This window comes from Vanellus vanellus, assembly GCF_965231255.1.
Source record: "Vanellus vanellus genome assembly, chromosome: Z".
NCBI classification, from domain to species: domain Eukaryota; kingdom Metazoa; phylum Chordata; class Aves; order Charadriiformes; family Charadriidae; genus Vanellus; species Vanellus vanellus.
The window spans coordinates 70,831,001-70,903,089 of record NC_138908.1 but is presented as its reverse complement, the minus strand read 5'-3'; the positions used below and the strand labels follow the sequence as shown (position 1 = coordinate 70,903,089).

The 72,089-nt window shown below is 41.3% G+C and overlaps 1 protein-coding gene across 1 annotated transcript; it reads left to right on the top strand.

The window, feature by feature from the left end:
* Positions 1-40,133: 40,133 nt before the first annotated feature.
* Positions 40,134-68,856, top strand: LOC309683403 (leukemia inhibitory factor receptor-like; the record flags this gene model as incomplete). The annotated part of the gene is made up of 19 exons (XM_082497678.1): positions 40,134-40,215; positions 40,932-41,052; positions 43,087-43,238; positions 44,974-45,137; positions 45,968-46,142; positions 46,420-46,689; positions 48,779-48,908; positions 51,699-51,862; positions 53,289-53,434; positions 56,227-56,392; positions 56,548-56,618; positions 57,044-57,257; positions 60,103-60,282; positions 61,900-62,001; positions 63,606-63,773; positions 64,423-64,584; positions 65,619-65,712; positions 66,272-66,350; positions 67,016-68,856. 19 exons carry the CDS (start codon positions 40,134-40,136, stop codon positions 67,652-67,654), a joined length of 3,279 nt encoding a protein of 1,092 aa, XP_082353804.1. The 3' UTR covers positions 67,655-68,856.
* Positions 68,857-72,089: the final 3,233 nt, after the last annotated feature.

The window sequence follows — 72,089 nt, the reverse complement described above, 5'->3', positions numbered from 1 at the left end:
GTGAGATAAGATACCTTAAAGACTATGCAAACTGACTTTTTTGGACTGAAAAGAATGTTTTCCAGCATTTTTTAAAAAGCGTTGAAATAGATGTTAATAAGTATCACAAAACTTCCTGCTCATTACAGTTTATACATTCACATTTGTGACATTTTAAATACCCATCTCTTACATGGAATAGATAACAGCTGAATAGCAATGTGGTTTATGGAAAATAAGAGTGGGAGTAGACAGAAAGATTGACTCCTTCATGCCTTTTTAAGGTATCCTGGGAGTCATAGCACAATTATAAAATTTTCTGGAGGGACTGAGATTAGATAATCTTCATCAGTCCTTCTGATGTTACTAATAATTTTCGTGCTTACAGAAGAAAGAAAATACAATATGAACGATAACTGGAGACTTCAAGGAAGTCGAAAGAAAAAAAAGGGACTTGAGATAAATAAAGATAAAACCAACTATTGGCTTCAATCTGACAAGAGGTTTTTAGACAAGGTTCTCTAGCAGCTGATAACTGTAGATACCAAAACTTTGGTAGCTGAAGTACCTCAGATCATTGATAATCAGCATATCAGTCAGAACACTGATATTAATGCCAATCTGAGGAGGTAGATGGCTTAGGAATGTATATTAATTTATTTTAAAATCAGAAGAACAGAGTTTAGGATATACCAGACCATTTGAATGTATTTTGTTTTATGTAGAAGTGGCACTTGGTCACTTACCAAAAAGACAAAGAAAGAAACTGAATAACTTCATAAATAAAATACTGCTCAAGTATGCGTGGGTAAGATTTAATTAGGAATGATGAGGGTGTCGATAAAGAACATGAATAGTGATTTAATTCCCATAGCTTCAGTGGGAAAACTGTGCGGTTAGAATGACACAAGACAGACCAAGAAGCAGCTGGGGAAAGCGCTTCCACTACTGCTTGAGGCTGATCAATCAAAATGAAGTGGAAACAGTAAGTTGAAATTATGTTCTTAATAGGCGTGACCAGCTATGCAAAAACATGCCCTAACAGAAGGAGTTTGGGGCCAATTGAGGAGCCACGAGTCTTTATGATTTCTAAAACCATGAAGGGGGGAAGGAAGCAAGTACATGGGAATGAAATGGACCACCAGCAGAGGTGCTTTGCAGGCGTAGCCACATGCAATAAGAGACAGCTGTGTAACAGGCAAGTACATTGCGATTATGGTCTGCCAAATGGTGAGCAAACCAAATTGTAAGCCATATCACCATTTACATCGTTCCTGAGTTTACTCATCTAGATCTCAAAATAAACAAAAGATGAGCCTTGTGTTTTAGAAGGTTCCACTTCAGCTTGAACAGAAGTTTGAATATATTCCCTGAGTCCAAAAAGACGTGGTGAATGTCCAGCTGCCGCTAACATCAGTCCCTCTGCGGTGAAAGTGAGTGGAGTTGTAGGTGCCTATTATGCACACTGTACTGCTGGGCTGGCCACACACCATATTGAAAGTAATAACAAAAATTGAGATGTATCTTACTGCTCATTTGTAATACACTGCAGAAGCTGTGCGAGGAGCTTATCTGCCCAGAATTATCAAGCAGGCTGTGGATTTTGAGACAGATTTAATTGCCATTACGAAAGAAAAATCTTTCCCACTTATTTTCTGGAGACTCTATCTTTTTGTCTAAGTATTTGAAAATGCACCTACTGCTGCCTTGAAATACACAGTAGTGAATAATAATGCTCCTGGTTCTTGCATATAAAATACTATCCCTGGAGCCAAATGATACCTCTGTAGCAATCTAAACTATTACTGAAGCAGTTACATTGTAGTTTTCATAATACAACAAAGGCACATTCCTGCAATGAGCACAAATTGTAGGTTTTTTTCCCTTGAAAAGCATGTGTAACTTTTGGATGCTCATGCCTGAGTATGCTTCCCAATGTCTCTAAAGCAGGTGTGCAGACACTGTCCTTGTCCACGCCAATACACCTAAACACCGGCGATCCCCGAACTTTTTATTCTGTGTGATCTGATGGAACCATGAATGAAGTACCACCTTTGGGCTTGGAAATCTAGAGAAGGGTATTTCCCTCCTGTAAGTGATTTTATAACAGAATTATTTTTAACTAGCAGTTTTCTTCTAAGTTCTATCTAAAATTGAAAACAGAAATAAAAGATACACTGGCGCCTTCTGGGAAGAGTTGGTGGCACAGAGAGAAGAGAAATTATTTTACAAATATCTTCCAGATTTGAAGACAGAGTACATCAAATGTGACCATACAAACTGAATGGAATCTGAAGCTAAATCTATATTTTAAGAATACAAAAACAACTTGGGGTGAGTCACTGGGGAGGCAAAAGTAACCACAAAGTTTGTGCACAGTCTATACAGTGAGCTTGACATGGTTTCCAAAACCTTTAATTTCTGTTGGTTTGGGGGAACTAAACATATGATTTAAACAAAATGCTGTGCTTTTGCAAAGTTTATGCTTTGCAAAAATTCAAAAGTTACTGAAGACATTAACTCTTCAGTGCTGTAATCACAAACATGAAAAGCTTGCACACAGGTCACCTTAGAAATGGGTGTCTGTACTATGGGTCTGGCCTGCAGAGTGTTAATTGAAGAGAAGGAATATTTTTCAGCACAGTTGCTTTTATAGTTCAGAGCTTCTCTTCTGGATGTATTTCAAGATACGGTATGATGGAGGAGATATGATTTTATTCATTTCATAAAAGTTAGGTGCCTACTTTTCACCAGACAATCCTGAGCTCTAGTGTGGCCACAGGCTTGCTATCCAGACTGTTATCTTCAATGAATCACTAAAATTTCTCTTTGTGCAACTTTGTGCACCTATTGAGAACACATCATGTACTTTGCAGGTACTTACCAAAATTAATGACTCTATCTTAGTTAAGAAAAATTTCTGTCCTCAGAGTACAACCAGCTTATCCAAAGCTCACTGGATCCAAAGGGAGCTTTTCCATGATGAGGATTTGAAAAAGCCTTTAGTACTAACATGAAATCCTGAAGAGTACTGTTGCTATTCTAAAGATATATTCTATCAGTATCAATTTGGTGTCAATGCAAAGATTTTTATTGCCTTCTGTGGAAGCAAACGGGTGAGAAAGTCATCATAAATATAAAATATTTTCTGAGTTACTCTGTATGAAATGAAGAAAACAAAAAACCTATCATAATAGTCTCCTAAAAAGAATAAATTACATTTAAGCAGGTCTTGCTTCACATATGGTGATATGAACAGAAGTTTGTGATGAAGACAGCAATGAAAATGAATAAACTTTGTCAGAAAAAATCCGGTGTCCCTAAAACATTGGTGGAAATTCTCATCACATTCTCACCTATTTGGCTGAGCCATGACTGCACTATCCCCTGTCCTTAAAAGGGGAATGAAAATCTTTCACAGATATTACTTCATAAGCGGAAAGCCTGTATAAATTTTTCTCAACAACTCACAAAGACAGTGTGAACTGGAACTTATGTTTCAGCATTTTTTATTGGGATTATTCAGAGTATGTATTATATTTTCAATACGATAGGTACTTAAAAGTATACGTGCATGTGTCTCTTGCGTAGACTGAAAAAGAGATAGTTACCTAAACTGCCCTACACATTTGGTTCAAGGAAACTGCATATACAAGTCAGGTAATTCCCTAAGCAGTCTCTGTGGAAGGGGCAACAGATATCTTTTTCACCCCTTCTGTGACAGCCAAGCCACTTTGTAGAAAGACTTCCAGTCTCATCAAGCAGGAAAAAGACAGCAGGAGCCCGAATCTTTAATGCAGTGATTGAGGTATTTTCATGGACTAATGCTAACCTGGGTCCTGGTCCTGCTTAAAAGGCTGTTTATGTGAAACAGTAACTGGGTTCAGTGCATACACAGTCCTTGGAGCAGGGATTAGAATTCAGGTCTCCCCTTCTCTTGACAAGTACCCAACTTAACACATGTAAAATGTCATTCTCATCATCTACCCCCATTTTAGTGCGGATCTGGAAAATCTGTGCCGTTCATGTTTTGTATTGGCTATCTTTAGGATCTGTTGCAATGAGAACAGTGACCTAAGGCAGTTTCTTGCACTCAGAGCTCAGAGAATCAGTTATGAAAGCCAAATGCTCAAGGGCAAGGCAATGTATGAGTTTGAAGTGCCTAAGGAAGAAGTAGATATTGGAAGCCAGGCTTTCCAAAAAACTCGTTCAAAGCCTCTTCTAGCCTCAGGTCTGTTTATCTCAGTAGGCATGGGAACATAGCTCACAGCATCTGAAACAGAGTAATTTCCTGCAAACTAATATTCAAAATTGTAAACCTACACTTATATAATGTTACTACATGTATGATCCTCTTGCTTGTAAAGTACTGTGTGTTAAGGATAAGACTGACAGAAACTTATACAGATGCTGTTTAGAGTACAGGAGGAAATATGCAGAAATAGGTCATTATTTGGCTATTATCTATGTAATACAGGGGCCAAAAATATTGAAAACAAATTATTTTTCCCTGTGTATATTAAGGAAGAAAAGGTTACCCAAGGTTTTCTATGCGTTTGGCTCAAGGATGCTGCAATATGAGAACATGTGATTTGTTAGGGAAATCCTATGTGACTCTTCTACAGCAGCTAACCAAGTAAACAAGAAGTGAGCTGGAACTTTCTGTACAAGGACTTTTACTGGAATCATTCGGAAGCTTTTGAATATACTCAGGCTTCCTCGGGAGGTTCCCTCTGCATTAGATCTGCTGCTACAGGCATCATCTCTCAAGTAAATGAACTTTGAACAACTTAAGATTTTGGACATCAGAAAAAGTTTTTCACCCCTTTAGAAGTTCAGGGTCATGTCATCATAGTGATTTCTATGTGAGTTGATATGCTTTCACAAAATATGCTTTACACTTCTGTCTCTTTTTTAAATGAAAGAAATATCATTTAATAAACCTTTGACCATAACAATCTTGCTGATAATCTTCATGTATAATATGAATATCTTTATAAGGCCACAGTTCATCTTTTCACATATCTCCACATGTGGCTTTTCAGACATTCAAGCTGGCATCTCTCTGTGTCATTAAATCTAAAATGATTCAAAACTTCCTATCTTAGTCTAAGCCTTCATCTATGAAAACCACCAGTGAAATACTTTTCTTGACTCCAATGAAAAGCATATGGGCATCACTGAATGGTAAAAGCTCAAGTCTATCATGATCAAATTATGTCTGTCATGGTAAAGTGTCCTTAAAAATTCACAAACAGGACACATAAAGAGTATGATTATTGCTGAAAAAGTTTTAACTGACCAAAGCACCTCAGCTCATTCTTAGAAATGATTTTTAGCCCTCATTCTGCACTGACATTTCCAGAGGTACATCAAGATCTGCACAGTTTCTGTAACAGAATATGGACATCAAATTATTTTTTAAAATTATTTTAAAACACATTTCCCTTATTCTAATATGAAAATGGTTGTATTCAGAAGTTGTTTACAAGGGCATTTGGGTGTATTTGCCCCTCTTTTGTTCCCAGATAGTTGGTTTTTGAGAGTTGGTTTTCTTGTGCTAGCATTTCCACATTATTTCGGAGGGAGGATCTCAACTCGGAACTGTTGGTTTGTGCTTGCAGAAACAAATATGAGTGGTAGGTGCCCACCACCTTTAAAATTCATCTCCTTATCTTTACAGTGACTATGCCTGTTGGGCTATGCTGAGTGACAAAAACACAGCAATATTTTATGCCAAAATTTGGGAACCACTGGGTCAGCAAAGCCCTGTCCCTTGTCCTCAGAGTAATCCTCCACCTTTCTGCCTTAACCACTAGAGCCCCGTGCTTTCTATTACTTTCCAACACAGAAATCGCATGTGACAATTATTTCTTATTCCATATACACAGACACTTCTAAATTGTTTGAGTGAAAAATAAAAAAAAAACAAAACTAAACCTCTTCAAATCTGCATCCTTATACAAGACTTATTTGCAGATGAAGACTGGACACTGTGTATTTAAGTTTTCAGGTTGGTTGCTTGCTCTTTAGGCTGTAGTAGTAACCAGGTTAAAAGTGAAACATCACTTTGGACATTGAGCAACTGTTCAGTATTCAGTAGTTATGCCTTGTTATCTAGGTTATTTCTAAGATGCACGTATCCTACCATTTTGGGTAGTTTTGTATGAGTCTTACAAGCAATATTGCCTCTCTTGCCCCCCATTTCATTTTAGCAACTAACAAATTGCAGGCTGCTGTAGATGATTCCCATGCAGAGAAGAAGGCAGTGACAGACCCTTTTGTGAGGTATTCTTGTTTACCTGGAAAGAGCCTAGTAAGCCTGTATCCCTGGGTACGCCGGACTCTAAGAGCTGGAGTCTCTTCCACTGCTGTAATTCTGTTTCTTTCAGACAGAACTCACAGGAGCTCTTGTCTAACTTTTTCAGGTGCTTGTGGCGAGTGCTTTTGAGGTGACAGCTGGTATTTCCATGCTGCTTTCTCTTCCTGCTTATTTCTTTGTCTGCTGGCGATACAGACCTTTACAAATACATACCAGACAAGTCCTCCTAACAAACCTTCAGGGTAGTGAAAATATTTCTTAGTTAAAACCACTTTCTGCTGTTTTTTTTTTTACAAAATAACAGTAGACTCACACTTTCCCTGGACAATTTTTGGTTTCAGATCTGCTATTCTGAAGTGGTGGGAAACTGGATAAATGTCTTAAGGATGCTGGAACACTCCAAGACAGTCCTGTGACTTCACCTGGAAATGGAGAACACAGTCTTTAGTATATCTTTGCAAACCTGTGAGATCAGAGCTGAAAGATGTGCTTTGTAGAGATTCCAAGCTCTTATCATCAAAATCATGTCAATAGGATCACGCTCCAAAGAGCACTGGGGAGGCAGAGATTGCTGATGCCTAAGGCAGCTCTACATGCTTTCTTTTCTCTAGGTCTGGATCTGCACATCTTCTCTTGCCTTTCACAAGCCATCAACACCTCAGGTTTTGCTGGATGAATGAGTCATACCAAAATATGTAATGGAGGTTCTCTTCTGCTCATGGAATATCACAGATCCTTCATTATCTAAGTAATTTTGGATTACTTTAGATGCTATAGATTCATTCTTCTGAACTGATTAGGCTCAGATAGGAGATTTTGAAGACTGCAAAAAGCATAGACTGGAAAAGTAAAATTTTGTGAAATATATTCCCTTAATTGTCGCCTCTCTTTCTGGATTTTGTAAAACCAAACTGAATACTTTTATAATAATAAAGCAAAAGGATAGAGAAAATGTACCAGCCTGGAACTAAAGAAAAGCTAAATTTTGTAATTAAAGGAACATGTGCAATTTAGATAGTGATTGTACAAAGATTGGTCAGCAATTAATACTAATGTATTGAGATTATTCAGGAGCTGCACAATGTTGTTTATCTTTTGCCTAAAAAAAAGAGGATTTCATGCATAAAATCCTTTCTCAAGAAAAAGCAAAATGCATTGATCTTGAAACTTGTAAAGATTATTCAGTGTTGCATTAATTTCAAAAGTAAAATTGCAAAATCACAAATTATGTATTAATTACATTTGTTTGCAAGAGCAAGCATTAACACACAACTTTTCAACATCATTAATTGGCTTTTAGGAATAAAATTATGGGGGAAGAATGAGTAATGGTAGTAAAGTATCAATCTTTTTTTAACGATAGTGTCACTAAAGTAATCCTCTCTGCCCCATTCATCTTTTTCAGGAAAAGCTTTGTGAGGTCATAGGTCACATGGTAGAGAGTTCAATTCTTTTCTCACTAAAACTGACAGCAAAGGTTTGCATAGACTTGATCTGCTCCTGCATACATCAAAGACAAGGGATTCATATTCACTTTGCCTAGCCAGGTTTGATATTAAACATTCATGCTAATAAATATGGAGCTGGTTTATGTCCCCTAATAAAATTTAACAGTTACATAGCTTTATCTTTCCAAATGGCTGGAGCTGCAAATGACTAGCTAAACACAAAGATAACCTTTCCTTTCTAATCGTTAAAGTCCCATGCTTCCCATTTGTTTCCAGTACAGAGATTTCCTGTGAAAGTTATTTCTCTGTACAGCGCTGCAATTAGAGGAGAAAAATTGAAGGCATCTCTGGGAGGATATTTAGTGGGTTGGTTCTGCAGCTTGTGGTTTATCTCAAAAGGTAGGAGTAGCATCACATTTGGTCAGTGACTGCTGCAGTATGAAATAAGGGTTAGATCTCTGGAAATTTCTATGAGGCTTGGGGCCACAGAGCATAGCCCTCTGCAGGAAAGTGCAGGAGTAGCCCTTTACCCAGCTTCAGAATAATAAAAGGAAAGAGCAATAGGAAGGTGAAGGGAGAATAAAAAGGGAAAAAAACCAACCAAAACAAAGAGAGGGAGAGGCAAGAGCATTTGCAGAGCTGTGGCAAGGCATTTTTTGGTGTTTGAGGTAACACTATCCCCCAAACTTTCTCTTCTTAAACTGAAAGGCTTGTTTCTGGGTCAGTCTGAGACTGTGCTGAGTAGTTCCCATTGGAAGCAGACCTTATTCTTGTTCTTCCTCTTATCGGCTGTGGGAACCCATCCTACAGGTGAACTGGTAAAAATTCTCCCCGAAGCATTTGGGTACACTCTCTCTTTCTGGAGCCAGAGCCAGCTGTACTACCAGGAGAGACTTCACATCCATGTGCAATAGTAACAGCCAGCCTGCATGTCTCTCTGGCAACAACTTCTTGCAAAAAACCCCAATGATTGATGCAACCGCTATCATCTGTGGAGCATATAAACTTGACTCTAATTCCAGCGTCTCACTCTGGAATTGTGAGCATGGCAGCTACAAAATGCCTGCTTTGATGTCTCCACAGGACAGTGCCACTCTGTACTCCCAGCTCAAAACCGTATAATGAGCCATTGCTTCCTGATAATCACCTTTTCTCACTGCTGTTGAGCTTTGGTTGGCACATACAAATGGCTACTGTAGCTCCTGCATCCTCCAGATGCAGAAGGTTTGGGGTAAGTTTTTACCACTTGGACCCTAAAGAAAAGCCTGTCACTGGCACAGCTTCTGTTAAATTGTAGAAGGACTGGAAAGTTCAGCAAGTCTTTCTGTTGGAGCTCTCTTGTGCGGGTTTCTCTGTGGGAGGAATCAGGCCATTCTGGAATAGCTCAACACAAAGAGTTGTGTTCCTCTGGGAACACAGTCCTACCACTGTCCGGGAAAGTGGTAGGATTGCACAAGATGGGTCAAGGTTGCTGCCTGTAATAAGGGACAGGGTGAATCATAGTGTGTCTGTCATAGGTAAATACAAGTTTTTTACCAACTTCCTCACCAAGCCTAACTGTTCATGTGAAAAATACGTGGCTTCTGCACCCGAATATACAAAAAATGCATGCCCTGGAGTGGGGACCAGAAGTTTGCACTTCTCCCTCCCTACCCAGGCACTACTCTTTGCACAATCACCTTTACTTCTGCCCGGACCTTTTCTGCCTCTATAGATTCACTTTTGTTTTTTAAGGGAGGTCCATGCTTTAAAAGCAGAGTGGACAGTGCCCTCTAGCCTAATGAGGTGGTCAGAGCACTCTGTGGACATGAGAAATCCTCTGGAGCACCGTTGCCCATTGCACCCAAGCTCTTCCACTTCCCAAACAAGCCTTTAACCACCTCTGTAGCTGATGGCATCTGTTGTTTCTCCCATGCGACTTCAGAGAGAAAAATTCTCTGGTGTTTAAATGCAAGAGAGGGGTTCAGGCCACAAATGCCAGTTGGGGAGGCCTGAGGGTTGTGAGTGAGTAGCACAAGATGTAACACAAAAGATTTGTGGTAGTGCTATCATCTCCAAAGCCAGGAGAGGCTTCATCTAAATGTGACTTCACACAGTGCGCATATTCTACATCTTAAAGGTCAAGTCTTGCAGAGAGTCTTGCTAACTGCAGGCATGAGAATTAAGACTACATGTAGGCCAGGGGTCTGGAACAAGGCATGGTGGAATTGCTGCCTGTTGGTGCATATCAAAAGAGGGAAGACAACAAAACCTCGGCTTACAGAGCTGTGTAGGAAAGCAAAACTGAGAAAAGAAATGAGAGAACAGGAATTTCCTTTTGGCTAGAACAAGTACCCTGTGCTCAGCAGGTTGCTTCCTGTGAGCCTTTTCCTCTGTTCACTAGATGCCTGTATGGATTTGTAATTATATATTTCAGGTTCATCAGAGTGCGTCTGGGCTTTCATTTTTTGAGTTCTCAATTTTCCTTTAAATGAAGGAGAACTAGCAGCCTAACCAAAGTATGAGGAACATTAAAACACTGAGTACTGCAGTGCTCATAACTTATGCATGTTCAGCTCCAGGCTGCATTCCATAGCAGTGCCATGCATAAAACAGGGAAGACGTACAGGCTCAAGAGGCACTCAGCACTTGGAGTTTGCAACAGCCAGCATGCCAAAACCTAACATGTTTACTGGGCCTTCACTGAAGTATGTCTGAAATTGGAATTAGGAGCCTTCCTGGATGTACATTCTCCTGAAAGCCAGGTACTCCTCCCAGGCAAGGTAGTTTCCGTGTTCCAGTGGGTACTCAAATGACTTGGTTATAGAGGTTGGTGGAGGATGAGCGTTGCTCTTGGGCTGAGATGTGGGCTCACAAAGAGCAAAGTTCAGATGATCTTTGCAATTAGGGACACAACTTTGTTCCCTCAGCTGTCACTATGTTGCTTCAGATTATGGACAAAAGGCAAGTTCCCTATTTTTCTGAATTTCCTACGATCAGTCCATCCTGGAGAGTGTGCTTGGGTCCCTGGCCATGCCTGAAATATTCCAGTCTAGTGGCTAGAGCACATAGCTGAAGGCTGAACTCACCACCTCTCCCAGACTAAGGACAGCCTAGAGCCCAGGACTGTGGTTTGACACACAGCAGGAGTGCTCCTTCAACTTTTGCCCTTTGTCTGTTTAATTCCAGCCCTATAGCCCTTCAACCTTTGCCCTTGGCTGTTTATTTCTCTTTATTCCTACCTCCTACCAGCCTTCCAGTGGCTTGATGTTTGTGTTCAGTGTAATTCACAGCAGGGGAGCTATTCATTTAAAAAAATACCTCGAGGGGAGGTGAATAAAAAAAAATAAAAAGGAATTGTTTCCTTGATCTGTCTTACTGTGTGGATGTGTGCAAAGATTTATGCTAACACAATGCAGTAGAGGATCATAGATAACATCCAATGCAACAGATGCTCAAATTCATACTAGTGGCAAAAAAAGTACCTGCCAAACCCTAATCTCAGCCAATACAGGTGTTAACTCAACCTGTGCCTCATGTACTCACAGTATCTGTCTCAGGAACATGCTTTGAAGCCTCCCTGGTGAGCTACACTTCAGAGCAGGGAGCACTGAACAGACCCAAATGTGATTGTGAATCCATTTTAGTTCAGTGCCGACAAATGCAGTTCTATGACACAGGCATGGATGGCTGTTCTCTGCATCTCAGGTGACCCAAGTGGTGAAGGAAGTTGCCTAGACGTTCAGCTTGGCACAGATGGGGAACAAGACATAGCATGCTCAGTCACACAATTTTCAACATGTACGTACATTTCTGGTGTCTCCAGTGCTGTCCACACATGTTCTAAGAAATGTTTTACAGAAAATAGTTTTCTGCATGAAGAAGCTTAATCCTACAGCCCTGATGCTATAACAAAACATTCCCTGGCTAGGCAGCTCCTTTGGCTTTGCTAGGGACATGCAAATGCAGATTGAGATTGCCGTCAATCTGCAAACTAGTGAAAGCAAAGGTGCTGGTTACACCAGAAGGGAGGATTTGAGGATATACACAGATATGTAATTAAGTGGGTACTAGGTTAGGATTGTACGTCATTGGTAGAGATGTTTTTGTATAAAAATAAAAACAGAGAACAAAAATAGGTCCACCTTGATGGAAACTCCTGGAACGGATACAGAATTTGCTACAAATTTAACCTAACGCAAACAATTGTCTGCTTTTATGAAAGCATCTTTCAACCTGACTTTCAAATATGCTGGAATTATCTTCTTTACTAGAGTTAGAATTTCTGTTTATGTACAAATACAGACCTTATATTAGCTTGCAAGAGTACTGTGGTTAACCAGAGCGGCTAAGACACACCAAACAATAATACTTCTAAAGTCAGGCCCAGAAAGGATAAAGTTGCTTCTAATAAATGGATTTTGCCATCGTGTCCTCCAAGACCACACCTTAAGGTATCTTATTTGCACATTATTTAATCCCATAATATCCCAAGCTCTGATGTACTGTGTTAAGCAGTATTGAAATCCACATCTGAAAAATTACGTGGAAAGACTGACAGGAGGAATGCCATGTACCATGTAATATAGAACTCCTGAAAAGTATTTGTTACATATCTCCACCTCCTCTCTGGACGAGCTCTCTTTGTCTTGCTACTTTTATGCTGATGCACAGAAATTTGGTTCCAAACAGTGAGTGGCCTTACAGATCAGTCCAAGGATAGTATGGGAGAACGCATATTTCTTCCCTGTATATTTTTCAGTGGGGGGAAAGGGTGTTGCTGTCTGAAAACTTTGTGCAGGGAGAATTTTGAAAATTCTAGCCACTTATTCAGGATTCACTGAAGCTGGCAGCTCAGCTGAACTACATGATTTCTGGTCGAATGGCTCCTGTTGATGTAGAGATCAGCTCTGGAGTGCATGGAAAGTTCATAACAGCTTAAGGTGCTTCAAATTCATCCAACATTCATCAGACTTGTTCAGGCCATGGACTGAAGCACAGAAAATCTGAACCATCAACTTACTAAGTTCTGTAGTACACAGGACATTTCTTTGTGGGATCTCATAAAAATAGAGAAAGCATGACAGTATCTAGCTGATAAGTTGGTGAGCAGAAAGGTATAACTGACGGGAATGGCACTGCACTGGAAACAGAGCCATGACAAGAATTGCTGCATATGAGCGAGGCAGTATGTTTGAATGTGATATGATGTTGGGGAAACAACGGAGGTACTTGCAATATTAAGAGTATATGAATGTCTGAGATGTACTCAGTATCTTTTATTTGCAGATTTCCATGCTTGTCTGGCTATTACAAATCTAAATTAGCTTCTGACTCTCATAAATCCTTTTTCATGATGTAATTAGGCCCTTCCACTACTGTGCAAAGTAAGCCTCTTCAATTTCATATCCATAAATCAGCCTTAGTTCTAGGACTGGTTCCACCAACCCTTCCACAGTTAGTAAGATTGTTACCATTTGTTAGTGTTTCTTCAGAAAATTATCTTTAGCCTCATTTCTTTCCAAGAACTATGCTGTATCTTATTTCACTGACCTGAAGACTGACTTCCCATGCTACTGTATGAGACTGAGTAACGGGACGCACCCAACATGTTGAGTAAGCATGTGCTGAACTTTACACTGCCCATTTAATCAACTGCAGGATGGCACAAATGCTTAGATTGGGAAGCAGGCCTGTAACAATCAGTTTACAGCATGTAGGTTGTTTTAGCAGAGGAACTTCAGCAGTAGGTCCCTTCTCAGGCATTAGTTCACTGTAGCCACTGTAGAGGTTTGTAACCGAAGTATTAAGACTCATCTGAATGAAGTATGAATGGAAATGCCTGCATTTGGAAGCATCAGAAGATGCACTAGAGCAAGGGTGGAAAGAATGAGCATTAATGGACATGATGGACATGAACGACAGTAGTCAAATCAAGAAATGGTGAGGGATGTATCATTTCCATCAAGACCACATGAGAAGGCCAAATGTTCAGTCCCCTTGCTCTAATAAAGCTATAGAACAAGCAACTTGCCACCCTTAAAACCATGCTCTGGTAACATGGGCTTAGATAACATCTTCCTGAGAGGAAGACAGAGAGTAGCCTTAAAGATGGCAAAATGAAGGAATAAGGCAATGGGAAGAAGCTTTTCCAGAGGTTCCTGGAGGATAAGGCAAAAAAGGGTCTGAGGCAAAATCATTGTGTAACTGCTTGACTCAGGAAAATATAAAAGACATTAAAAAAAATTGTTGTTGCTAGTCAAGACAGACCCAATGTGCTTGGTGAGGACTCAACTGTTGTGCCCCTTGTCCTCTGTTCTACGCACAAATCACCCCTGTCAGACCATTCGGACACAAAGTACCTGACACTTGGCAGTGTGTGGCGATGAGATCCACCTGCTAGCATCTGTGTACTGCATGCAAGAAGCTTTACCTTCACTGCTGACCATAAGGGTCTTATTAGCAGTAGTGAATGCAGCATTTTCACACCATGTATTTTTCAGGCATCTGAGGTAGAATTTTTTCCAATGAAAGGAATGCAAGTGCCTTCAATTTAATTGTTTTTGGCAAGTAGTGTTTTTCTTTCCATTTCTTTTTAAATTCATGGCACTATCTAAGTTTGTGCAGGTCAGTAGATCAAAGTCCTTCATTGCTTCTCCCTGCAAACACAAAAACCACAATAGACCATATGGTTTTCCTGCAGACAGGGGAGACCAGGGAACTTTTTGAAGCCCTTTAGCAATATATTGCCGACATGTCACTGGGTTTACAAGCATAGGTCCTTAATGATGAAGAAAATTCTCTGCATTTGAAAAATGTTAATTACAAAGAGTTTATTTCTCTGGGGTCAGTGTACTCATTTCCAAGAATAGCTCTGCGCCAGCTTGACAACACAGGGATGCTTCCACTGAGACCTCATAGGAAAGGTCTGTTGCTTTGTGAGTGCACCAAAACACATGCACTATCCACTGTACTCGAGGTTATTCTTGGCATGAACGGAGGCTCCTCCTGCTCTTATCATAGCCAGTGTGAGTTTTGTTATTGGCTTTCCTGAATACATTCAGTCAGATCCAAACTTGCTTTGTTGGTTGTATTATATAATCATTTTTTAAAGAAAACAGGAATAGATAGTCCACAAAAAGAATCACTGGCAGACCTTTGCTAGTAATATTTTATGTTTACAACCTCTGGTGTTTGTAAATGCTTGTAGAAGTAGTACCTCTCACACTTCTGGTTAAACTGGATGGTTTGTAAAAATGTGCGCACAACTTCTCAGCAAAGGAAGTTCCTTAATATTCTTTATTGGCTGGAGGAAAGTGGGTGCCAAATACAACTGTGAAATGGGAAACAATGCACAAAGGAAAAGTTCTAGAACATCAACACATCCGTTCCTTTTCTCTGCCATAAATAACCAACACACCCTTAACTACAAGACTAAATGGCTCCAGGAAACTCTCATTAATGAGAATGTCCTAGCCGGGGTTCTCACTTTCATTTGGAATTTACATGCTCCAAGAAGTTTTTTCTGACCTAGACAGCAGATATGTTGTTCTCTAAGTAATACTAAGCACTGAGATAAACTAAGATAAACTGAAACTAGCCTACTATCTGGAGAAACTTAAACCTTCCTCTCTTACTCTCCAAAGTATTCATGTTGAAAGGCGCAGCCCTGCTGCTGTTAAAATCAATGACAAAATCCTACACTGAGTATATAAAGACACAGTGTGCGTTCCAGCATCTGTCCTTCAGTTTTCTGGAAACCAGAGATAAGGCAGGAAACAAAATAAATGGTCAGCGTGTATGTACTATGTGCAGATAAGTTTCATTAAAAAATATAGCAGCTATGATATTTTACAAGGAAGGTCTCATCATGAGACATGATGCACAGATAGCCTATTTTCTGCAGATCAGAATTAATAGGGTAATTAGACCAGTAATTTGTCTAGTTGATATTTATATTAAAATTAGCATATTTCACTGTATAAAAAAGAGATAACTGATACCAAACATCTGTAGCTTTATCACCTTCAAACTTGTAATATACAGACTCAAGTAGCATCAGATCTAGAAAGTTTCTTAACTTCCAACTGAGTCATTAAAAAATGAGTCACCAATACAATATCAAAACCTTAAAATAACTTCAGGAACTACCTCTACCTCTGATTTCTCCTGGCAGCTTCTAATTTCACAACCACATTTTTCCATTTAAAAGAGAAAAAACCCAACACCTCTTTCCCCAGTTCCTGTTTGGAATGTCTGTGAATTACAGGGAAGCTGCCTTGCACATTGAAAAGAGAAAATAGTAAAAATTACTATTGCTTGATTTCACCATACAGCAAATAAGCCAAATCTTCGGCAATTATTCATGGTACACATGGTACCATGTACACGGTACAGGGCTTCCTGACAAGTGAGATGCCTGTGAGCCTTTACGAAAGGTGAAATAACATGAGCTGCAGAAAAGAAAGGTGGTACAATTTTATTTAATGTTTTCAATGCCTTTGAAAGAAAGTTCTTGTGTCACTTTTGTGGATGGAAACCTGCATTTGCAGGTCTGTCATCCATGTCAAAAGGGGCAAGCTGCATCCTTCTGAGCCTTGGATGCAGACTCCAGGCAGGGCACCAGGCTCCAATTAATGCGGTCTGGAAACAGAGAAAGGCAGAGGCAGTCCTCCCTTGGATGGATCAAGTACAGTGAAATGGCCCAAGCCTTCTGGTGCTATGGATATTCCCAGTTTCATTGTGCTTTGGCTGCTGTTGCATGGAAAGAGGGCAGGAAGGCTTCTGGGCTAGAATGGGAATGGGGAACTAAATGGAAAGATGGTCTTAGGCAGCTGACATACCAAAATTCTTGGTGCCTGGAGTGACAGAATTAGCCATCTAGCAGACCTTCCCACTGGGGAGAGATTTGGGACTGTGAAGAGCTGATTGATGTGCTGGAAAGGTAACTGCTTAAACTTACTAAATAGAAGACCTCTAAGAGAATGCTCCTAAAGTCTGTCTGTCCTTGGAGTTATGAATGTTTCAATGTGCATCAGGAGAAAACACCATCTTCTACATGGGATTCACAGCCCAGGGCTTCTCTCCAAATGCTAGTCAAAAAAATCCCCATCTTTCCCAAGAATGGTATGTGTATAAGGAGACTCAATCCTTCTGCTTGAGAAGGTGACACAGGTCAACGGATAGACAACTGTCTCAGGATACAAGGCCTGAAGTAAAGAGTGCTCTTGAGCCAGAAGAGATCTGAACACATGTTCATATGACCTAACCGCAAGGTTCATGCATCTCTTGCTGGCCTACTGAAGCTTCAATGCTCTTTGCACAAGCGAAAACCCTGGAGATTTCTTCTCTACAAACCAGCCTGCATTCCCTTAGCCTAAGCAGGGAATGTGCAGAATGGCAGGAGACTCTGGCTTTGGGGACCTGAAATCATCTACTTAGCCAAGATGGGACACAAGCCTTGCCCAGGAACTCCATACAAGTATTTGCAGTTCTTTATCATCTAGGTTCTGAGAAAAACAATCTACAGCAACTTGGAAAACCTCTGTAGAAAAATGTAGGCAGACAAATGCAAGGAAAACCAAGCAGTTACTTTTTCTCCCTGTTCTACTGTGGTTTACTGGGGAACAAGAGAGGAGCCACAGGCTTGCCAATTCTTCTGATTTTATGGGCCTCGTGGTATATATTTTTTTAATTGCCTGACTCTTGAGACTGTGGGATTGTGAGGATTTCGAGTTTAATTTAAAAGAGATGCTGGCATGTAGCTGTTGTGGCTTCAAAGAAATGTTGGAGGTCAAGTCCCAGACCTCAAAAACTAGAGGCAAATACAAAGACAAAGTGAATCAAGAATCTCCTGGGCTTGGAGGGCCAGGGCCACCACTTCAAACCCTGGCAGGCTGGCAGCATTGGAGAGATTCGAGATACTTTTGTAGGAAGGATATTTGACCGCGTCACGGGGACAACCTGAAATGATCATATCGGATCCGCGACTTCACCCACCCCCGCGGCACACTCGTAACAGCCCACGGGGGACCCAACGACACCACCGGCCACGGAAGTATCCGTAACAGCTTCGTCCCGACTATTCCCCTGCCGCACAACCAAAGGCGGATGTCAGCCTGAAATCCTCGATAGCCCCGGCCCGGTATAACCAGGTCTACCGGCGGCGCGTCTCCGACCGAGCGCGGCGGCCCGAGCGGCGGTGCCGGGGCGGGCTGTGCCGTGCCGGGCGGCGGCGGCGGCGGTGCCCCGGGGGCAGGGCCGGGGGTGGCGGCGGCGCCGGGCGGTGCGCGGCGGAGGCTCCTCCCGCAGGCAGCCCGCCAGCCCCTCTCCTCCATCCCTCCCTCCCTCCCTCCCTCCCTCCCTCTTTCCCTCCCTCCCGCCCCGGCTCCATCCCTCCTTCCTGTCGGCGCTGCGCACTGCTGCCCGCCGGAGCTGGGCCGACCGGGACCGCGCCGCGGGCAGCCCCGCGCACCGCGCCCCCCTCCCGCGGCATGAGGCAGCCGCAGGGCACGGCCAGGCGGCGGCGGGTGAGTGCCGGGCCCCGGGCGCCTTCTCCCGGCGGCGGCCCCGCCGCGGGGCTCCGCTCGCACTTGGGAGGGGGCGGCCCGAGGGGCGCGATGATAGATGCCCCCCTCCATCCATCCATCCATCCATCCGTCCGTCCTTCCCTCCGCCCCGGGGAGGTGCCGGCGAGGAGGGGCGAAAGGGCGGGGGGCGGTTGACAGCCCGGCCAGGAGCCGGCGGGGCCAAGGGGTGGGGGGTTCCCAAGCCCCCCGCCTGCCTCCCTGCTTGCTGCGGGCGCTGCGGCTTGGGGCTCGGCCGGGGGTGCGGGACAGGTGGCGGCGGCGGCGGGGCGCGGCGGGGGCGGCAGCCTCCCCCGGGGGTACGGGGGAGAGACCGGCGGCTCCTCTCTGCCGCTGCCCGGAGCCTGCGGCTTAAATAGAGGCTGTGTTTTGTCAACAGCTCATTCTGCTGGCCGGCAGGTTGGTTGGTTCAAGGACCGAGCGGCGGGTAAATAGTATTTATGTCTCTTTTTGCGCTTTAATTTTATTTATTTATTTATTTTTAAATAAGTAGCACCATTCAAAAAAAAAAAAAAAAAAAAGGAGCTTGGGAGGGGAATCCAGAGCCTGTTCTGCGGTTGGGGAGCATCCAGCCATGCTGCGCGCCTCGCCGCACACTGGCTGTATAGGGACACGGGCGCAGTGGCAGCTTGCTGTGTCTATTTTGAGTGATTGAATTTCTAATGTGTTTAGAGATTGTGTTTAAAAAAGATCTCTCTAAGCCTCTGGGGTAGTTCTGGAAAGAACATCATTCCCTTGTTAAAATTCAATGTGTGTAAGTAAATTTGAACCGGGCATATTGTGCTGGCATGCTGTGTGTTGATTCAGTAGGAATTGGTGATATATGTGGTTTGTTTGTTTTTTAATTTTAGTCGGTGGTGCATGCCTGGGAACTTTGCTATAAATGGGAGTTAAGCGAATGGGACAGATACTATAATCACCTAGTGCCGAGGGGGCTCAGACTCTGAGCTGTTGTGTAGGAATTGTCACTGTGATTCCTTTGCACAGACTTTCACACTTAAAATCTCCATTGCAAAAATAGTCACATATTCATATTCCGTAATGAAGCTGGCCATGTCCTGTCAAATTCCCTTCAGGGAAGCATGGGCATTAGGTAGCTTTTGGCTGTATTTGAAAACCAGCTCCTTACCTAAGTAAGGAAATGTGACTTGCCCTTGACATCTCACCTGGAAGTCCATTCTGCCTTTTTTCCGTACTGTAAAAGAATTCTTTAAATTCTTCTTAAACCCTTAGTTCAACTCCACAGCATGAATCCAGACTGTTAATCAGATTTAGCAGGTTTAGTAGCTGTGGGGAAGATTGAAGTCCATGTCATGCCACGTTCCCTCTCAAATCAGCATGTGGCAATGCCAGCTGAAACAGTATGTTGTTTAATGTAAATCCATCAGTGCACACGTGCTTTATATAAAAAGATTTGCACATCCTGTAGGAAAGAATGCATGAATAACTTGATCTGTGAAAAGTCTGTGCTTGTCCTTGACTTCTCAACCATTGTATGCTGTATGGTTTTGGTGATAAAGATAAGCTTTGATTTCTGTACATTTTTGTTGATAAAGTTAAGCATGCGCATAGAAGTCTCATGGATTTGGCCCCGGTATGAATCAAGATCAAAACAAAAATTATGTTTGATGAGGGGAAGGATTAGGATGTGGAAGAGACAGAACCAAATGCAGGGAGTGAATCCACAGGACGAGTAGTGCCATATCTGCAGTTGGTTGGTATTGCTCGGCATGAGTTGCCTGTCATTAGTTGGATAGGAGTCTGCAGGTTACTTCTGAGGGGCTTGCTGAGGCTACTAAGAAAAGACAGTCTAGTGTCAGTAGGCTGCAGGGCTATGTATCTAAACTGGAAAATGTTGCAGAAGTCCACAAATGGAAAGCTTAAAAATCGCTAACTTGGAGCTGGTTTGGAGTATAGCTTTTAGGCAGTCAGTAGGTCACCTGATTGTTTGATTTTGCTTTCTGTTTACTTAGTATTCTCATCCTTTCATCTTATCACTGTCTCACCTATTCAAACTTTTATCAGTGCTATTAAGTGATAACAGTTTCCATTGTGCACTCTCCAAACATATCACTTTAGTCACTTAGAGGAACCAGTGGCAAGTACTATCTATGAGTTAGATTGTGCAAAACCCCTTTACAGGTGAGCTGAGGAAAGGGAGAGACTTAACCTTTAGGTGAGGGCATGCTTGCAGACTTGCCGAAGGCAGGTCAGGAATACGTGGGAGCAGCCATATGGCTACAGATATTCTCCAAGAAAGAGAGAAACTTATTTTCACAGGTGGCAAAGCTGCTGCTGCTACTTTAGCGGGAATCCATGGGGCTTTAATTTTCAGGTGCTTTATCAGTTATGGGTATGGCTATAAGGTCACATCTGTTTCAACATTGTGCAGCTCATGGCTTTAGTAAACGTTCAGAAAAATGTCTGAATTTATTAATATCCACAGGTAATGCTGAACAGAGTCTGTAAATCTATTAGGAGCAGCTCTCTTGGAGAATTTATATCATTTATTCCAGTGGGTGACTGACGGCAAGTTTTGTGCCTTGTGAGAAGATGTGTTTAAACTCAGCATGTTAGTAAGAATTCCACCTGAAAGATGAAATGGTACCTCAAGAGGAAAGCGTCTGGCAGTCTTAAACAGTCTTATCTTGTTTATAAATACTGACTCTATGTTGCAGAGTGCAGTGCATCACAAGGCTGAGGCAGATAGATTATGTTTTACTGCAAATGACCCAAGAGATGATGTGACGAGGTAAATGAGGTTCTTTTCCACTTAGGGTGTGTGCTAGTGCTCAGAGAAATGCAGAGGATGCTAAATTCAGCAGTTCCTATTGTGTTGGTACACTTGTTGGATGAACGCAAAAATGATCTGATACAGTTTTAAATGATAATTTGTATTATCTTGTAATGATCTTATTTAAGCTGTTGCAAGGTGGCTTTTGGATAATGGAAGGGAAAACAAAAAAGAAATCAGGAAACTTCTTGGAGTTAGCTTTGTTTCGTTTTCAATAATACATATTTACCTAGGACACAGTTATAATAGACACACTGCGATCTTAGATTCAGACTGATGTTGAAATACGGAGATGATTCAAGTGAAGGGATGTTAATTCACAGTAGAAGAAAAGATATGACGAGGGAGGTCTGAAGATAGGTGGAAGGACTGAGAACTCAAACGAGATACTGGTGAGGGGGGACATCTGCTCTGAGTTAGACATTGATTCTCATGCAGGGAGACACTGACAGCAGGTATGAAAGTCAATTTTACTCCTGTTACCATAACTAGCTAGAATTAGTTGTAATGTTTCACGTTTTGGTGCATCGTTTCCCCTGAGATTTAGTTATGACTCCTATGACTGTTAGGCATTGAATTTCGTGTCTAAAACTAAGAAAAAGAAAGTACTTCTAGCTAAGGCTTGAGAGGTGATTGTGCTCTATGCCCCAAAGCTGGTTTATGTATTTTATTCCATAAACAGTTTAATATAAAAGTTATAAATAATCCCTGGGAGCAGGACCTGGAGCTTGTGGTCCCTTGCTTCCAGTGAGTACCCTCTCACAAGGACACAGAGTCCTGCTCCGAGTCAGTGGTTACTTTAGTTGTGGAGAGAAATGCTATCTACAGAAAGGCTGGAGAAGTCTCCATCCTGACTAGCCTGTTGCTTCAAGTAGTCTCTGGGGTGGTCTGAGGTGTTTCCCACACCGCAGTGAGTGTGTCTGCCTTAGAAAAGGGAGCACCACTGCTGCTCTGTTTTTCTACGTCTTTAAACAAAAGCAATGGCTTCTGCTTTTTCTGGGGAGCCTGATTCTGTGGTTCTGCACACATTTTATCAGCAAACACAGGCAGGGAATAATTGCTTTGTGAATCTTGAGTGTCTGAGCATCAGGCAAGTGTTGTGGCCCTGTCAAAGATGAGACTGTGCACCTGTGCATGCTAATGCCTACAAAATTTATAATCACCTCCCTTACTTTTTTTCTCCTCTCCTCTCCTCTCCTCTCCTCTCCTCTCCTCTCCTCTCCTCTCCTCTCCTCTCCTCTCCTCTCCTCTCCTCTCCTCTCCTCTCCTCTCCTCTCCTCTCCTCTCCTCTCCTCTCCTCTCCTCTCCTCTCCTCTCCTCTCCTCTCCTCTCCTCCTTAGCTGCAGCTAAATGGGATTTTGGAACATGCTTCATTTAGGTTTAAGCATCAAAAGTCCGGGTTTTGTAGGTGCTTAAATGTCTCCAGGGATCATCTTTCTGAATCTTGTGGATCTGTTCCAGAGTCATTAGCATGGCAATGATGGGAGCCATATAAATTCCTAGATGGCCAGAGCTGTTTGCTTACCTGCCTTTGGGGGGTTGGAGGGGCAGCTAGGATCCCGATCACCAGCTAACACAGAGGTTCTCTGCCTTACTGACTTATAAACTAGCAGGTGGTAATTAGAATGAATGATCATCTGCTGGTTCTGATCTGACCCTGAGAAGAATACCCAGGGACTGATTTTCATATGTGCCATCAGATTTTTGCTGATCATTGCTGTACTCCCTCCCCTGGAAAATTTATAATCCCTGACTTTGCAGACTGCAGGAGCCCTCCTGCTTTGTGTCCGTGAGGTCCTTGCAATTCCTGCAAGCACTAGAAACCCTCAGCAGGGGCTTTTGCCACTTTGCTGCCGTCTGCCTTTCCCTGCTGCCGTCTCTTGGAATCACTCCTAGTAGCAGGTTTCACTGCAAGCAGAAAGCGCTTAAACTAAAAATAACTCTTAACCCATCGGTATGAATGTTGGTCAGTGTGTAAGGTTTTGAAGGGCATGTCTCCCCTCCTTTCCATGCAGTGTCTGGAGCTGGCATTGGAGTGAGGTCAAAGACTGTTGCTACAACAGAAGCAGCTTTCCCTTATCCCACAGGCAGAGAACTGCTGAGTTGTCAGCTGTTGAGTCCAAATTATGCCTTTTACCTCAGGGAGCACAAGTTATAAAAGCACGTGTCATGGAAACAAGGACAGCACTGTATCAATTCCCTGCTCCTTCTGCCTCACTTCCTACCCTGCCAAAAATCAGGCCCACAGCAGGCTCCACAGCAGCGCATGGGCAGCCTGTGCTGCCAGCTTGGTGTTAGGGGGGGCGCCTGGGAGCAGGACAGCTGCCCCCTCTCTCGGGCCGTGCCTTGTCAGGGGGCAGAGTCCCCCCTCCTGCCTATAAACCCCGCAATGTAGGGGCAGCTTCCCGCAAAACCGGAGTGCAGCCTTTCAGCCAGCCTTAGCCTCCTGAAATTTCCTTAAGTAGATAAAGTAGCGCTTTCCCTGGGTTGCTTTTATGCTGCAGCTTTTTCCCCACCAGCCAAATAGTTTCGCTGATACAGTAGCACTGGTTAGAGGATTACTGGGGGGGGGTTAAGTTTTTTTTTTTGCATGCTTCTATATTGATGAGCAACATTATACCAGTGCTCTCTGCCTGTATAGCTTACTGCATCTTGATCATCAGTCAAAAGCTCGCTCTTTCTTTTGGAATATACATATATTCTTAACATAGAGGTATATATTTGTGCTTGCTGTGTAGCTATAGCTGCACTGGTAATAGCATTGTAGTATTTACTGAAACTGGATAGCTTCATGTCAGGTAGTTTGTAGTGCATAATCATGAAATTTAAATAAAGCAATGTATTTGTGTGATTTCTTAAGGTGATAAACAATAAAAAGTATGCTGGAATGCTTCCTATGCTTGCATAATTTTGTCATTATTGCACAAGTTGCTTAAAGGTATAATAAAAGTACAAGTAACAGGGGTGGCTGAAGGTGGTTTACACTGTCAGTTTGGCTCAGAAATGGTCCGTGTTATACTTCTGGGCCTCAGCCATCCATCTAAACTGCTTTTTCTCCCTGAATAAATAAATTACTTCCCTCCAAGAGGAAACGCAAGCTCAGCTGACTAGATAGCATGGTTAAACATTTATTCTGGATGGTGTGGATATGGACTATGGCAAGCTTGGGCAGCATGGTGAGCAGAGCAAGCCAGCTCTATCCCAGCTGGCCCTTGAATGCCCCCCACGTTGTGCCCTTGGTCATGCCACACATTTCAGCCTAAAGCTTTAAAAACTACTTTATCTTCATTTCAAGCACTTTGAACATGGAAGCACAGAACCAGCTGGTTTGGAGCACTTGCCATAAAGTGGTCTAGTCCAGACTTGGACACACTGGTCCCAGACAGTGCAACAGCGAGCCCATCTGCAGCATTTAGGCTGAGGGTGAAGATACCTCCAAGTTGCAGTCCACCAGGGTGGTTTAAGCATCTCTGATATTCATGCTTTCTGTAACTTTACAAGCTGAATTTCAAATTACTCGAATGTTTAAGAGTTGCACAGCACATCCCAGATACCTTGGAGAGCCCAGAGGAGAGGGAGATTTGGACAAGTGGGAGACGAGGCATGGCTCTGCTCAGCGCAGAGCTGGCCTGGGCAGGCAGCTGCCTTTTGGGACTGTCTGGTGGTATCTGCCTTAGGCTGGCAGCCGTTCTCCCTTCCAAACAGGACTTTACGTGGTCACCCAGAAGCTCTTGTGCCAAGACAGCGATGCTGCTCATCATGTGATGTAACCCTGTTTGTATGGCTGACCACGGATTTGCCCTTCTTGAACTGGGTGATCTAATGGCCTTTCTTCACTATAAAATCAGTGAGGACAGAGCTTCAGAATATCTTTCTCAAATAATTGGTCTTAATATTACTGCAGGGCATAAATGCTGCTTAAATCAAATGAACTTCAAAAGAAAATTATGGTGGTCAGTATTATAGGTGGGGCTTCTGCAGACTCTGAAGCCCAGAGGTGAATGTAAGTTATAAGTATTCCAACTCCAACTCATTTTCACAATATGTCATGTTTTGGATCAAGTTCTGCACTTGCAGCAAAAGAGATGTTTGACCTCTGAGCTTTTACAGCTACTGTGGAGCTAAAAGCGGCAAAAGAGATGTTTGACCTCTGAGGTTTTACAGCTACTCTGGAGCTAAAACCAAGGAGATAAGCTTTTAATGTTTAATACTAGGCAAAGAGAGAGGAGGAGAGGGAGAAAAAGCAAAACAAAAATGTGATTTATTTATATTGTAGACTTCAGTGTTGTCTTGAGTTATGTGCAACAAGCACTGAAGTACTGTGTGTGAGGTGGTCATAAGCATCAAACTCTCTTACTTCTGCTAGGGTTTCTGCTGATTCTGAGGATAATAATATCTGTTCCCTAGAGTCTACCTGTTCCTCTTCCTTTTCCCCTCCTTCCCGCTGCTCCATACTCTTCCAAAGGTCATGGCTATGAGAAGTCTTTAGTGTACAGGTCTCCAGGCACGTAACTCATAATTCATCTGCTAGAACAGCATCGTCACGGTTCCCAATATAGAACAGCCTTCTCCTCCAAATCAAATGTGATTTGTCTGTTTCTTTTTCAAAATGCTAGGGAATTTTTGAAAGAAGATATTTTTTACCAAATGTTGCCTTCTTTCAAATTACAGGATCAGTCTGGATGTAAATCCAGCAACCTGTCACGTGACCCTTATTTTAAATCTTTCCTCAAAATCTGTAGTTTGCGCCCTATGTATTGTCTTCCTCCACCATTAAAACACTTATTAGTGCAAGATCTGCGCAAGATTTATGCTAATCTAGTCTGACAACGGTGTACTGCGAACCGAAGATTTACTCTGGGAAGACTTGTATTGAGCCCATATTTAGAATTTTTTTTTAGGAATGCATCCAATCTTATTTTTTATTTCAGTCAGTTCACCCCATCCTAGAAGAGCTTTGCAAATACTTAATTACCTTTACTTTTCACAATGTGCACTTTTCAGTGGAGGTCTACTACATGGCATTGGCTCTCGTATCTCATACTGTGGGCTATGTTTAAATCCTTTCTCTGCGTAGGTAATTGAAAACTGATCAAGTAACATCGTTGAACTAAATAGTTGCATTGTTTTAAGCTTTGCAACAACAGACAATCTGTCAGACCTGAACTGCTCTAGTAATCATTTGATCTTGTGTATAAATCAACTTTGTACAGGATTAAACTGTTTCCACTGCTAATGAATGGCTAGTTTTTCTCTTGTGCTGTTGGACTGAGTGCTTTTGTAAGGTAGCCTCATCCATACAAGAATAAGGTGTGAGGACTTTTATTTTCAGCGACTTTTATGTATTTATTTGCTTGAGCTGTAGTAACTGATACTTTGAAAATTTAATGTTTTCCAGTTTCTTCCCGATATTCAACTAATGAGTGGTGCAGCTGGTGTTAATATGCAAAGAATGTATCATTGAAAACATTAGATTCTTGTCTGTTATCCTTTTGCCCTGCCGTATGCATGCTTGCTCATCAGTAGGTAACTCTGAGTTGAAGTTTGGGTGGTCATTACTGCAGACAGAAATGGGAGCAAACACTCCGCGTTACAATAGATGCCCATTAGAATTAGGTCACTAACAGGCTTTCAGCAAAATAGTGTTAATTTTCCTCGCTACACACTTAAACACTGAAGGTATACTTATAATTCCACACCTTTTCTGAGTGATCCTCTAGTGTAGCATTCTTCCCAATGGATTATATATGAATCTTTTAACTTCAGGTACCTAATGTGACTGCCCACCTCAGTATTTGGCTTTCCCACACTGAAGACTAAGGACCGAGCCTGTCACAGGCTCCTGCAGCTGGGCTCCTGCCTACAGTGCACATGTAAGTTTATGCATACCTTTATTCATAAGATAGAGTTAGTCATACACTTACGTGTTTGCAAATTCAGGAGCAATATGTGTATATATGTGGTTACTGAGGCTTGCATTATCTTGCATAATCAGCAGTTAGTCACGAGCAGCGCTTTGAAATACTTTCTAGTCAGAGGGCACAGGTGATCTCTGATAGTATTTAGCTGCTTGTTTCACAGGACTTGAGAATTAAGATGAATAATGTGCTGCAAGTCTAAACCCAGATATTTGATGAATGGATCACTTTAACAAGAATTTAACAAGTATTGGCAATAATTGTCTCCAGTAGATCTCTTCTTTTGAAGTAGTGTGCATTAGTTTTTACCATCTTTAATAATAGTTGATTGTTTGGGGTTTTTTTAAATTTTTGTATTGGAAAAAAGATACTTGTCACTTGCATTCCTAATATGCATATGTACCTCTCATCATTTTAATCTTTCCTACCATAGCTCACAAAGACTTTCTGTATATATTATTCCAAAGTCAAATATTTATGTCCCTGAGGCACATGCATTGTCATCTAAATATGTTATGCAAATATGATCCTTGTACAGATCCAGTGTGTAGCTCTTTTTTATGGAAAATTGCAGAAATGGGAAGAATAGATTACTCTCCAAAGGTGTTTGAGATGGTGCTATTTTTAAATGCTATGTAGGTTCTAATGACTTGCTTCATGGTGAGATTGGCACAAGCTTTTGTAGAAGAGGATTTCACAAAAGGAAGAAAAAGTGAAACCTTGGTGTTTCGTACCATTAAATTTACATTAGAAGTCTCTGGATTTAGACAGGTAAGCTTATAAGAATATGCTTGGCCGTGTGAGTCACGTGCTGTATCTCTGGGTGGACCTTATTAGGTGCATAAAGAGCAGAAATTTTTCTAAGGAATAAAATGCTGGAATAGAAACTACAAATAAACTGAAGCAGAACATGTCATTCATATAACTGCACCAAAGGTTAGTTGTCCAATTAACTCTCTCTTCTCTGCAGTTAGATTTCCCCTCTCCCCCGCCTTCTCCCCCCGTGCCTGGGCACCTCAGTCTGCAACCACCAGAGAGACCATTGAGAATTGTCGCACGTCTCTCATTCCCACAGTCGGACTGGCTCAGCAGTTTGGAAACAATAGCTGCTTTATTGCTGAGTCGCGAAACAAAAAAGTTAAACATATCAGCAACAATGCATGAAAAATGTGATGAACAGCCTTCCACAGGAAGAGATTTTTCCATGCCAGTGTGTAGGTATACAGGATTTATTGGTGACAGAAGCTAATAAGTAAGAAATCCTTCTTCTTTTGTGCATCATCTGCCAGCTCAATACTGAGAGAAGTAAACCGTGAGATTTACTAATAATAGCAGGAAGGAAGAACCCTGTTAAACAGAGATAGCAAAGTTGGAATGACTTGCGTATGTAAAATCCAAGGTTGTTTTTCTCTCTTCACAGCCTTTTTTTATAGTCACCCTTGAGAAGAGAAAACAAAAAAAAAAAGATCTTCAGGAGAAGAATCTTGCTTTCAAGGGAGGATTGATGGAGGAGAGGCAGATGCAAGTTACAGATGATGTAGTGATGGTCACATGAAAATGATGTGAAGATGTGAGATGAAGTGCAGTTGTGGCTTTGAAAATTTCTGTTTTGTATTCTTATTCTAAGTGTGAATCAGCTCAGGAGACTTGTGGAACTGACTCAGTCTATGTCCTATTAGTAGCAGTCTCAATTTTCTATGAGCTGCTTTCAGTTTTAAATGAGGTGTGGCAACATTAGCCTTAGACACTACTGTCTCAGCACACGCTGGTGGCTCATGTACAAGAACTCAATTCACTGCTTTTGCTAAGTTCTAAAAGGAATGACAGAAAAGCATTGCTTTATTTTACAGCAATAAAAATGATACATATGATACATAATACGCTAGCCATCTCGCGTATTATTTTAAAATGTTCAGCTGTTCATTGCTTTGTTCCATTTGCTGAGCATTATTTTAATGGTGGCAGTTTGCTCAAGTGTTTTATCCCCTGCAAAGTACTTTATAGTAGCATTTTCCATTCTGAGACCCTCCATGAAACAGCTAAAGACCTGCGAGTTTATTTACACCAAGCAAAATCAAGAAACTTGCTAAGATAGATAAATCCAACAACAGACAAGATGTAAACTTCTCATTTGGAGTATTCTGAATAAACTTCAGAATTTTTTAGCATCTTTTTCACTCTTGTGGACTGAGAGGGCTCTGTCTATGTTTGAATTGAATTGGAAGTCATTTAGCAGAAGTTGAAAACAAATTTTGAACTTTTTTACATGTTTTGTCTTAAAACAAAGTTCTGCCTAAACTGAATATTTAGCCTAAATTATTTGAAATGGAAAACGAGGTGTTAATTTAACTGTAAAACAACTAGATCTTGGGCCTTCAGCATTGCAGTGAGTGATGTATTTCAGTTAGGGCAATACAGTTAAGGAAGTGCAGCATACTGTAGAGCTGGGGATAACATGGAGGAGTACGCTAAAAGTGAGCTGAGGCTGTCTGTATTTCGGAGGTGTCAAAGTCTATTAGAGGGGCAGAAAGGATAACGTGAATGAATCCGTTTATGTTCAGGAGTTGGTTTGCTAGCTGTGCTGCTATGAGAACTGATCCACTAGTGAATTACAAGTCCCTTGAAGGGACCTGGAGACCTTTGTGAGAGGAGCAGAGCGGACCAGGAGTCGTATTAGCTGCAAACAGCAGGATTAGGTGCGCCTGTGTGTCTTTTGGGTCCATGGCTCCAATGAAGGCTGTGAACAGCAAGAGAATGAGAGGGTACTAGTACCATGAGCAGGCATGCATGTGGGAGAGAGAGTAAGTCTCAGTTTCCAGTAGCTGAGTCCATATACATGCATGCTCAAGTGCAAGAGTTAATATTTATATCCTGGCGGTGCTCTCTCTTGGGTCTATGAAAGTTAATTAGGAAAGAGACCAGCTCTGATGCATATCAGCTGTAGAAGTCAATATTTGTATTTCTGAGTACTTAAGATTAATTCCTACACTTTGCTGCCTTAAAAGGAGGATATGCATGTATGTGCATAAATGAAAACCTGGAGGGGAATAAGTCGCGACTGAAACAGTATGTGAAATAGAAGCCAACTGCTATGTAGTTACGTATGGACAGACTTGTTCCGATAATGTCTTGCTATATTGTAGACCTTCCTTCTTTGGAGAGGTTGTAAGGGGAATGGCAGCGCTTGAGTGCCCACTTGGGAGTGGGGCAGAGAGGAAAGCATTTGCTCACCCCAGTAGAAGCGTAGCATGATAACACATGATAACACACTGCAGTACATCTTCATGTGACACGTCTGGTACTTGCTAAGAGTGGAAACACATCAGTGCATGAGAGCTTTTAAAGTCTCAAGAAAGATTAATACAATGGGAATTTATCAGAAAATATAGACCTATATTTTCAGGAATTGCCCATTCCCTCTATTGCTAAAAAATCAATTTATTTCTCGTAAGTGACTCTCATTCCTTACATTCACTCTAAAAGGATATTGCATAACTGTTGCTCATTATTCTCAATATATTATTTAATGTGAAAGCCGCATTTCAGCATTTGATCTATTTATATGCTGTTTGTACACATGAAGAAAGTCTTTCTTTGGATTCAGTTCATTGTACCTCAAAAATAATTCGAATACCACGGGTTTCATTGTAAACAATGAAGGATTCCAACCTTCAGGTCATTGCTGGTTTAAAAAAAAACCACACTTGGAATTGCTTCAGTACTTATCAGTGTTCTCTTATAAAACTAAATAAGCTTTTCCTGTGATGGAAAGAAGATTAAAGGTCATATAGTTCAAAATAAGTTTCTGGACATTGCCAGATTAAGGAAAATAAACTCTTTCTTTAATAAGGTCAACTTTTTTAATGTTTATTAGTTCATAAGGACGTACGAGCTGAAGAGAACTGGCAGGGACAGAATTATGTAGGTAATATGACTCTTCTGAGGCACAACAATTTTTTTCTGCAGCCCTCTTTGTAAAGTCTAAGTGAGGTGGTTTGGCCCTCGAACCTTACATTGAGTAACGCACAATTGACAGTACGGGCAAATGACGTTTTCCTCTGAAGGTACGCTTGTCTTGAGAACTACACAGACACTGACAGTACCCCCAAAAATGAAATGTGCTTTGGAATATTTAGTTTGTGTTTTATTTCAGTTATTTATCAGCAAAATGCAGCAAGCATGGGAGAAGTGAGAAAGTTTCTCTCTCTCACTGCAAAAAATGTGGGTACATTCGTTTCTATGGTTTGCACCTGTGGTAAGTATTGAAAAGGCATAGTGGGTAGCTATAGCATTCATGGTAAGAGGTGGTTCTTGTATATGCAAAGTAATTGGACTTGTGTGCCTTTGCTCAGTGTACTTGTTCCATGCTGCACTGTGAAGCACAAGAATTCAAGGAAGTGTGTCGACCATGAGGTCATCAAATTCAAGCATATCAGGAAGCGTGTGTAGCTGTATCAGATTTACGCAAATACATAAGTTGAGACCTTTACCTTACTGCTGTATTAATTTTCCAGTTGTAGTGAGTATCAAGAAAATTTTTGAATGGGTTAAAATACAAGTGTGTAAGTGACTCGGAGGCGTTTCCTTCTCCTGCGCAGCACAATAGCCTAGAAGATCAAAATTTCTCTTTTGGCCAGTAGTGTCCCTTAACCTTCACCCCTTTGCTTTGTTCTTTGTTCAGATGATTAGGTGTTTTCCATCTGCACCTCTATGGGAGAAGAAGCTGTGCTTGTTAATTTGAGCTGACTTCCTAAGGAAGTCGGGCTTATCCGATAATGCTTTGTCTGTCCTCTTAGCCCTGCAATAACCTTTGAACAAGCTGCCCAGGTTCAGTTCACTCAGAACTAGGAGGTGAGGTCTCAGCCTGCTGTGTCCTTACAAGCTTGATGAAATTCTGCAGCTGGATGGAGAGACCCTACTGAGGAAATAGCTGCAGAGTGAAGTCAACCTTCACTGGACTGCAATCCAGGCCTCTCTAGCGTGCCTTCTCTGATGTCTAATAAGGCTTAGGGTGTAATCTATAATAACATTTGCCTAATATGTAACAACAATAAATTGTGAACAGGCTTCCAGATATCCCAAAACATATTTAGTCTATTTTTGGTAGTATTAGGATTCACTGTGTTTCTCAGAAGAGTTTGTTTTCTCTTGTTACCATCTGGAGAGCAGTGCTGTGTTCCTAGTAGTGATGGATGTGCTTATATTTAACCACGTGCTTGGTGGCTGATTGATATGGGCAAGGACTTCCAAACTGAGGAGTTAGACACCCAATTTTCTTTTGAAAGTATCTTTGTTCTTCTAAAAATCTCACGCTAGGAACATCAAATCCAACATCTGGCTTGGGAACCACTCTTGCATGGTGCATGCTGGACAATGCGTGGCAAATGACTCCAGTAGGACTAACAGTTTCCAAATTAGCATATGGATTAATTGAAAACAGGCATAATTCAGTGAGAACAAAAGGCAAAGCATGCAAAATGTATATTTAGCTTGAAAAATCAAAAAATGTTATCTGATAAGTTAAGTTTTGATTGTGGTAAAAATAGATCATCAATTCCTACAGTGTCTCTTTGCGTTGTTCTGCCCTTTCAGTCCACTGCACTGCCTCTTTAGTATCACTACGCTGCTTTTTTCTCTCCAGCCCAGCTGTCTCAGCAGGGATATTCTTCCCAATACGCTCTGTAAGCCACCTGGCTTGTTCTTGTTTGGTGGGTTTTTTTGGTTGACATGAGTAACCTGAAGTAGTCTTCCATTGTACTTTCCAAATCTTCGAGATTGTATCCATTGCTGTGATTAAATTATTTGACATCTGCTTCTTCTGTATATTTACCTCTCTTTCTAGAGGCAAGTCCCAAGGGTCTTAGTTTCTGTGTGTGTATGTGTGTTGTGGTGTCCAACAGGTACTAAATGCTTTCATAAAATCACCCTTGAATTGTGGTGCTTGCATATGGATTTCTTAAGCAAATGACTTCGAACATTTCTTAGCCCCGTCCTGTATGTAGTCTTCATGCATCACCCTCCCCAAGTCAGGAAATCCCATGAGTTTTCTCGCATCTCCTTGTCAGGTGAGGGTGCTTCTCATGCTAATCGCTACCTGGAAATAGCCACCAGCTCTCCCAGTCTGCACCTTGATTATTTGTATTTCCATAGTGTTTAACAGTCCTGGGATTGGAAGAAAGAACGAAGTGAAAATACTGTGCAGCTGCACGTTGGCCTTAGACTCTGAGCCGGGTGAGATATTTATTCCAGCTGGGGTGCACCTATACTCTTGTTGGTAACATTTCTTGCCAAAATGCTTGCCTTTGTAGATGGTGCTCATGACCAGGAGCTTTGAGAATGAATTTGTGAAAGTGTTGATCCTTGTGTTGAGCTTGTGTGTTGTGTCCTGACATCTCACTCGAACTTTCAGAGCAGAAGCGGCCTGGGGTGGCTGCAAGGGAACTGTGGTGGTCCCAGCATCTCAGAAGTGATGTGGCTGCTTGGGAGCTAGAGGAAGCAGTGGGGAGGGAATTTTTCTCCTCGTGCTTGACAGGAAAAAACCCAACAAAACAAAGTTTGTCTCAAAGGACTGAAAATTTGGCCTTGTGCACTCCTGCACATTTACTGTACAATATCTTAACACTCTGCCTTTTGTTTCCTTTTCCGCTGCTGCAGATTAGGAGAGTGCATTTGGTGCAGATAGGCAATTTGAATTATTTTATCAGCTTTCAGAAAGAGAAATAGCAGATTCTTAAATTAATTCCTCAGAACTGGGGAAAGCCAGATTCCCAAATGGGATTCAGCCTTCATTTATAAACGAGCTTTAGTGATTCATGTCCTGCAAATCTTTTATAACGTGGAATGCTGCCATGTTATAAAACAGAGAGGGAAAGCCTGCATTTAGATTACTAAAAAGAGATTTTTGTCTCAACTTTGGGAATTTTTTTAAGGAGGTGGAAGAATGTACTCTATTGAAAAACAGTGAAACCCCCTCAAATAAATCTTATTAATTCTACTTGCATTTTTTTTATTACTCAGCTAGCTTTAAATTCAAAGACCGAAGGCTGTGGGATCAGTAAAGCTGTTCTAAAGAAAGCCAGTTCATCTTCTGTTTCTGTGTTCATTGTCTTTACTGTCAGCTGTATTGGCAATTTGCTTGGTTTCCCAGAAATGTGTACTTCTGGCATGGTCTTTCAGATAGGGGAATTTTTTTGGAAGCTTTCTGTTGGCAATAGTAGGATGTGTAATTTGATATATGCATTTTTTTATCTGGGTATAGGCGTGTTTTCTTTCACTTTGGAAGTTAAATTAGTGTATTTGGGCACAGACAAGTAAAATGAGTGTTCTCCACCTGCTAAGCAGACTAATTTTTCTTCTAGCAATAAGGTGTTGATCTAGGTCCATACTTAGCACCTGCATTTCTGCCTGGCTGTATTACGGATGATGGCTGTTCAGAATTGCCAAAAATGCAGCCTGCTGTCAGTCTGTACAATTTTTTGGTGGTGTGCTATATAATAATTTTCCTTGAGAGCTTTTAGTGTTTCATTTGGTGATAAATTATTATTATGATACCTTTAAATGTGGAGAAAAAACCAAACAAATTGTAACTTGAGAAAATTTATTGAGAAACAGGTTTCTTCTATTATGTTTAAACCCATTAAACATAATCTTTTTGCTGGTTTCATGGTTTCATCTGGTATTCTCCACTACAGTTTCCCTAAACCTTTTGTATAAACTGTATAAACCATGTCTTTTTAGGTATCTGCTTGTGGAGCACAAAAATAGCCGTAAAAAGTCTGGGCACTGATCCTTAATTCATAGATTTACTTATTTTTTAAACCAAATCTGGAGGGTTGTGACTGGCAGATCAGACTGCAGGCAGAAAGCAGGCCAGAAAGATTTTTGATTTTTTTTATCGGTTTTGTTTGTTTGTTTTCAAAGTGGTTTCCAAGCACTTGACAACGAAATACATTCAGAGACCAGAAAACTCAAAAGTAGAACACAGCTTTGGAGAACTTACATGCTTAGAGAACTGAACTGTTGCAATTGACTAAGAAAATACTTTTTTTTTTTTTTTCCCTTTAAAGAGAATTGAGCATTTGGTCAGCTATGCTTCAAAAAAGATACATGAAACTAGTTAAGCCAAGAAATAAGTAATATGAAACACAGACAGTAGGAGAGACACCAATTATCTTCTGTTTTTCCCTTTGAGAGGTTAAGTCTAAAGAGGCTGGTAACGTCTTAGCATGTCAGTGTCAAACAGCTGGTGCTGCTTTGTTTCTCATCTTGTCACAGAACCTTCAGCATCTTTACAGCTGACGAGGTTTTCAGGAAAAGCTGTCCATAGATATTTTCCCAGATGCACACTATTGACTTGGAGTACTTTTCCTCTCTTATCTATCTGATCGCCAGTAGGTTCACTGCATGCATCAAAACATCTTTAAAAGTCATCTAAAAGTCTACAGTTCACATTGAGCTGTTTTAAGTAAGGGCCACCATCCATTGTCTTCAGTGATTAAGAATCTGAATCTAATTTTTCCTTTGTTAATTTATCTGCATAAAAAGCAATTTAAAATTACTTCTTTCTGACCACAGGCACAAGGGGCAGTTTGTCTGTACAACATAAAGCCCTGTGCAGAAGTCAGGACATCTCCATGTCCTGTAGCTTTCAACAGTTACTCTGGAATCCTGGTTGTAGCAGCTTCTCTTAAAGATGGGCAATTATATACTGAAGCCTGCCATGCCTCTGCTGTTGGTATGGCATGAATTTCCATGTGAATACTTTTTGGATACACAGATGACGTTTTTCCTTAGCAGAGGTTTATGGGAGGCTTTTTCTTTATTTTAAAATTTCAAAAGTGAAAGACCTTTCCAGGCAAGGCCTTGAAGATGAATTTGCTGAGCAAATATACTCACGCTAAGTCAAGAGGTTTGCAGTCCATTTGAGGATGAGATTGGACTCTGAAGTACTAGATAAACAGCTACGTGGCAGCTTTATACAGTAGTATCCGGGGCTGGATCACGCGCTGAAATTGAGTCAACAAGGTCTGAATGTTGAGAGAAAAGCAAATATGGCATGGGCTGTGTAAACACATACTACGCATAGGTTTGCCTTAGAAAAGTTCCTTCATTGTGCTTGATAATGCTCAGGCCTCAGGGGGCAGAAATATTTCAAAGCTGAGGATACAGTAGATTTGGTCCACAGAGAAATATTTGTTCCAGGAATGATCAAAAATCTAGAAACTGAGACTGGGAAAAGGTGAAAAAAAAATAGAGTTTTTAAGGGAGGAGCTAGTAGAGACCTGGTATCAGTCATCTTCTATGTAAGAGGTTGCTGCGAGGCAGAGGATAAACTGTTCTTTGTCTGCTGGAGATAGGACATAGTAATGTGCTTACAATGGAGCAAGAGATAGTTGTGTAGCACATTGGGAGCACTAATGATAGTGCCAGTGAAGGGGCATGAATAGATTGCTCAAGGAAATGAGATTGTTATGGGATGTAATGGTTTTTAAGATGGATGTTTGTTAAAAATGGTTTAGTTGCAGATGCTCTTTCTGGTGGAGAGAATAGGCTGACTGCCTTCACCTCATTTTTTAAAAATAAAGATTTACAATGTAAAGACATTTACACTTAGTAGCAACTGCTCCTGTTGCACTCCAACCAGCCCTGGTCAAGGTTTTGCCTTCCTCTAACAACGCTGAGTTCTCTTGTCCTAAATAAATATCTCTGACTCTTATATTGGCCTATCTATCTTAAGAGTACATCTGCCTAGAGGATAACATGCTTTTCGTATCTCTTTAGAGTAAGGAAAAACTTCCATGCCTTGTTTGAATTAGTCTTGAGCTGATGGAAGGCAGCCTTTATCCAAAGAAAGTGAACTTCCTATTTGTAAATTACTTCAATTATTTTGTAACTTTATAATTAAAACAAGCCTATAAATGGGGATCTTTTCTCCTGACTAATGGCATTTAATTATGCGACATGAGGCTTTGGATTGCCAACTTTTCAGCAAACTATAAAATGTGTATGAGAAGACAAGAGCCAGGGAGTCTACACTTCTTACGAAAGACTGTGGTTTACAAGACACTCACCATGCTTTGCATGGAAGTACATAGGTTCCCTTCGGTGCCTGACTCTGAAACAGAAATTAAAACTGTGGTTGAGTTAGGAGAATTTGGTATGACTCAAATTTCTTGTAATTCACTGCTATGATGTTACTCTTAAAACTTCTGCAGTAGAGGGACTGCTCAGTAAGCTATGTATTGAAAGAGTGTGCAGAAAATCAGGATTTTCTTCAACCACACACACGTGTAGTTGCTGAATCTGCTTCGTAAATCTGGCATGACCAAACAGGTTTTGCACAATCCTATACAGCTAATATGTTTAGAAAGTGAGAGACTTGCAATTTTATTAATTTCACATTGCAGTTTTCTCTGTTTTAGTTTAGCAGGCAGCTAAACACCACACAGCCATTTGCTCACCCTCCCCTAGTGGGATGGGGGAGAGAATTGGGAAAAAGGTAAAACTCGTGGATTGAGATGAAGACAGTTTAATAGGACAGAAAAGGAAGGTAAAATAATATTGGTGATAAAAGAATATACAAAACAAGTGATGCACAATGCAATTGCTCACCACCTGCTGACTGATGCCCAGCCACTGCCTGAGCAGCAGCTGCCATCCGCAGCCAACTCTCCCCAGTTTTATTGTTCAGCATGGCGCCATATGGTATAGAATATCCCTTTGGCCAGTTTGGGTCAGCTGTCCTGGCTGTGTCCCCTCCCAGCTTCTTGTGCACCCCCAGGTTCCTCGCTGGCAGGGCAGTGTGAGAAGCTGAAAAGTCCTTTACTTTGTGTAAGCACTGCTTAGCAACAACTGAGTCATCAGTGTGTTATCAACATTATTCTCATCCTAAATCCAAAACAAAGCACTATACCAGCTACTAGAAAGAAAATTAACTCTATCCCAGCTGAAACCAGGACACTCTCCTTCAAGTTGCATCAGTGCTTTCCCTTTTTATTTTTTTATTATTCCCTTGGCTTCTGCTAGCCGATAGGGGACTGTCAACTCATTTTGGTGTAAAACTTGAAATTATGATTCAGGGCTTTTGTGCAAACCAGAAATAGTGTTTGAAGGAGTACTTACAAACAAAAAGATATATTTTACATGTACATCACAAATAAAAATCAGTCATTTTATTCATGTAATTCCCAGGTCTGTCTGTTTTTGATGAAGTGAGAGGTTTGTGAGCAAACTTTAAACCTGGAGGCAGCATCCCATATTTTCATTAGTATCATGGGCAACTAAAATATGAAGACCCTGAGAGACACCAAAATGCAGTGGGGGACTGCTGGCACAGAGATTATTGTATTTTATGTGCTGGCAGGTTCTTGACTCATCTTTACCTGAACATGGATTTGTCAAACTTTACTCTTGATTTGGCCTTTAACAAGCTGCGTGCTGTGGATATTACAGTTTAAGAATATATAAAAAGAAGAACTGAATGTGTCTGGGGGTAGTATAACTTAAATTACTATGTTTTTAGCAAGGTCTTCAGGTTGCTTGAGATCATGGTGAAAATAAATTATTTGTGAAGTTTTAAGGGTGTTTCTTCCCTGCAGATGTAACACTGGCCTCTACCACAGCATCTCTCTCAGCTTCTGTGCCTCCTGGGCCTTTCCCTTAGTCTGATTATTGCAGACCTAGAGAAAGAAAATAAGTGGCCCCTTCTGAACAGCTCTGGATTATTTGACATAGTGCTGATATGTCTCTCCTCACACAGTGCAGATTGGTGAGGGACAGAAGAGCATTTCAAGCATTCACAGCTGTCCCCTGAGTGAGAATTCTTTTTAAAAAAAAGGTAATAAAAAGTATATGGTTGTATTCAGAGATGAAGGAGCATACTCCTGCTGGTGCAGAGGACTTCAGTGAAGAGAGGTTTCTTTTCAAATTACAGAGGCTTTTAGCCAAAGTCTGTCGTTCTGACAATGATGTACCTCTAGATTTGGAAGAGACTTCTAAGACAAAGTCAGGAGCCTTTCCACTTGAGATTTTTAAAAAAAGTAGCCTGGACAAAATGCAAGTTTTAGAAAACTGCTCTGTAGGAGAGGTTGGCTCAGCTATGTTCTTACGTGAAAATGTCCCAGTTCCTGCTGTTGGTCACTGAGAGAAGGCCCCTTGCTGCCTTGGGAGTTATGGTTTCTGGGAGGGTGCTCAAGTCTTCAGACCTTTCAGGTGGCAGGGAAACAATGCATCTGGGACTGGGTGGGTTGAGGATAGGCTTTTCTGCAGTTTTCTTTCTGAGAACAAAAACTGATGGTGGTCGATGTGTGGGTGGAACTGAATGTGTTCCCCAGATCCTGCTGAAGAGTTGAAATTCTCTTTGGAAAACATGCAGCCCAGTAATCTTCAAAGAACACATTAAATGTAATATTCTATATAATTTTTGCCTGAAGGTGAGTATTTACAGCAAAAAGTATCTTTTGGTAGGCAAATGGCTCTTGTTTTTTCCCTTTTATTCCTCCAGACATTATTAGCACTGCATTGAATCAGTGATCCTGGTGATCAGATCTGGTTCTGCAATGTCTTGGGCATCCCATAGCTTTGAATAGCAGCAATATGAAAAGTGAGCAGAGGGGTGAAGAAAACAGATGGGTTCTCCTGTCCCCCTAAACCCAAATCCAAAGCAGGGGACATTTCTATTCACAATATACAAGACCTTTTGTGAAACTGACATTTCATCTATGTTGAAGAGACTTGTTCTGGGGGAATACTCTGCCATGTCTATTCTGTTCTGGCCTCAGACAGTCCTGAAAGAGGCCTCTGGACAGTTGGGTTTTACATGTCTGTGATTCTTCAGGCTGAAAACATATGCATTAAGGAGTGGTTGGGACAGTGAAGAGAATTGCTTGCCAGACAATGAAGAGAATGGAGTTGCTAGGCCTGGGAGCAGCACTGAAGAAGAAAAGTAGATGGAACAAAAAGTGGCATTTGTGGAGTACCAGCTCTGGAATGTCAAAGGAGTTTTTTTTTTTTTTATTTTGTTTTGTTTTTTTAATTTTAGAACTGACCAGCTTGTTGGAAGATGATGTTCTGCTTGAAGCTGCTGTTCTGAAAACAAACAGTAGAAGAATGTGGAAGAATTCAAGCCTCCGCTGCCTTTTAGCACTGGCTATTTTATGTTTAAGAAGCTTAATATGTAGCCAAGAGATAGGTGAGTTTATTGCAATGTAATTCTCTAATTACTTTTTCTTTGTAGCTTCTGTACTGACACCATTGGATTACATTGCTTTCCTACTATACGTATATTCAAAACCCATCACCTCTGTGGTCCCACACCATGCTAAGGGTGGATGTACCACCAGGCCTGGTCTCTGCTGTCCAGCAACCAGTGGTATCTTGTAAACCAGTGTAAAATTGGGTGTTAAATTCTCTATAATGCAACTGTGATAGTCTACATATGCAATTGGTGTAAATGTCCACATTGAGACCTTCTTTCAGTATATGTTTGCTGTCTGCGACAATTTCCCACATCGTCATTAATTGCCCTTCTGTCATTAATTGCCCTCCATGTGGGACAATGGAGGAGAGCAAAATACTCATTAAATTTATCATCAAAGCGTGTGGTTTTGCCATTGGCCCAAAGCCTGCTTATTAGGCTAGGCTAGGAACCGCTATTGTAGAAAGAAACAGCTGCCTGTGTCATTGCAAAAAAGTATAAACCCATATTTTAGGTAGTTCTAGAAATCTGGCAGTCTGTGGCTGTCTGTAATCAGGCACACAAATCATTCAACAATTTTAAAATACTGGCCAGACATGCATGCAATAAAAATATAAAAAGAATGACTATAGATGTGAACAATAGTAGTCGTTTTACAGTTGGTCATTTTTGACCTGCAGTTTGTGACTGTACTTCTTACCTGATTTCAGGTTCTCTGGGGCACCCCCAGAATTTGAAATGTGTAACGCACAATTTACGTAAAATGGCCTGTTCTTGGGATGTCTCTTCTAAAAGAAGACATGGACAAACTGACTTTTGCTACAGTACCAAGTAAGTCCCCTTAAGTCCCCTGCGTACCTGGTTGAAAACAACTAAATTGTGGTGAAAGTATAGTTATTCCTCAGTCACTGCCCATGGAATTTCTGATGCTGTTATTTCCCAGCATCTCCCCATCAGTTTTCCTTGGGTGGTGCTCCCTCCAGGCACTGTTAACTCAGGCAATGGCCGAGTTTCTGGCAATGTCGTGTTTCATGCTAACAATTCTCCTGCCAAAATCTCCTGCTTATTCTCTTCAAAGGACTGGAAGATGCTCTCGTTTGCTCAGACTTCTCTGTGTGTCTGCCTAGCCCTTGCTCAGAGTTTTCATGAGGGACATCTTCATACCAGGTTCAATCCAAAAGGAAATGATAGTTGGAAGAAGCGAATCCTGATGTTATGGGCCAAAGCGGTAGAATATATGACATAAGTGTTGAGATTCACATGTGGAAAAACATGAAAAATCTCTTGGTGGCTCTCTTATAACTTTTATAAATTTTAAACTGTCTGGAGAGCATTGCATTAGAGGAAAAGTAAAAATTATTCCACAATTACAATCGCTTTTCTGAAGTGAATGCAAGTTGAAAATTTTTAGAAACCTTAAAAAAACTTAAATCTTCAGTATGTTTTTCACTAATGAGAACTACATGTGCAATTCCCCATGCTGTGGGTCTGCCAAATACTTATCATGTGCTAGGGATGAGTTCAAATCCTTTTTGCATCTTGATCCTGCCCCCAATCCAGATATTTGTACTGTCTTTTTTTCCTGTAAATTCTGCAGGCAGCCCAGACTTTTCCTTGGGGTCCCAGGGCTTGGCTGCGCACTTCTTCCACCTACATGTTTGATTTTCTGTGTCTAATTATTCCTCCTGCATTGCCAGCTATCATTTCTATACACACACACACACACACACCCATATATGTGACATTGTGGCCAGAGTTCAGGAGCATAGAGTTGATAAGGTACTGCCCTCTAAACAAGAACAGTCATGTAGCTGCTGCTGTTGTTTCTCCTCAGCAAAGCAGAACCGCCTTGAGTCCCCAAAGCAGAGAGGCTGAGGGCTGAGTGTAGTATAGACCTCCCTAAGGGAAAGAGATTTTGTTTTTCATTCACCCAAACATCCTCTAATAATATCGCAGTACGGGAGAGAAATAGCCTTTCTGAGCACTTAAGTCTCAGCTGGCCTTCGCTAGCCCAGTCTTTTGTACGAATCTTGAAAGTTCAACCCAAGCTCTTGACTCCAGCCAGTGGGAGCTCCAGGAACCTGTTCCAGTTCATGAGTGAGTAACAGTCCCTCAGCAGGAAGTCTGGCATTGTTCTCTTTGCTTTCCTTCCTCCCATCGTTCCCCCAAGAGGAAGGTCTGGATTTTTCCAAACTTTTTGCCTTTCTAGTTGCATATCCATGATAATGAGCAAAGGGACTTGACCCATCCATTATTGTTTCCTGTATGTATCTATGACCTCCAGATCACATTGTGCTGAGCACTGCACAAACATTATGTGCAGACTGTTTTTCTATCTGGGATTTTAGCCATTCTCTCCCCTGCCTTCTGGTCTTTCCTTACAAGGTGAGCAGCAGAAGGGAGCTAAAATATTTCTTCTGAGATGGGGACACAGGTGGGTGAACCTTCTCTTTGCACCCATATGCCATCACTTTGAGAAGAAATGGAGGGAGAGGGAGTCAGGAAACATAAAGGGAGGGGGAGGTACTGTTGGGCTGGGGGGCATTTTATTTTGCCTATTTTGAAATACTGATTCATGGTGACTGTAGGTTTCAGAAATGTTTCTTGTTTAAAAAGCCAATTTTTCACTTGGAGGTGTTCTCTTAACAGCTAGGTAGCTGCATTATACAACTAGCATGCAGGGAATGCCTGTTAGTCTGATACTAACCAAAGCCCATGCAAGTCTTACTCCTTCACAGACTTGATACAGAGCTTTCTGTTATATTACAGAGAATTTGTGTTTTACTAGTGTCCAAGGAATAGGACTTAATGTGCATTAGCTTCCTATCAGCTGGAATACCTGCTTAATCCTCTCTGTCTTTTCAGTGACCTCCCCCCTCCAGTGTGTTTTAAAACTAAGGAGAAAAGGGTAGAGATTCCAGTCCCAGAGAGCTCCACCACGGTGACAATAACCACAAACAGCATTTCTGGAGCTGCTTTTGCTACCAAAGAATTCGAAATTCACAAGAAAGACATCTGTAAGTATTGGGTTTTATGTGTGTACATAAGGCCTTTGTACTATGATTAGCAATGCTCCAGAAGTGTATATGCTTGCAGTTTTCTTTGGCACTGTTTCTGTATGTAAAATGTTGATGTACCGAGTCCATATGAATCTACCATACATAACAGGTTGTTTTCTCTCCCCCTTCAGGGGAAAGAAAACCTGTTATCAATAGATCATAGCAGAGAAATCAAGGACAGAATGTGAGGAGGAAAATGAAGTACAACTCTGTTACATCCCCCTAATCATACTCCACCTTTTTTTTTTCCCTAATTGCAAATTAGGAAGGATTTATAAACAAGTTTCTAACCTACATACTGAAGTACCTGCATGGGGCATGGAGTGCATTTGCTCAGACTGGACTTGGGAAAGGGAGAATAAACTTCCTAGTGCCTGTTCTCCCATTTTAAATGCTGAACTGTTGCAGAATTAAGTAGTTTCTTCCTGCAATTTCATACCATTTTAAGGACAGTTATATCATGTGTCACTCCTGACAGGTTCATATTTTCTTAATATATGCCCAGTTTACCCATTCTGTTCAAATATACATGAAACCGAGCAAATACACGTATGTTTGGGAGGTAGGCTGCATGATATTGGAGTCATGGATAAATTAGCGTTTTTCCCACTTCATTCCTCCCAAAGGGGGAAGTTGTAAGTGGAAGGTAGCATTGACACCATCTGCTACAGTTGATCATAATTTAGTCTTTGGTTTTCGTTTGCCTGTTTATTCCTTTAGTGCAGTCAAAATCTAAAGTCAATAGCACTGACTCCATGGCTCAGTTTTCACTTCAGCTGAGAGCAGCTCAAGAACTTTAACAAAACACAACTCAAAAGTATGTGGGCAACACACTGGGTTCTCCAGCATTTTGCTGACTCCAGGCAGGATGGGTCTGTCAGGTTCATCACCGGTTATCCTGGGTAGTGCGTTGGCTGTGCTGAACACTTTGCAGGCTCTCAGAGCCTTGGCCAGGACCAAAGTTGGATAAATCACACATTTTAAAAACATGATTCATCCTGCACCAGGCCCAATGAACTGCCATAACCCTTGCCTGCTTCTCAGCTTCTTGCTTCACCACCACCCATTCAAAGAAGAGATGCTTCTGTTTAATCTCCCTGTCCTGTCCCCATCACCATGTCATGCCTTTAATGTTTCTTGTAGCTTAAAATCACATTCCCCATGATCCTCTTCAGAGCCCCATGTGAGCTTCTTCCACCGTGTGCTTCTGCTTTCCTTTCTCCCTACCCTAGCTTTTGTTGCAAGTCCCCTCTTTCCTGCTGGTTTCCAAAACCCACTTTTTCCTTTAGGAGTTTTTCCGCCATCCTCCCTAGATGTGTTCTCTTGTACACTTCAAAGACTGTTGCCATGTTTCCTTTATCTTTGCGGCATTGAGTGAAGGTTGTGAAAGACATGATGTCTTCCTTACTATGCATTTTGAAGAGTCATATTCATGATCAGTTACTCAGACATCTGCATGTTGAGATATTAGAAGAAAATGCTACCTGGTGATTCATCAGCACCTGTGCTTTCCTTGGAACTTTCATGCTCAAGTAATGACAGAGCCCATCTTGTTCTAATTACAGAGGTAGTTACATGTTTGTGTGGCTACTAGCCAGTTGAGAGCAGAGAGATGCGGCTGTTAAATACCTGTAGGGCTGGTGTTGCTGACTAATGACTTGAATATGGCTTTTTTCCCTCTCTCTTTTTCAAGCATTTGTTCCTCTCACTCCACGCATTCTTAGTTTAACACCTGACTTTTCAACTTCTACATTAAATCTGAAGTGGAGTGATAATGGATCAGCCTTCCCGTATGGACTGGATGCCTTTTGGCAGATTCAGATACTCCGTAAAGAAGCAGTGGAAAAAATCGCGCAAGTAAGTCCTTCACTTCCTTTATGAAAAATATATATACAATTTTTGCCCTCGGTAATATTCTGGGAGTTTGTTTGAAGAGAGTTGAGAATAATGAAGGTTATAGATCTTTGCAGAACCTGAGTGTAGTAATGCTTCTGGTAAGTAATTTCTTGTTAAGTTTCAAAGTTATGAAAACACTGGCTACTATACTGTCAGTACTTAGTCACACCTTTTTTTTTTATATCTAGTGTAGTTTGTTTTTTTTTATTAGAACTTGCTTATAAATTTGGAAGATATTTTATACCTTTATCTCTATTTTATTTCTCCAGCAGTGTCTCAAGTCTTAGTGGTCTTTGAATGTTCAGTTTGCCTTTTTTTTTTTTTTTTTTTTTTGGCAACCACAGTTATTCCAGACCAATTTATACCTCAGATCTATAGTTTTTAGAAATGGTGAAAAGATAAAATGTGCAGCCTGGGACTAATATTAGAAGAGTTTCATTTTGGAAAAGCTGGAACATTTCCCTGCCTGGGAGAGGCCCAGGATACTGGGATGCAATAGATACCTTTTGAAATGCTTGGCGAGCTTCCCACTCTCCCTCAAATATCTGCCCTCTGGTATGTCTGGCTGGCAGTCTACCTGGCTGGTGGGCTGTTTAGCATCTTAGGCTTTTGTCCAAGTAAATTCACAGCAGAAGTGAAAGTTAGGTGGGACACTCCAACCATCTGTCAGGATTTTGTGTTTTACTTCACTTAATTTGCTCTTCTGTCGACTCCTGGGAGATTATAGGTCATTGCTAACAGGTGTTCATAAACTCTCTCTTGGTTGTTTTATTTTTGGGAAAAATTTGTAGGTAACTTACTATTCAAAAATGATTCATGAAGACATCATTCTTTCCTGGAACTGGACATCAGATATGCCTTTGGAGTGTACATCGCATTATGTGAAGATTCGTTGCTATATTAATGTAACACAGTTCGTTGGCCCCAAGGATTGGAGTGACTGGAGCCCAGTAGAAGAGGTCCCTGGTATGTTTGTTCTTTTGCCGCCACGTGGACTTTGCTTTGTGAAAAGTAAGCCAGAATCAGAGGAAAAGCGTTAGGCAGTGACAGGCTGCTGCTTTTGGGGATGTTTTGATGAGTGAAACAACGCAGTCATTAGTTAATGAAACATAGTAGACATTGATTTGTCTGCATTGGGGTGCTCCTAAGCCGCATTTTAGCTGATCAGCACCATTTTTATAGCAAATTGTTCATGTGAGATTTTTTTGTTTGTTTGTGTTTTCTATTCTTCCTTCTCTGCTAGGAAAAGATACTGAGCCCAATGGGAGCGGAGTGTTTCCTCAGGACACTGTGGTGGCAGTAGGCTCAGATGTGACAATTTGTTGTGTCCATGAAGAAGGACAGCAGATACAACGGATGACTTATGGATCAGAAATATACCCAATGATACATCTGAGCAGTCGGAGCAGTGCAATCAGAGTGCTAAATGCCAGTGCATCAGATAGCAGTGGGACAAATGTAGTGTGCATACTGTCCGAAGATGAGATGGATGGAACTGTCTTGTTTGTAGGATGTATGTATCATTATGTTTACTAACCTTAGGAAAATCAAAATCATTTTGACACTGTTAGGGTTCTGCTAGGAAACAAATGCTATTCTGTCTTTTTTCCCCCTGGTCTTTGGTTTCTGAGGATGAACTGGGATTGTGCTTGTTTGATTTCACTGTGGAAACTCCCGCCCATGGAGAAGACACCAAGGCTGGGAGAATGAGGAAGTACCCATGTAAGCCCTCTTCTCTTAGAACCTGGCCCACTGCTTCTCTCTGTAATCTCTTTTTCTAAGGCACTTCTTACATGATCTGGAACAATTAGCAGTTTATTGCCATATGAAGATTCATCCTCAGTCTCTATCACTTTAGGTTTACATCTGTTCTAGTTTGGTCCATGATAAGGCAAAAGTAAGAGAAAGAACTGTAACTGAAAACATTCATATTACCAACCAGTAATATGAAGACAATAAAACAGTTAGACTTGCAAAAACAACAGATGCTCATCCAGGGCAGTTGCTCCCTGGGAGCTAATTACAGTAAAGCAACCCAACTGACAGTTTCTCTTTCCTGGAAAATCTAAACATTCTTTTAGTATTTTCTTTAAAGATACTGAATGACAGTGTATCTTCTCTGTGTAACCATGCCAGCCTCAGAAATCTCTTCCAGATACAGATACCTTTTAAAACAAACTACTGAAAGTACCTGCTTCTTCTTTCCCATAATTGGTCACTTCAGAACTTTGTGTGTTTTCCCCACAAGAGTAATGAGAGTTGTCATCTTGCAATAGCTGCCCATTGGAATGCTGTTCCCCACTAGAAATGCCTGCCTTTGAACTTACGGTCCTTGGGGTTGAGGGAAAGGAGAGGAGAGACGACTCATTTTGAAAGTGTGTTCCCAACTCCAACCTGTGCCTCTTGTCATTGACGTTGTGTATTGTGTGTGATAGTGAATGCAAAACACAATCCAGCCCTTTATGACTTCTCAGTGAGCTGCTGGTTTTTGGTTTTTTATGCAGTATTTGCTTTTGTGGAAGAATATTCCAGGTAAGTCAGTCAGTGGTTTGTGAACGAAGGCTGTGATAACTCCACAGTTTTTTCCCATACAGTGGTTTTTGTAGAGCTGGGATGTGGTGAAGTCTGTTTCCTGCCAGGGTTTCTTCTTGTGGTACCTACTTAGTGGGAATCGAGAGGGCTTGTCATGATGCTCTCGCTGATGAGAGACATTTGGGGAATAAAAAGTAGAGGAAGTAAATATGTATGCACACCAGCTTGGTTAAGCCTAGGTCTGGCAAAATAAGGGTTCTTTTTGGCACACTGCTCATAATCTGAACTAAGGCTGCCACTGTTGCCTCTTGTGTTAGCGCCTCTTCTCTAGGGCAGCTATATGGATGTTATTGTGCTACCTTTTGAGAAAAGTGTGTGAGACTTGAAATAAGTGCTCTGCTTTGTCTCACGTTAGCATGGTTAGCCTCTCTGTTGGGAGCACTGTCCATCTTCTCCAGGAAGGCATTCACCACTGCTTTAGTATGGGAGCAAAGAACGAGGTTTAAAAGAAAAAGATGGGCACTTCCAAAGCAACGGTGAAGAGAACAAGCCATTCAGGTCTTGTTTTAACTTTCAAATTCAATGTGGAATTCATGCTAATGGGAACATCTCCTTGACATGACTTGCTTGGAGAATTCAAAGCAGTGGTGGGGCTGGAATGTAACAAAATGTGACGCACAGCCGACAGCATTCCTGCATTGCTCAGCAACTAAACTGATGCTCAGAATTTTGGAAAAGTCTTGGCAGAGTTTCAGTGTAAAGCTTCCAGGTCAGAGCCTGGAGCTTGTGAACATATTTGCATATGATTTACCAGATTACCCACCCACTTAGAAGCCTAAAGTCAAGTGTTAGTCAAATAGGGCTGATAATAATTATCCATCTGTTTTACTGGGTTTTTTTAAAGCATATTATTTATATGGTTGGAGCATAACTATTAACATGTATTTGTGAGGCACGCAATCTATACCCAGCAAAAATGAATGGTGATGCTTTCAGCTAGCTAGCATCCCAACTGCCACACCTAGTGGCAAAACATTGGCTAACTGTTTTGGTTTTCTTTCATGCTACAGATGCCCCTGATATTCCCCAAAACCTCAGCTGTGAAACATCCAACTTCCTGATAATAAAATGCACCTGGAAACCAGGCAGACCCAGTGGACTATACGGAAAACGAGGAACAAATTACAGTTTATTTGAAAGGTAAACCAATTCAGCACTAAAAGGAGTAAAAAGGTAGAAGTGGAATATATCCATTGCTGTCTGTGACTTACTGCACCATGCCTATTTAAATTAAATAGTCTCCATTGTTTAGAGTCTAAAATACTTTTCAAGAGTTTGTGGAAGTTGAAACTAAACTAAACTTGGAGAACCCTCTGCAAAATTGCAATGGGAATTAAGGGTGGCTTTCTTCAAGACTTAAGCCATTATGAACTCATGAGAAAATAAAGCACTAGGTGTGTCAGGCTGCTGCGAACATGTAGATGAGACCAATATAAAAATACAGGGAGACAGTAAGAGTAATTCACTAATTTTTAATCTTTTTTAATATGCAACCTGTGTCAGATCAGCTGTCAGACATTTATTGAGCTTCTGCTATGCAGGATGACAGAAACTCACTGAGGAACAATTGTAAGGCAGGCCATGGGGCATCACCCAAATGCTGCTAGGTAACATTGCAATAAGCCTACGCTAGTTCTCCTTCCAGCATTGAGAACTAGGTAGTGTAGAGCAGGCAAAGTGCATGTTACCTGGAAAACATTGAAAGGGACAAATAACACTGGCATCATCCACAGAAAGAAGTGAATTGCAGAATCACAGAATGGTTGGAATGGGGTTGGAAGAGACCTTTGGACATCATCTAGTCCAACCCCCCTGCCAAAGCAGGTTCACCTAGAGCAGGTTGGACAGCAACGCATCCAGGCAGGTTTTTAATATCTCCAGCAAAGGAGACTCCACAGCCTCTCTGGGCAGCCTGTGCCAGTGCTCTGCCACCCTCAAAGTAAATTTTTTCCTTATGTTCAGATGGAATTTCCTGTCTTCTAGTTTGTGCCCGTTGCCTCTTGTTCTGTCGCTGGGCACCACTGAAGAGTCTGGTCCAATCCTCTTGATGCCCACTCTTTAGATATTTATAAGCATTGATGAGATCCCCTCTCAGTCTTTTCTTCTCCAGGCTAAACAGACCCAGGTCTCTCAGCCTTTCCTCATAAGAGAGATGCTCTAGTGCCTTGATCATCTTTGTAGCCCTCCGCTGGACTGTCTCCAGTATTTCCTTGTCTTTCTTCAACTGGGGAGCCCAGAACTGGACACATTTTCCAGATGTGGCCTCCCCAGGGCAGGGTAGAGGGGGAGGATAACCTCCCTCAACCTGCTGGCCGTGCTCTTTTTAATGCTCCCCAGGATACCATTGGTACTCTTGGCCACAAGAGCACATGGCTGGCTCATGGTCATCCTGTTGTCCACCAGGACTCCCAGGTCCCTTTCTACAGAGCTGCTCTCCAGGAGGTCAGCCCCCAACCTGATGCATGGGGTTATTCTTCCCCAGATGCAGTACCCTACACTTGCCCTTGTTAAACTTCATTAGGTTCCCCTCTACCCAACTCTCCAGCCTGTCCAGGTCTCACTGGATGGCAGCCGGCCTTTTGGTATGTCAGCCACTCCTCCCACTTTTGTGTCTTCAGCAAACTTGCTGAGGGAACACCTCCTAAGCTTACCTGTGAGAATGTTATGGGAGACAATGTCAAAAGTGAAGACTTAAAAGTGAAGACTGGCGTCCTACTAGTTTGTTTTACATCATAGGCTATATAAAGCCATAAACATAAAAAATTGTTGGTTTGGAATAGCACTTGCAAATGGGATTCCTTGGTGCTTGTGATTAGAAGTTAGTGAGGAGTTAACGAAATTCCTGTGGCAAGGAGACTCCCCATAATGCCAAAGGAGCAGTCAGGGAAAGGAGCCAGGAGAGGTCTGATTCACACAAACTGATGGGAAATGGAGTCTCATGGTGGCTTTAAAGCAAGTCAGAGGCAATGAGGATTGAGTTACAGTCACAGATGTCATCCAGGATGCTAGTGCTAAAAAAGTCATTGGGTAGGGTGTAAAGAGGTGGACAAAACAGAGCAAGTATTCAAAATAAAGGAGCTCCAGTCACTGGCTGCCCATATGCAGCTCATAAACGAGGATGTAGTTCAGACTTGTTTCGCTCAGCTCAAAGCTGTGAGGAGATTAAGGTGATGCATTTCAGGGTAAATATTCTTATCCTTGTTCTCAGCCCACACTGAGCTATTGAAATAGAGAGTACAGCGTGGAGAGAGTTCAGGGCTCAGCTAGAACACAGTAAAAATGCTGGAAGGAAGAAATTAAACTTGTGCTACTGAATGAGAGGTTTACACAGATTATATTTAAAGGAACTTCTATATACGGACATACATACAGATACTCACTTTAGATTTTACCTCTCAAGATGTAACTCTGGTCTTGGCTGTTACCAGACTGCCTCTCCTGCTTTTGATTTAAAAACAGCTAGGAGTGGTGGATGTATCCCAGGTAACAAACCTTAGTTTAGATTTGGCAAGGCTGATAGAAAGATGTAATGTGTGTGCATCTGCCTAATTCAGAAGGCAATTAGGAACATTCTTTAAATGCAAATGAATGCTGATCTGAACAAAGATACTTTAAATCAGAATCCTAGTTGTGACTTGTGAGGTGGTTTTACAGGACCTACCTGTTTTCCAGGCTTTTGAGAAGTGAGAGGATGGAAATGTTATGCTAGTGGAAGAGGAGAGTTTCACGTGAGAACAGGGCAAGTCATGACTGATGCCACTTTAACCTGCATGGTGGTGTTAGATATGCCTCTGCAATCAAATCGTTCTGTAAGCCACGTGTCAGTGAACCCATTGTTCTTTACTGTGTTTTCAGTCTAGACTTCTGATTGTTGCTAGAAGTTTTCTCATTCAAAAAATAAGTTGTTCCCCCCCCCTCTTTACTTTGTAGAATATCTGGTAAAAATGTTTCGTGCGAAGTCAATGAAATGAACAGAGAGCGTGTCTGTGGATTTCCAGTACTGGCTGATCAAAAAACCTATGATTTCATATTAGGTGTCTCTAATCCTATTGGGCAAACAGAGTCATCGCTTTTGGTTGATTTAACTCAAAGAGGTAAGACTTAAGAATTACAAAGGCAAAAAGATATGTTTACTGCATGCTAACCATTTTTTTGTTTTGGGTTTGAAGAACTGGTATGCTTGTCACTATTCTGCTTTATTGTCGCCAGTATTTTGAGATGTTTGATAATTTGAACTTGAAAAGAAAATAGCTTAGGACATGTCCTGAGGCAACAGATAGGTGTACAGGAAGATAGATGCCAGTTCTTGACAGCAATCCAATAGATCGGACACACTGCTGTGTGGATAAATGCTACTTGTGATTTAATAATTAGCCACCTGCTGTTTATATATTACACCTCAATAATTGAAATTAGTTGTAACTTTATGAACTGTACATGACCCTGTATTTCAGTGTCTGCTTACAGGGCAAAATATTACACAGTTTTACAACAGAAGGATTTGGTGCATAAAAAAGTAGTACTAAAAGGTAAAAGGTAATAGCAGGAGTATTGCTTGCCATTGGTCATAGCCATGATCATCTGCTGTTGTGGTTTGTAGAAAGAAATAACTTCTTTAATTAGACCTTCAGTTTAAACAAGGAAAGGGAGGTGACCGCCTTTCTAGTGCAGTCTTCCCCGTCCTTTTCCATCTGCCTTCACAACCACAGCTGAGGATTCCAGGGTTCCTAATGGTTACAGTGTTCTGCTGTTCTCTCTGAAAAAAATTAATTTAAACAGTGCATTTTTTTTGTCCATGTTCCAGTTCAACTAACCTGAGAATAGAACTGACAGAATAAATTGGCAGGTCCTATAAAAGCATAATTTGTTTCTGTTAGTTATAAACTGGGCTGTTTTGCACCCAGTTGATATGACTGCTGTTTCCTATTTGTTTCCTTTCCTTTCTTTCCCTCACTGTCCACTTAATTCCCAATATAGAGTACATATTTCCTTAAGGGTAACTGGACCAATTCCAACACTAGAGATTTTTTTTTTTCTGACAGCTATGAATAGTAGTACTGAATATTATTGAAAAATTCCATGAAGGGAGTTTTGGGGAGGGAGAGGTCATTCAGGAGTCCTACCCTACCCTGTTCTAGTCTGCAGATTTTAAGTTATAACTTAAAAACTTCCCAGAAGGTGAACAAAGTTGAGTGAATTTCATCTGTCCCTGTGGTCCTCTGAAATAGCTCATGTTTTGCTTTTTTGATAAAGTCAGTAGGAGGGGAAATGTTTTTCTGTGTCTGTAACACATGCCAGTATGCTCAACCTTAAGTAAATCTGTTTCCATGTTCGATAGCTGAGAAGAGTGTCAGGAACGAGACTGCTTGGGGGTGCCTTCCCAGCACCAGCTGTCCTAGTTGCTGATCGGATCACTTATTTATCCTTCTGATTCTCTTTGATCTTTTAAAGTCAGATTTTTCTGAACTAAAATGAATAGTTTTTTTCTTAGAAGTGAGGTTTTTTTCTTTATTTTTTAAGTTCATCCAAAAACTCCAGAAAAGTTAACTGTTTCTGGGAACAGCTCTACAAGCGTCTGTCTGCGTTGGTTTATAAATGGCAGCTTTGCTGACGTCAGGCTTCTGTGTCAAATTGAAGTTAGCAGTGGTCACTCTGAGCGAAAAATGGTAAGTGTTGCTTTTAATGGATTTTTTTTGGCTCATATGTTGATCTTTTTCACTGAATTAATCACATTTCAAATTCTTTTCTTTCTTAGAGCTTCATTCTGATCATCTTATTAAATGATCAATGTAGCGATGACTAGAAGTTCATCTACTAAAATCAGAAAAAGTTTTGCTCATTTCCATTGTTGCTGGCTTTCTCTTTTTTTGGTTGCTTTTAAACAATTTAGAGGAAAGTCAAATTACAGACCATGTTATTTGGTACTTGGAGAAGGTGCATAGTGCTTTATGCTGACTCTTTAGGTAAAAGTCCTTGTGCTTTGTCCTTCCTGGTGTGAATTGGATTAGCCCACGCTTGTTCCAGGATGTGCTGCTGCCCTGCAGACTTCCACAGAGGTTCCGCTGCCCCTTGCAGTCTGTAGTTTAATTTCTTTTTTTTTCCCCTTCAGAGAACAGTTCATTTGCTTGCTGTCAGCAATTGACACGCATGTATCTCTAAGAGGGAGCTGCTAAACCTGCTTGTATGTCAGTGATGAAGAGACAGGATAGAGACGGATTCTGCCACTGGGCGTATCAGTAGGTGATCGCCAGTGAAGACTTCTGCAGCTGGAGAGAAGGTGGTATTTCTGAGTGGGGTTCAGATTTTCCAGCGTTCAGGCTTCCAGCTGCTGCACAGCTTTGGTGCTCTGCGTCACTGACTGGAGCTGCGTATTTATTCTGCTGACTGTCAGAGGAGCTTAAGATACTAATTTAGACACTGGCATCAGATACTGAGTGTAGGTGGTAGGAATATATCCTCTTCTTCCGCATTGCCTAACTTAGCGTGGGGTGATCTGTGTCACTGGGGAAGCCTAATGGCAGAACTGCATGTTCGGCTGGCCTGAGATTTACCCCCAAATTATGTGTTTGGGCATGCAGATATCTTTGACCAGCTTGGGTAGGCCCATGCTGAATTACCAGGTCTTGGTGCACAGAGCCTTCATTTATAATTTGAACACATTAATGAGCTTTTTACAACGCTTGTTTGATTTTTAGCAGTATTCTCTTGCCCACTGCATTTAGTTGCCTGTTGGGTACAGCTGTGGGGCACAGCCTTGAGTAAAGCCACTCAAGCCACAGAAGTGATGCAGCTAAGACTGATGGACATTGCCTCTAAAATAATAGGGTAGTAGTTAGTGCATGCTCTGTAGGAGGATTTTTAAATTATTTTCAAAGTACTTAATGAAGAACATTTTTAATATTTATATTTATGTTTATATTTATATTTATTTTTATTTTTATATTTTATATTTTATATGTAATGACAGGTGTTAAGCAGTACCCAGAGATCGATTAGGTACTGCAAAAAAAATCATAACTATCTTTGGAATTAACAGGAGAAGGAATGGGCTTTTAGATGTACATAACAGCTCTGATGATAGATGAGCTGCGTTGGATTTTGGTGTATAGTCTGACATACCATCACCCACAGTTGCCTGCATTTCTCTGCTCCCAGCAGTTACTGCTCTGGAGCAGTCAGCAGGGGGAACAAGCACCTGAGTATCACCCACCCCCAGCTCAGTTAGTTTAAACTGCTGGAAAAGTAGGTTTGCACAGTTCTGTCTAGCTGGAGTTATGCTGCTCAAAACCTGAGGCACACGCTCGCTCCGTGAGCTCTGCTACCGGCTCAGTCATATTGGGCAGTGGGAAATGGTTTTATGCTGCCACCGCAGTTTGGTTCATTGCACCTGTATCAGAGCCCGCAGCCAGAGATATTTTGAAACACAGCAGACAGCTTGGTAGAAGCTATTTACAGCCTTGTTATGTTGTCTCTGGTTGCTTAATAGAAAACCTCCAAGAGTTCTCCGTAATAAACAAAAGTAGCTGTGAAATTGTTATGGGGTTTTACATGGCATTTTGAGGATGTTTTCAGAAGCTTTTTCATCCGTATGAGAGATTGTTGGCTCTTTCTGTATTTTTCAAGTTGTCATTTGGCTTTACAAATGCACAATTAGTTGCATCTTAAAGTCACTTGGAGTCCAGTTTTTGGCAGCTGTGATGCACATGTGTTATAATTAGATTCAGTAAAAAATATTCCCAGGCTTAGGGTTTCTTTAAGTAGTAATGAAACTGAAATACTCCCTAGACTTGCACCATTTCAAGAATAATAGGAGAGACTAATCCCGTCATAAGAGCTGTGAACAGAGATCAGCTGGGTAAGACTTGGATACCACCTTTTGAAGGAAAAATTACTGCCTAGGATGAAGACTGCACGATAAACATCTTGCTCAGACAGACTGTCTTTAGTGTGCTTCTGCGCGTGTGTCTTAGGAAAAAGGCTTCTGTCCACCCAGTCTGATGTGCACATGCACACTGGAAGTGCAGGTTCGGAATACCAGAGGTGAAGTCCTGGCTTGCCTCATGTGAGCAGAAGTTTTGCTGCAGGTGGGAGAGAGGGGGACTGGTTGGGGTAGGTGGGAAGGAGCAGTCTGCTATGGTGTGCAGAGCTCATCCTGTTGAAGGCTCATCAGTGTTCTCTCTCCTTTTCATGCTTTACATCTCAAAGGTGCTACCTACTGTCATATTTCCACTTCTGTGCTATATATGACTTTATTTTGGCAGATTATTTAGGATGGCTGCACAGGAAATATTTTTTGTTTTTCATTACTTTCTTTGTAGGGCTGGACTGCAGGCATTTTTTTTCACGCTGTCGGTATTCTTGGGGGGAAAATATCACTTTTTTAGGTGTTGACTTTCAGCATAATCTAGGAGCAAAAAAATATATATGTGACCTGTCAATGTCTGTAAATTTTTAACAGCACAACGTCTCCATACCTGGTGGAAAATTCTCAACTTACACAGCTCATCTGAACACATTGCAGCCATATACCAAATACCAGTTCAGGGTGCGCTGTTCGGCTGCTGACCACTTCTGGAGGTGGAGTGACTGGAGCAGGGTAGAGGAGCACACAACATTGGAAGCCCGTGAGTTTATTTAATTCTTTGGTGATAAAACGTTGAACTTGTGAAGCCATATATTTTTAAATTAGCCATCTAAAATACTAACTTTTTAGTAGATATAGTAAATTGTCTACTGTGCAACTTGAAAAAAAACCCACCTCTTTTTTTTTCTCTTTTAGCTCCTGCAAGAGGACCAGATATCTGGAGAGAGAGAAGTCCTTCCGGAAAAAGTCTAAAAATCTTCTGGAAGGTAGATAGGACACTTAAAGTTTTAAAATATTATATAATTTAACTCTATGAAAAACTATTCCCTTACACGTTTATAAATGAGTGAAGTTTATAGTCAATGAATTGGACTGCTTTTCTTAACTTTTTATAGAACTGTCCATTGAGACAAATACTTTTCCCCAAATGAGGATATTATGAAAGTTTTATAATTTAAACGTTGCACTTAGAACCATTTCACATGAAGAATTAAATTTTTAATACATCCCAGCTGAAAACTAAAAACTTACAAACTCATGTGTTAATTCCTGAAGTCACACTTGAGTAACTTTCTTTTCTGGCTCATAGTCCTATACCGTCATCAGACTACAGGACATTAAATTCACATTATCCTATGTCTTATTTTGTTTATTTCATTTTGGTTTTAATGTGGTCTTTGTCCATTCATAGCCCTTGTCCCTGACTGAAGCCAATGGAAAAATAGTGTCTCATGAAGTGTCCTGTTACCTGCTAGAGACACCACTGGAGTATAAAGAAGTCACCGAACCCTCAAACAGTACTGAGATAAAACTTGGAAAAAACGACTGTGTCATTAGCGTTGTAGCCAAAAATCATGCAGGCTCATCTCCTCCTTCAAGGATAACAAGTGTGGAACTTCCAAGCGGTGAGTGCTCCCAGCAGAGAGCTAAACACCTTCAAAGCTTGAGGAATACCTGGGCGAGTTTGTTTACTGAAAAATAAGCAAGATACATGATTTTTTTTTTGTTTGTGTTTGGTTTCTGGTTTATTTCCCCACCCAGATCTACTGGGTGGGGGAAGAAAAAAATTGCTGCTTTGCTTTTAGGTTAGCAACTCGCCAGTTAATTGTGCTCTCTGCATAAAAGGAGGATGATAGTGTGCAGTCTCTGCAGCTATTTGCACTTTTCTGGAGGCCTCCCAGGAACAACAAGGATGAGGCTTCAAAGCAGTAGTGTCGATCTCTGATGTTTAGGGGGCTCAGTTTATTTGTCTGTGTTCTTGTTGAGACGCTGAAAAGTGTTACATGATAAAGACAATCAGAATAAAGCTTTGGGGGTGTTGTGTGGCTTTTTAAGGGGAGAATTGTCAGTTCAGTGCCTGTGAGCTCTGCAGGAGAATATTAATTGGGCTGGCTGGTAAAGTGTTGGCATCCTTGTGCTGGAAGCCAGTGTTTGAAAAGGAGGTCGGACTTTAACTTCCCAATTAAAGCACTGCCACTCTTGCTGCGGGATTTTGTAAAGGGAAGTAGCTGAGCCAGATAATGATTTTCTGCTCCTAACACTGAGCTTGGGGAGAAGATAATATTGCATGTGGCTATTGAGAGTCCGTGCTGCCCTGCACGCCAGGAAGAGTGCCATCTCCCAAAGCCCAAGCCTTTAGCTCCAGATCTGGCCAATGCATGCAGGCAGGACAGATTTACGCAGCGAGGCCCCCCCTCTGCTTGTTTGCCGGGAGCGTGTATGGTGCTGCTTCTCCTCCCCCACCCAGAGGACAGGTATCACAGTTTCCCATCCTGCAGCTCGGGTTCTGATAAGACAGTGCCAGCGCTCAGAGGCAGAAATGTGCTTTGAGTGAGGTTCATAGTGGGAGAAAAAACAAGTTTGTTTCTGCGTGAAGGAAAACCATTGCTCTTAATGTTTCATGTGCTTCTCCAAAACACCAGTACCTAAAAGTATATTCTTAGTCAGCTCCTTGGAGGGAAAAGCAATTGTGTGGGACAGTTGAATGAATGAAAATGCTGTTATAGCTCTCCTTCAGCAGTGAAAGAATGAGACTCTGGGAGTCGGGGAGGTCTCTGTAATAGGTTTGTGGTGTGGGACAGCTGATGGCAGCTGGAGCTTTCGTTCATTTATAGCTTTCTCTTGGGTGTCTGAGGTTCCCTTTGGTGTTACCCATCTTGTACTCGTTGAAGATGTGCTCCCAAGTTGGTATAGGAATTATCTGAGTCACTGACTGGAGTCATGAAAGATGACTCATTCACTGAACTGGATGACATTTCTGCCCAAACATCTTTTCTGGCTGCTTCCTGTGTACAGTCTGTAAGTGCTTTTAATGGCCGTAAGAGAGCAGTGGCTCTGAAGCTCAAGATGTGCTGAGGTTTTGTGAAAACTGAAAACACAAACAAAGGGCACTCTGCTGTAATTAATTTGTCACTGTGTCTGAAAAGTGCTCTGCAAAGAGTCGGGGCATACAGTCTGGCTGTTACAGGCTCCCCTACCACGGTAGTACTGAAGTGCTAGTAGGCTGCAGCTATAAATACACCAAAATGAGCAGGACTGCCCTGGGTGAATTTCTAGTCATCTGGCTCAGGAAATAAAATTGAGTGTGGTGTATTTAAGCATTTTTTAGAGAGTATGTGCTCACTGTCAGTAAAAAGTCTTTCCTGTAAATAGGAAAATTCAAGCAGTCTAATTAGAAATATGCTGTCTTCCAGCATCATAGAAGTGTAGTTTCACTGGATGCGTAGTAGTTTTTTGGGGAAAAGTTTTGAGAGATTTCTGGAGTTGACTTGCTTGTTTTAATCATGTCTGTCTCTATTGCCATGAGCAAGCTAGAAAAGGATTGTACACTTAGCTGTGTGTTAAGATTATTTAGAAATAGTCCTTCAACATTCACAGCACATCTGTGAGAGTAAAGTTTTCACAGCACTGCTTCTTAAAAACTGCCCTTGCCCCTCAGCCTTCCATAGTTTATGGCTTTAATAACATGAAATAATAGACACAATAGGGAGCATAAATGAGAACACTGAAAAAAGAAAAACTGAAACCCTGAGATTGTTTTTGCAAATCTGCTGTGGGGCCTTTGGAAAACATCCCTTAGCTCAGCGGGGTCCCATCTGATGGAAAGCCATGGAGGGAAGCTGCAGGAACCAGAAGTCGTTCCCAGATCTGATCACTTCAAGGGCAGCTAAACCTCTGATAATAAGAAACAAGAAAAACAGGCTAAAGGCAAAGCTTTTTTTTTTTTTTTTTTTTTTTTTAAATTTACCCTTGGTAGACTGGAGCCTCCATAAAGTTCACCAGGGACTTGACTTTTGCTGTTGATTCTCGGTGAAAAATGGTTGTCTGCCGGGTGAGTGACAGCAAGACACTTTGAAAGAAACACAAAGCAAACTGCTGAAATGACATCAGGAATTTATAGCTGGAGGCTCCTGCCAATTGGTGTCAAGTCAGATTTGAACCTGACATCTGCTGTAAATCCTTACCTTGAAAAAGTGCTTTTTAAGCCAGTCCTGAGCTGCAGCACTTCTTGTCATCATACTTAAAGCTGGCTGAGGGATTTGCTGCAGGCTACGTCTGATTTCCAGCACTCGAGAAAGCATAGATGAGTGCACTGCTTCGAATTTCACAGTATCAGGAGCGCTGCCTCTGGTTCTTAGAAATGACTGCAGTTTATAAAACCTTTGTGCTGTGGCTGGAAGGCTTTCTTCCAGCTTGGACTACAGATAAGTGTCTGCTCTCTGATGGATTTTTGTGTCGTCTTTGTTGCAGACAATGTCAAAACAGATCGGGCTGTGGCAATGGGGAATGGAATTTATATTTCTTGGAATTCTTACCCCAACGTGACCTGTGGCTACATAGTAAAATGGTGTCATTCATCTGGGTCTGAACCCTGTAGTGTGGACTGGCAGAAATTTCTTTCAAATACAACAGATGCAGTGATAAAGTCTGGTAAGTCAGAAGTAATTTTTTGTGAGTCTTTATGGTTGAGAACCTGAGCAGCGAGTGGAATGAGAGCAGCGCCAATGCCATAGGTTGAAGATTGTTGTGTTGCTGTGGGCTTGTGTATATATAAATGGACTCCTTCTTGGTACTGAATTTATTTTAATTCCTTACATAGCATTGCCAAATCCAAATATCAGTCTTGACTTAACTGTTATCATCCTATGTTTATTAACTGTTTTGAAATTACCTCTTCAAGCTATACCCAACAACTTCCTATCTCAGCCTAATGCATAATGGTTAATCTAGGGTTTGGGGTTTTATTTGGATTCTAAACATAAACAGCGCTGCTCAGGATGGGGGAAGACTAATCCGTTGTTTTTACATGAGGCAGATTTTTTTAAGTGTGACCTCCATGTGTTGGCTTGCTGTCAGCAATTGAAATTTCCTGGAACAGGGCACATTCCAGGTCTCTAGATGCTGGTGGGCAGATCAGGGAAATGAAACTCAGCTGTGGTGGGACTAGTAGGAGCAGAAGAGGAAAGAGAGGACCCAAGAAAGATGTAGGATTTTTCTCTGCTGTCTAAAAGGATATATATTTGCTTTTCAGAAGAGTTTAGTATGTAAAGTCTCCATTAGAGAAAACGGCTCGTACAGAGGAAAGTTGGGGGAGAGTGGGACCTGGGAGGGGGGGCAAAATGTTTTCCTGCCTATAATTACAATGCTGTGTACATGCTGTTTTCGTTTGTGCTGACTAGAGCTTGCTTTTTCTAAGCAGACAGTACTATATCTGTCCAACAATGCACTGCTCTAGTCCTCAGCTCTTTCCTGGGATGCTCGTTGCAGCACGTGGTGGGGGTTACCAGGCTGCTAGGGCTGAGCTCAAGCTGGCAAATCCACCACTGCGCTTAGTCCTGCCAGGAGAATCTCTCAGGCTGGACCTGAACTCTTGCAAAACCCACTTGACTTCTCTAGAGTTTCACAGTGGCACCTTCTTTAGAAAAAATCTTGAAAATAGTATACACCTCTGACTTGAGAAAATACCAGGAAGTGGTAAATTATTTACACGTTGTAGTATCAAACACCTATGCCTGCACCACAGACATGTGAAATGGGAATTTGATGACTATCTGTGTTTTGTAAAGTCAGTTCAGGCCTGGAGTTCATTACTAAAGTGCTTTACCATCACTTTTGAGAGTTATCTGAATTTCTTCTGTACTGTTGCTGTAATAAGCCTGGATATTCCAAAATGCATTTGTGTTTCTGAGGAGGAGGCAGGATCTACATGGCTGCTGTGGGAGGAAAGGAAGGGGATTGTTTCTGGTAACTTCAGTTTGTCTTTCCCCATGGAAAGAGCAAATTATGCAATTTGAGTAGCTTGTTTGGAAACCTGTTTGTTTAGAACCAAAAAACTTCTCCAGGAGCTAGATGTGCTTGCTGCTTCTGACCTGCATCTGATGGCATAGCTTTTATAGGAATTACAAGTGAGGATAATATTTATACCTAACACTGTGGTCTAAGACTTTATAATTTTTTAGGACTTATTTATGTAAGTCTGCATCATGGGAAAGCTAAAAACATCACTCTTCATAACAGAAATATTCTTACAGCAATTTTCTTTTCCAGCTCTGTTTAGACCTGGTGTGAGATACAACTTTTCACTGTATGGCTGCAAATCCAGTGGATATCAGTTATTGAAAAACATAACCGGGTATATGAAAGAGCTGCGTAAGTGCACTTTATTGTTCTGGATCTTTACAAAGTGAATTTAGACTGTGTCTATTTTTAGCTCGGTGTTGGCAGAAGACGACTGAGACCAGAATCCCCATGCAGCACTACTGACTTCTGCTTGTTCTCTGTATATAATTGTAATACATTTCTCCGGCCACTTCCAGTTCCCAGCATGCAATAACCCAGTGTTCTCCAGCTTGTGTGGTGGTACAGGCTGTCACATAAGTTTGCTTTGAAGACAGTGGTCTTCAGAGTTGAAGGCACAGGCGTGATTTGAATCACAAGGCTGCGGTCACTTCTGCAGGAGAGGAGGCAACTTTTTGATTTTTCAAGTCAAAGTAAACTTCTGAGCACATTTGGTACAGCTTAGCAAATATACTAAGTGTCCACAACATTTCTGTTTAAAAGCACTTCTTAGACCCGAACTAGATCCTAGAGTACAAGCCACTCGGAGAATTGCACTTGTATTCCCTGCGGTATCAGCCCCGTCTGGGCAACTGCGGTTTGATCCTGGGCTGAGCTTTGCTTGCCTGGAGATGCATTAGTGTCTGAGTGTTTTCTGTTCCCAGGTATCTGCGCGTGACTTTACCCTTTAACATCACACTGTATTGTATTGTAACTACAGCACCCATTTCGCTTTGAAGTTTAATGTGTTTTCTGCTAAAATAGTCTGCTTGGAAAACTGAGCTGCTGACATAATATGAGCCCTTGGAAATGCTGTTGTTTATTTCATTGGTGTGGTTGAAAGTGAGATTAAGGCGATTTTACCAGAAACTCAACTTTCAGCCATTTGTATCTCCATAAAAATCCTTAACAGTTTCCCAGAAGGTTTTCCCATATGTGTTCTCAACAGATTGAAAAGCTTTCAAGGTGACAGGATTAAGACTTTGGGGGACTGAAAATGCATTGAATATGCAGAAGAAACTTGTTAGGAACTGAGAAATGTATTCACTTCGCACAAGAGCATAGATTCATTCTAAAACTTCTGATTTATCTTTGGACATATAACCATCAAGGCAAAAATAGATGCATTCTTAAACATAAGTTTGGCACTGGTAGATCTATGCCAAATATCAGACTATGCTCATGACCATACGCAATATCTGCTGTAAGGCTTTCAGTGGGGTACAGGTATTGGAATAAGGACTTGTGATGCCTGCTAAGAGTAGTTCTTCTAAGCTGAGATAGATTTGCATGGTAGGAATGCAAAGTGTGTTTAACTTGAAGACAAGCTATGAAGTTACGGAGTTAAAGCCTTTAAAAGCTAAGTAATTTGTATGCTCTGAATGTTTATGCTATCTTTTGTTGCAGGAAGAAGGGAATTTACATATATGGGTCTGTAAGAAGGCTGCCCAAGGAGAGATTTTTCTTTCAGCCTCTGTCAGCCTAATACTGCAGTAATTAATAACGAGACCAACATACTTGTATTTTTGTAGTATCACCTACTAAGTCTTTTCACATATTCTTGATAGTGAGGGAAAAGTATTCAGGAAAAAGTTGAAAATGCTAGCCCTGAAATAAAACTGATGAAACACATGGATTCAGCATTTAACAATAAGGTGGTTTCTTACTAGCTTTTTCCTTTGTAATTCCCCCTACAGCTCCAAAACGTGCACCAAATTTTACTGTAGAAGAAACTTCTTCAGATTCTATATTGGTAAAATGGGAAGACATTCCTATTGAAGATTGTCAAGGCTTTTTAGAGGGATATCGACTTTCCTTTGCAAAAGGTGAAAAAGATGCTTTAAAGCCTAGGCTTTCAGAATCAGGTAAATGAAATCTATAGATTTCAACTTCCTTGCTGAAGCTGCTTTTTTTTTAAAATAATTTGATTTCACTTTAAAAAAAGATGCTTTAATCATAATTAAGTTGCATTACTCACTGGCATAATTGGCCCCTGATATGTAACAAAGGTATTTGAAATAATCAGCTCCTTGTGCGATTAGCACAGTTGTTTTATAATATAAGGCAAAAGTCAGAGAAAACCCTGTCCCACTGAGGCCATAAAGCTATGCAGTGACTAAGTGGCAATGTGACACACTGCCCTGTGTACAGTTACCCTGGGTTGACGAGGCATGGGGGAGGTTACGTGGCTATATTTAAAGGGGTATATTCTTCCAGTGCCCATCTTGTACGGATATCTCTGCACAGAACTGAAAGCTGACTCACGTTAACATAAGAGGACGGGCAGGAGTGTGAGAAACCGAAGGCAGTCTGCAGCAACAGCACACTCCTGTGCTGTTTGGTGCTGCTGATGCAAACAGCATTGCGAGGATGCTTTGTTTCAGTTTTCCTTTACACAGATTGTTCTTCAGGTTTCCTATGCTGACTTAAAGAAAGTCTTGCTATCAGCTGAGGCTGTCTTTGTGAATCCTTTCTTACAAAGTTATGCTTTTCTTACTGCTTCCAAACAAACAGGGAATCCAGAACTTAAAGTTAAGAATATCACTGACTTAACAAAGAAGTCTTTGAAAATACTTGATCTTCAAGGCAAAACAAGTTACCAACTGGACCTACAAGCCTACACTGCTGGTGGGTTGAGCCCCCCAAACAGCCTCTACGTGGTGACAAAGGAGGACTGTAAGTTGAATATCTCCCTTCATTAATAGTCTTCAGCACAAAGGCTGTACAATGTATATAAAGCTGAGCATTTTTTTTATTCCAGGTCCCCTTTAGGTAGTTTGGGCCTACAGTCTAATTTTTAATTTTTTAATTGGTTATGTTTAAGTAACAAAATTGGTACAGTTCAGGGTGAGGAAAAGATCCCTTCCTATTACAGCTGCCTTGTAGTTCACGGTAATGTACGCAAGAAAAATGACTTCTATACAACTACTAAATTTGGTGGAGTCTGAACTTAGTCTTCTCAAGCAGCTAGTTGTTTTTGTCAGGTTTCCCATGATGAGTATCTGCTATTGCATGGTGGGAAGGAAGACATACTGGAAATATTTACCAGTTTCAGAATTATAAACAGATGCCTCTCTGCTTTGAATTCAGTTTTATTGATCCCCTGACAGAAACAAACCCAGAAAGATAGTTAGAAAAAAAATATTGACTTTAGGGAATGAGAAAAAAAAAAAAAGAATTTCATATGAAAGACTAAACACTGAGGTGAAACTAAAATACACAAAAGATCAAACTTGAGGCACTTAACATCAATGGAAGAAGGCAGCAGGAATGTATCGGAGCTAAACCCTGGGGAGCAGAAGTATTGTAAACCATATAAAAGGCAGGGCAGTTTGTGCAATGAGTTGTTGGCCTATAAGAGCCATTACTAGAGATTTGGCCAGCTCAAGTAACCTGAAAATGCAATTCCAGTCCTTACTGAGAACAGAATTACAGTGGCAATCAGTCTTGTGTTGCACATGAGGCCTTTCGCAATTAAGCAATCAGAGAGAAGATTCTGCTGATTCCTGTAGTTATCACTGAATCAGCTCTGTTTATGGATGGACTTTTGCCCTTCCAGCAAAGGGGAAGTGTATGGTATAGGTCACTGTTTGCAGACTGCTGTTAGAGGGGTTTAATGAAATGGTCTCTCATCTGTAGGAGTGTTAGAAAAGGCATAAAACTTGCTGGTAATTTTGGATATATGTTTACTGTCTTTTTTCATCCCCCAGCTGTAGGATTAATCATTGCAATTCTCATCCCCGTGGCAGTGGTTGTACTGCTTGGAGTGGTGGCAAGCATCTTCTGCTACCGAAAGAGGGAATGGTAAATGCTTGCATTCGGTTCTGATCTTTTCCTGGATATGCTTGCTTCAGTGCTGGAGTTTTCCATGATTTTAGTTACTCTTTGTTTTCTCTAATTACCCAAAGATGTCAGTGGGCTTTGTTGGGTGGGTGGCAAAAACACATTGTAGAAAGTGAGGGAGAAATTGAGCTGGAGAGAGGTCAGAGTGAGGAATGCAGAAAGGTTTTGCAGGAGCCTGTCTCCCAGTGAGCACTGTTTATAAATAGTTCCCAAATGGAAATAAGCTGGCGACATACTATAATTTGTGAGCCATCCACAAACACTCAGGTAGACATCTCATCTTCAGCTTTTCATAAACGTGGCATATCAAGTTCCCAAGTTTAAAAAAAAAAAAAAAAAAACAAAAAACCACTTTGCTGTTTTTTCCATTAAATAGTCAGTGAAAGTGTAACACACTAAATCTTTGTGCCAGATGTCTTCAGTATTCTAAGTTAAAGGAAAATGTCCTGATTCCTTTGTGTATTCGCCATCTGTTTCAGGGCTTGGTGACTTTTAAAAGTTTGTTCTTTTCTCTTTAAAGGATTAAAGAAACATTTTATCCAGAGATCCCGAATCCTGAGAACAGTAAGGCACTGCAGTTTCAGAAGAACATCTGTGAGGTAATACTCATTTTAAATCTAGTATTTTAAACTTTTGAAAGATATGGTGAGTAAGGAGTTTTTAAACTTTGAGTCTTCTGCTCCAGTTGTAGAAGAAGCTCTGTGGCAGGGAAGAACAGAACAAGGTACTGAGTAACTTTTGTCAGGTGGTATCTAGAGCTTTCTTGTTAATGTGGTTACTTGCAATGTTTGAACTAGGAAAGAACTGCTGCATTCCTCTCCTCACGCACTAATGAGAAGTGTCAGTACATGAAAACGATGTGGGAGTAATGTACCCATCTTTGTCGTAGCATTAGGAGAAGCAGAAAGTGTGGAGAAGTGTACATGCGGTATCCCCAATCTCCTGGTAGACGTAGTAGCTGGAACTGGGCACAACATTTAAACAGCCTTGTGGAAGTTGTGATATGGTGAAAGAGTTCTTAAACACTGGAGTCTCTTTAAGATTGCTGGAGTCTCTTTAAGTTGGCTAAAATACTTTTAACAGTAACATGTGATGAGCCAGATGATGAGAACTAAAACACTTTTTTTTTTATATTGTGCTAATGGCAGTGGGATTAATGCAAGCCACAAGCCAACATACTGGTTTAATTTGGACAAGTCGTTGCTTTCAGGATTTCCAGGTCATTTGGCTTAGTCTCTCCCCCTTCTCCTTTTTATCGCTTCAGGGGAATAAGATGCTTAAAACACTGGAAATGAACCCATGCACCCCCAATAGTGTTGAAGTGGTGGAAACACGGTCTGCGGCTCCCAAGATTGAAGACACAGAGATGATGTCCCCAGCTGCAGACACCACTGTGCCTGAAGATGGCTCTGACTCAGAAACGGAGAACCATGTGGTCGTGTCCTACTGCCCCCCTATCATTGAAGAGGAGATCTCAAATCCCCCTATGGATGAACCTGTGGGGTCATCTCAGGTGGTTTACATTGACATCCAATCAATGTATCAGCCTCAAATTAAACCAGAGGAGGAGCCAGACATAGACTTAGTGACTACAGCAGGCTATAAGCCACAAATGCAGCTGCCTATCAGTGCTCTGAAAATAGAGAGTCACTCACCTGCGGAGGAAGAATTGGATAAAACTGCAGGTTACAGACCTCAAGCAAACACAAATGCCTGGAATGTGGACACTCCAGACTCTCCTGGATCAGTTGAAAGCAACAATGAAAATGCATCTTTTGGTAGCCCATGCTCCATTAATTCCCGACAGTTTCTGCTTCCCCCAAAAGATGATGAAGACTCTCCCAAACCCAGTAACATAGGGTGGTCCTTTACACACTTTTTTCAGAACAAACCAAATGATTAACAGTGAGTCCTTGTTGCACCTGAACCTGCCTTCTAAATAAGCTCTTATTCCTGATGTTGTAAAAAAAGGAAGAAGAAAAGTGCAAAAGGCATGAATTATTCTTGGAGACAGTCAGCAGAGGTTCTAGTGAGCTGAATGTTACCATGTTTGAGTTAGCAAAAGTGTTAATGTTCCATTTTAATAGAGGCCAAGAGGCCAAAGATGTAACAATTTAGTTATTACTGTAGTGAAATATGTCGGATATAAGGGGTATTGAGTTTAGAGCTCCTGATACTCATAGTCAAAGAACTCTGCCTACCTTCACATAGTGCTCCAAGATTACTATGGTGTCATGCAATTTATAACTTCAAAAGATTGCTTTGCTTTGTTGTAGTTGTTTTCAACTGTGCATACTCAAATGATGCAGCCCCAACCAGTTTCCTTATTGAAGGTTTCATTTATCATAAACCTCAGCCTAACACATGGAAATGATGTGGTTGGAAAACCTTGAGATCTTTTAACTAGTTATAAACTAAGAACAAATGAGAGTGCTATTTTTTTTTTCTTCCCCCATACAGAAAGGTATTGTCATTGTTTAACACTTCTGAAGCAATGGCCTTTCAAAACTGTTGCTTTTTAACTAGACACTAGTTTCTGTACCTACTGTACAATGTTTATTCAATTGTTTGACTCAGGGGTACAAACTTGGGGAAAAAAAGTGTAACACTGATTTAAACCTCAACAAGAACTGCATAAAGTTTAAAACTTTTTTTTTTTTAAAAAACTTAGAATGCTCTATATTTTTTCTATTCTTTGGTTAAGGAGTTAATCTTTCCTAATGTATTGCACTAATGCATTTTGTAATTCAGAGCTTTAGCTCCAGATCTGCAGCTTCAAAGTGGTACAGTACTCCATTTGCTCCCAGTGTTCAGCAGTCTTTGCACTATACAGTAATGTAAGCCATGGGGAAATCTCTGTATACTAGAATTAACTGTCCAAGCAGTTTGGCACGCAAAATTAGAGGTAGTAATACTAGTTGCTCTTTGGATGGTCTTTCTTGTATTAGCTTTGCCACCTGCTGGCTGGCTGCTCTCCAGCATCAACCCAACAGGACCTTCTCTACAAATCCTACCTGGGAGTACAAGGTGGGATTTCTCTATTTCCAGGGAGAAACCCAAGGAGGTTTTAGTGCCGCTTATTCTACCTCTCCTTTACCTGACATGTGATGCGAAGAAAGCTTAAAGGATGTTTGTTTGTGTGCTTAATGGAGTGTTCAGAAAAATCATTTTTGAAAATGCTTGTTTTCACATATGCATCTCTGGGCAGCTGTGATTGTAACACTTCACTGTGTAAACTTCACACTGTGGCACACATGAATTTCACTAGCTTAACAGGAGAAAGTGCTTTCTAACTCACCTGTTCCTTACTGTAAAACACAGTGGTGAGAGGTCAAATGTTAAAGGGCTTGATCAAAAAGGGTCTACCATAATGTCCTAACTGAATCTTTATTTTATAGATTTCAGTTTCCTTAGCTACTTTGTGGGTTTTTGAATAAATAAATCGGAGGAGTGGTTTTCTAAACAAGATCCCAAAACAGATAAGGAGGCCGAATTGGCTGAGCTGCTAGTTGTGAAAGTGTGAGAGCAGACCAGGAGGATGGCTAGCTTGCCATGCATTTGGTCTCCAAACCACATAATCTGGCCATCAAAATAAAACTAAGCATTCGGTTAAACCTAATCACAGCAACGGGTGGAGCAGTATCAGATGTTGGTATGTCTCTGCCATCTCCATGATGTAAAAATACAGAGGGATTTCAAAACTGGCAAAAAGGCAAAACACTAAATAGCATCCAAATCATCATCAGCAAAACTGCCTGTGTGTGCCTCCTGGAAGAGTGAACTGGGACAACTGTAAAAATAGATCTGCATGCAGACCTGACAGAGTGCAAGGTGTGTCTGAAAGAACAGAAAGTGCAGATAGGATTCTGCTTTTGAGGTGGAATCTTGGAATTAGCAGAGCTGCCAGAGGGAAGACAGGCGGGCAGTGCAAAGAGCTGATGTCCATCTGTCGCCAGCCATCATCGCAAGAAAAAGTTTCATGCCTAATCTATTACTGCCTATTAATCAGACCATTAAACTAATACATAAAAGGATGCAGTTCTGCCCTTTGTGCTTGATAGCTGGAGGTGGCTAAATCCTAATAGTAACAAGCCTTTCTCACAGTATCTCTTTTAGAGCAGATTTCTTTTCACTAGTGCAGATTTGGCTTAATGCATTTATCTCCTAAGATGAATTAATAGCCATATGCTTTTAATTGAAAGCAGAAGATGTCACGGACAGAGTGTATGGGTAGTTTGGGTTTTTTACGGAGCAGTTTCTCAGTGCAGAGCAGCAATCAGTATTGTATGGTGATCCGAACAAAAAAACCCTCTGTAGCGGAATAGCTGCTGATGAAGAGTAACTGTGCTTTCATATGGCTGTGTACTGCAAGAAACAAAACCAAACTGAAGTTTGAGAGTACTAACAATTTTTAATTTGGCAGACAGGAAGCCAGGGCAGCTGCAGAGAACTCACTGAGCTCGCAGGGAGCAGCCTAACACCCTTCACAGTGCTCCCACGGTGAATCACTTAAACACAAGCATCAGGTTTTCCTTTGTGCTGCTCTTCCTGCTCAGTAAAGGCAACAGCATTTTAAATTGCTCCATTTCGTAGTGATTAGGTAGGGGAAAGGTTGGCAAATACAGGGTCTATATATCTCATCTAATTATCCATCGCTTTTTCTTTTTTTTTTTTAAACTTTGACTATATATTTGATTTGACTGGTGTTCTGACTTCCAGGACGTAGGGCAGAAGAGTCCTGTTAATAGCAACGGCTTACCATACACATCGTCTTGTATCAGTAGCAGAAGAGTGGGGCGAATGGGGGAGAGACACAGGATTATGCAGTATATGTAGCACCATTTACTGTTGCTTAATGGTTATGATCCAATAAGCAGTTTTCATTCCAGCACTTGAAAGCTCAGCTGCTTCACCTCTGTGGTTTCCTTTGAGCCCATTCAGTGCTGCCTGTGAGGACTCCTTTCAAATGCCTATCTTAAAACTTCAGCAGCGAATCCAAATACAAGATGGGTAGTGGGAAGTTGTGTGCTAATTTAGTGATTATGTGAAGACACCCCTACGTGCATGGAACAGTAAAAATGAGTGACGAGGACTGTCAGGGAATGGAGTTACTTTCTAAGCCCAAGTGCCATGTGAAACCAGGGAAGCATCTTTAGGAATGTGTTCATACCAAATTCACTTTCAAAGCATGGTGCTGTTTAGCCTCTAAATGCATTGATAACAATTGTAAGACTAAAACTTTGGGCTTCAAAGCAGATCAGACTCCTTGTACTAGTGCCTTTGGGCTTCCTGGTGAGCCTCTTCAGTCAAATTGTTTCTCAAAAATGTATTAGGAAACTTAAAGTACTGCATTTCCTAAGCATCTTTTTCTGAAAGATCTTATTCCTTTATTGAACATCTATTTTGTTTTAGTTCTCTTGGCTTTTTGCTTTTTTCCTAGAAGACTAGAAAGTTCAGCTTTTGAAAAAACAAAACTCACAAAAAAGGAAAACCAGTTTCCAGAAGGGATATGACCAGAAGGGATTGTGTCCAAAACACTGTTACTCCTAACTCAGTGCTTCAATCCCCCAGTTGGATCAGTGTTCAGAGATGTAGGCTGTTAATGCCAAGCAATTTCTTTCCGAAGTACATGATCGGTGCTGCTGCTTTTTATTTTTGAGCCATGCCTGTCATATGTGACAATTTGGGGTTTGTAATGGATTTTTGTACTGTTCGCTGTATGCGTGGAACATCAATCACGTTTGATGTAACATCGTGCACTCTCCTCTTTGACACATTCATTATTTTTGTTGTTCTGACATGCCAAGGGGATCTGGGATCTTGGGTTTGTATGTTAAATTTTGGGATGGTAGGTCTGCATGTGATATACCTCACAGAACTACTAGTTAATCAACAAAATAGTAAGTTATCAACAAAATAGTAAGCTAACACTACAGGCAGGCAGTGAATTACCTCCCCTGCTATGCAGTGGTTGCATAGGCAGACTTAGGACCCAATGACTGACATTTGCTGTGGTAGCTGTCTTTATTATTTGTAGTTGCTGCTTTCATGGATAAACCATTTCCAAAGGGAACCAGTAGCTGTGTTGTCCGTCACGGCACAATTGGCAAATACGCCATGTTTCTTCGTCTTTGGTTTATGTGGGGGACCAGAGCTTTCCTCTGCTGGGAACACGGCAGCAGCAAGCTCCTGCTGACCTCCAGTTTTAGGCTGCTCTGAAGAGGCATGTTCAAGATGCCTTTCGGTTTTTTTGATACGTTCAGCTGGCTGAAGCGTAGGGCTGTGGCATTTCCTGCGATCTTGTCCTCCAGGACACTCAGTTGAACGTGAATAGTAGC